The sequence below is a fragment of the Arachis stenosperma genome, chromosome 6, assembly GCF_014773155.1.
Source record: "Arachis stenosperma cultivar V10309 chromosome 6, arast.V10309.gnm1.PFL2, whole genome shotgun sequence".
Classification (NCBI taxonomy): Eukaryota; Viridiplantae; Streptophyta; class Magnoliopsida; order Fabales; family Fabaceae; genus Arachis; species Arachis stenosperma.
In genome coordinates, this window is record NC_080382.1 from 112,234,921 (window position 1) to 112,307,009 (window position 72,089).

Here is a 72,089-nt window from a genome sequence, read left to right on the forward strand (position 1 = left end):
GTAGAAGGCTGCGGAGGAAGAACCATAGAAATCGGGACAGCCTTGACAGCACCATCATCTCGGCTTGAAACCTCCACACCCGATCCATCCCCAGCCAAAGGTGAAGTCGGGTCCGCAACCGGAACCTTGAGGTCGGACACCGGAACCTTGGGATCGGACACCGGCACCTCATCCTCATTAGGAGCAGGAACAATCTTTCCCTCCACAACAACGTTATCCGTACTAAATAAGCTCAGATCCAGGTCAGGAGCAAGAACCCGGACCTGAGCCTTCAAATTCTCGAACATAGCATCCATACCCTTAGCCACATGGCCTTCCAGCTCGTAAAAATCATCCTGAGCAGATTGCAACTTCTCCCTTGTCTCCACAAGCTCGGCATATATCCGAGTATAATTCTCTGTCGCCGCCTTCGCCATCTCCTCGGACGCTTTCGCTGCCGCCACAGCCGCGGTAGCCTTAGCTTTCTCCTTCTCCAAAGAGGCCTCCAGCTCCGTAATCCTAGCAGCCTTCAGCTCACTAATCTTCTCGAACTCGGACTGAGCCTTCTCAAGTCGGGAGCTGGTCGCACCAATGGGGGATTTCTTGAACTCCCGGGCAATAGCAGCATGAAGACTGGCCATCCGAACACAACTCCGCGCCATATACTGAAAATGATGCTCCATAGACACATCATCAGTAGAGATAAAAGTCTGAGGGAGAATATGCTGTTCAATCCAACCAAGAGCATCGAAATCCTTATCGTTAAAACCCGCAAGCTCTTGAGAGGTCTTCTGCTTCTTGGGAGGAGGACCCGAGAACAGGGGAGGAGAAGAGGTAGCAGGCCCGGAGGTCGGAGGGTCTTGATTTATAGCTCGGATCTGGGGAGTCAGAATAGTCTTCGACCGAGTCTGAACACCCACGGTAGTCTTCTGCGGAGAAGATCGAGCAGAAGCCTCAGCCTCGATATTTCGAGCAGCCACAGACTTCTTCGTCCGACGAAGGAACTTCATGGAATCCGCCTGAGAAGACATCTCTGCAGAAATATAAAGAAAAGGATTACCACAACAGAAATTCAACCAAAAACAAACAAAACAACAATATTGAAAAAATAGAATCTCGGAGAGGTCGGGAAACTACCTAACTCGGAATGGAGAAGGCTTGGATCCCCCAACATTTTCTTCGTATCCAAGTGAGGTGCCCGACCCCATAAACTGCTCACCACACCCACAAAATCCTGCTCAACCTCATCTAGACTCTCAAAAGTATACTTAGCAGACACTACATTCTCCTGCCAACAAAGAGGAAAAGAAGGCTCCCCACTCTCATCCAGAAAGAAAGGTCGGACGTCTCCAGTAGCCCGGACCTTGAAATAAAAGTTCTTGAAATCATGAAAGGACTCATCATAAAGGGTACAAAACTTCCTTCCCTGGTTAGCTCTAAAAGAGACCCAAGACACCTTTCCTCCACCCGACCCCGGCTTCGTCAACACAAACAAATAGGAAAAAAGAGAAATAGAGGGAGCGACGCCCAAAAACTGACACAAAAGTTGAAACAGCTTTAAAAACGCCCAAGAATTTGGATGGAGCTGCGTAGGGGCAAGGTTACATGACCACAACACCTCGGACTCCAGGTCGGTAAAAGGAAGTCGGACACTCAGCTTAGAGAAAAAACAATCATAAGCATAAAAAAAGAGCTTCTCGGAACTATCTAAAGGCGGGAAGCACACTCTCTCCTCGGATTCCGGGGCTACTAGTTCATAATCCCTCTCAGACTCTCTATTCTCACATATGCTACAGTGCCTACGGAACCTAGCCAAATATTCAGAATCTACCACAGAAGGGACTTTTAGGGGAAGGGGGTCTACCCAACCAAGACCACTTGGAATCTTGGTCGACATCGCTTGAAGAACCTTTCGAGACATGAAACTCTTACCTACAAAGAAGAAGTACAACAGCAAGCAAAAATCACATAAAGCAGACAGCGAAAACCCGTTCAGCCAAGCAAGAAACAAAAACCCAACAAAAGAAAATTCGGTAACCCGGAACAAAGTACAACAAAAAGAGCCCCCCCCATATACAAGCAAAGCAATGGCGGCGCCTCTTTTTGGGGCAACCCAGGCATAAAGAAAGAAGAAACAGACAAAGAGCCACACAAAAGAACAGAAAAGCATATGAGACGAGAACAAACCTGGAAGAAAGAAAGAAGTCGACGAGCTCCGAAGCAAGGAGAACGAAACGGCGGCACAGAGGAAACCCCGGAAAGACGCACGGAAAGATTCGGGGAAGAAGAACAAAGAGAAAGAAGAAGCGGTGCTCGAAAAAGAGATGGCGAAAACTTAGAAAAACAGGAAGGAACAGAATAAACGAAGAAAAAGGAAGGGAGCAAATAAATAATGCCTTCACAGAGCCCGAACGGAAATCGAGGAGAAACGGTAAAATGCAATAAATACAGGAACGGCCATTTTTTGAAATTTGAAAAACAACTATGCCCGAGCTCGACCTCCCAAAAAGGACGAACTCGGGCAGGGGCACTGTTCATACCCTGACCGAGCTCCTCCAACTCGGCAAAATCCACGAAAGGTCCGACCTCGTCCCAAGGCCCACGCCTGAGGTCGGACCTCGGACAAATAAAGCTAAGAAGGCCCATCAAAAGGAACGATGCCCAAAACCTAAAGGCCGAAAAGGCCTAGGAAAGGCGGATCCGCAAAGATAGGGATAAAACTCCCGAAAGATAAGATAAGATAAGAATATCTTATCCAGGGAAGATCACGGCCAAAACTACTATAAATACACTGGAGCACCCAGGTATGAGATACATTCCACATTCTACACATATCTGCTTGGACCCATGCTAACTTAAGCATCGGAGTGTCATTGCAGGTACAACCACCAACCGCCAACACATCAGGCTCGGGTCCCTGACCCCCACCTCGGGCATCTCCAGACGACCGAGCTACACGTTTCAGGTAACCCCCGGAACAGGAGTATTCTGGGCATTCAACGCCCCCTATGGAGCAGCCAAGGCCATCTTTTCGATCCCTATCTGGAGTTCAATGCCCAGCACTGGCATTGAATGCCCAGGCACGGGCAAGAGGCATTCAAGTTTTAAAGCCTTCTCAGCCAGTGGGTCCCACACACACCCCACCCACTTCAAATTCAAACCTTTCCCTCCCATATAGTCGAACCCCACCCTATCCAAACCCTATAAATACCCCCACTTCCATCCCTTCAAACACACACCAACCCAACACGCTCTCTCTCTCACACCTAACACTTTACATACTTCTCTTCTTCCATATTTTCCCCCACTTGGCCGAAGCCTTCTTCTCTTTCTCCTTGTCTTTTCTTCTTCCTTCTACTATTTTCCTTTTCTTTTGACATTATTTGCTCGAGGATGAGCAAAGTTCTTCAGTTTGGTGTTGGAAAGCTCCACTTTTTGCTTTCCAATCTTTCTCCATGGCACCAAAAGTTAGCGAATCTTCAATAAAAAGAAAGGGAAAAGCCCCCGCTTCCTCTTCCGAATCTTGGGAAGCAGGGTGATTCCTCACTAAAGCTCATCAAGACCACTTCTATGATGTGGTGAGATACAAAAGGGTGATTGGTACACAAAATCGTGATACACAACTCCGTGCAGCTGACCAGCAAGTACACTGGGTCGTCCAAGTAATACCTTACATGAGTAAGGGTCGATCCAACGGAGATTGCGGGCTTGAAACAAGCTATGATTATCTTGTAACTCTTAGTCAGGAGATTAATGATAAAGATGATTTTTGTTTATGAAGAATGAATTACATGAAATAAAAAGTACTTGGGATTCAGTAATGAGGAACAGGTTGAGGTTTTGGAGATGCTCTGTCTTCTGAATCTCTACTTTCCTTCTGTTGTCTTCTTCACGCATGCAAGGTTCCTTCCATGGCAAGCTGTATGTTGGTGGATCACCGTTGTCAATGGCTACCATCCATCCTCTACGATTTCCCGCATGGCTAATCATCCATTGATCCTTTTGTACACTATCACTGCGCCCAATATTTGTGAGTTTGAAGCTCGTCACAGTCATCTTTTCCCAGATCCTACTCGGAATACCACATACAAGGTTTAGACTTTTCGGATCTCAAGAGTGCTGCCAATTGATTCTAGCTTATACCACGAAGACTCTGGTTTCATGGAATTGAATACTCTGTTGTCAGGAGAGGGAATCAAACTCGTGAACCAAGAACCCAAGAGATATACATTCAATCTAAGATAGAATGGAAGTGGTTGTCAGGCACGCGTTCATAAGTTGAGAATGATGATGAGTGTCACGGATCATCACATTCATCATGTTGAAGTGCGAATGAATATCTTAGAATAGAAACAAGCGTGATTGAATAGAAAACAGAAATAATTGCATTAATCCATCGAGACACAGCAGAGCTCCTCATCCCCAACCATGGGGTTTAGAGACTCATGCCGTAGAAGATACAGAGTCAGATGCAAAATGTCATGAGGTACACAATAAATCTCTAAAAGTAGTTTTTATACTAAACTAATAACCTAGGTTTACAGAAAATGAGTAAACTAAGATAGATAGTGCAGAAATCCACTTTTGGGGCCCACTTGGTGTGTGTTTGGGCTGAGCATTGAAGCTTTCACGTGCATAGGCTATTTCTAGCATTTAACTCCAGCTTTTGTGCCAGTTTGGGCATTTAACTCTAACTTTTATGTCAGTTCTGGCGTTTAACGCCAGAATATGGTAGAAAGTTGGCGTTAAACACCAGTTTGCGTGATCTCAACTCGGGAAAAATATGGACTATTATATATTGCTGGAAAGCCCAAGATGTCTACTTTCCAACGCAATTGAGAGCGCGCCAATTGGGCTTTTGTAGCTCCAGAAAATCTATTTCGAGTACAGGGAGGTCAGAATCCAACAGCATCTGCAGTCCTTTTTCAGCCTCTGAATCAGATTTTGCTTAGGTCCCTCAATTTCAGCCAGAAAATATATAAAATCACAGCAAAACATACAAACTCATAGTAAAGTCCAGAAATGTATTTTTTGCATAAAAACTAATAAAAATATACTAAAAAGTAACTAAAACAAACTAAAAACTACATAAAAATACCACTAAAAAGCGTATAAAATATCCGCTCATCACAACACCAAACTTAAACTGTTGCTTATCCCCAAGCAACTAGATAAATAAAATAGGATAAAAAGAGGATCAAGTTGCAATAGAATCCTAGTGTTTTAAGTGAAGCTCAAATTCTAATCAGATGAGCAGGGCTATTAGCTTTTTGCTTCTGAACAGTTTTGGCATCTCACTTTATCCTTTGAAGTTCAGAATGATTGGCATCTCTAGGAATTTAGAATTAAGATAGTGTTATTAATTCTCCTAGTTCATTATGTTGATTCTTGAACACAACTATTTTATGAGTCTTGGCTGTGACCCTAAGCACCTTGTTTTCCAGTAATACTACAGGAGACATAAATGCCACAGACACATAACTGGATGAACCTTTCAGATTGTGACTCAGCTTTGCTAGAGTCCCCAGTTAGAGGTGTTCAGAGTTCTTAGGCTCACTCTTTTCCTTTGGATCACAACTTTAACCACTCAGTCTCAAGTGTTTCACTTGGACCTTCATGACACAAGCACATGGTTAGGGACAGCTTGTTTTAGATGCTCAGGCCCATATTCTATTCTTTTGGGTCCTCCTATCTATTAATGCTCAAAGCCTTGGATCCTTTTTATCCTTACCTTTTGGTTTAAAGGGCTATTGGCTTTTTCTTTTTCTTTTATTTTTTTCTTTTTCACCATATTTTTTCACAAGCTTTGTTCTTCACTGCTTTTTCTTGCTTTAAGAATCAATTTCATGATTTTTCAGATTATCAATAACATTTCTCTTTTTTTTCATCATTCTTTCAAGAGCTAATAATTTTAATATTCATAAACTTCACTATAAAAAATATGTACTGTTCAAGCATTCATTCAGAAAACAAAGAGTATTGCCACCACAATTAAATAATTTTGAATTCTTCTCTTAAAAACTCAAAATAATTGCATCTTTACTCAAGGAATCTACTATTTTATTCATGTTTAATGACGATGAGAAAAATAAATTATAGCTTGCTTGGAGAAAAAATAATAAAATTAAAAATAAGGATCCTAATTACTACTATTCATGTAACTCTTAAGATAGGTTTCTAATGATAAAAGTTATCACAGAGTTAAGATTAGAACTCAACAACCTTTATTTTGGGGGATGGATGCTCCTTCAATCTGTGTGGTTTCTGGTCCCCCAAGGGAGAACCTCTGGCGCTTCAGCTCCTGTAGCTCACGCCCTTGCTTTTCTTGCTCCTTAAGCAGTTTGCAAAGCATGCTATTTTTATTTTGCTGTTCTTCCTTAAGTTGATCCATAGCTTCTTGCAGCTTGGTGACAGATGCTTCTAGGCGGGTCCAGTAGTCAATCTGAGGGATTTCTGGGAGGAACTCCTGCGCCCTCCTTTTTATGGAGTTATCTTGCATTTGTTGTCCTTCCATTGACTTTTTGGTGATTGGGTGCTCGACTGAGATATACTCATCCACTCCCATCTTTACCCTAGCATCTTTACATAGCAGAGAGATTAAGCTTCGGTAAGCCAATTTGGCGTCAGTGGAGTTCTTGTTTGTAATTGTGTAAAGCTCACAAGAAATCAGATGATGAATCCCCGCTTCATTTCCCAGTATAATGCAATGGATCATCACTTCTCTTTTGACAGTGACTTCAGAGCGGTTGCTGGTGGGCAGTATAGAACGCCCAATGAAGTCCAGCCAGCCCCTAGCGACTGGTTTGAGATCTCCTCTCTTGAGTTGATTTGGAACACCCTTTGTGTTGGTTATCCACTTGGTTCCAAGGAGGCATATGTCCTTTAGAACTTGGTCCAAGCGCTTATCTAATCTCACCATTCTCCTATTAAAGGATTCTGGATCATCTTGTAGTTGAGGCAGCTTGAAGACCTCTCTTATTTTGTCCTGGTGGAGGTAAATAATCTTCCCTCTGACCATAGTTTGAAAGGTATAGAAGGCGGTTCCAGTCATTCTCTGCTTATCTGTTTGCCATAGATTTGAGTAGAATTCCTAAACCATGTTTCTATCAACTTTTGTCTCAGGATTAGCTAGAATTTCCCAGCCCCTGTTTTGAATCTGCTCTTGGATCTCCGAATATTTGTCTTCTTTCAGATCGAATTTAACTTCCGGGATCACTGACCTTAGACCCATTATTTTGTGGTTTTGGAGTGATCTCTTGATTCCAAAGTGGTTTTGGAGTGTTCTCTTTCTTGCCTCTTGAAGTGGTTTGTTTTCCCTTAGGAGTCATGATCTTAGTGAATCTTAGCTCAGTTATCACGAAAAACAAACTAAACTTAGAGGTTTGCTTGTCCTCAAGCAAAAGAAAGGAAAGGAGAGGAATAGAAGGATAGTCAAATTCAAGTTGTGGAGGAGAGGGGGAGGCCGAATGTGAATTTAAAAGAGAGGGGGTGGGTTTGAAAATTTTGAAAAAGATATGATAGAAGATATGATTTATAAAAGATAAATATGATATGAAAAAGATGCAATTTTAAAATTGAAAAGATATGAGAGAGATTTGAAAAAGATAAATCTGAATTTGAAAAGATAGTATGATGAGTTGAAAAAGATTTGAAAAGAAATTAAAAAGATAGATGAGTTTTGAAAAAGATTTGAAAAGAAGTTGAAGAAGATTTGAGAAAGATTTTTAGGATTAAAATTTTATTTTTAAATTTATTTTTTTTGAAATTGAAATTGAAAGATGATAATTTGTAACATGTTTATGCAAGAAATTTTGGATGGAAACATGAAAATTTGAAAAAAATTTGAGTTGGAAACAAAACTTCCTCCCCTCCACATTCCTGGCGTTAAACGCCCAGAATGGCATCTATTATGGCGTTTAACGCCCATTTGCTGCTTCTTTTGGGCGTTTAACGCCCAGCCAGGTACCTTGGCTGGCGTTAAACGCCAGAAAACCTTTATCTCTAAACGCCCAGGATGCTGCAATTCTGGCGTTAAACACCCAGAATGGTGCCCATTCTGGCGTTTAATGCCTAAATTACCCCTTACTGGTGTTTTTGTGCCAGTGAGCTCCTTTTCTCTGCTTTATGCTTTGAGTCCTTCTGTAACTCTATGAACTCCTGCAATTGATGCTTAACCTTGAAGATAATTTATGTCAAACTCCTATAATTATTATTTAAATAACAAATAAACTTTGCTAATGGCTGGGTTGCCTCCCAGCAAGCGCTTCTTTATTGTCTTTAGCTGGACCTTATTGAGCTTTAATCTAGTCTCAGCTTTGAGTATTCTTGCTCAACATTACCTTCAAGATAATGCTTGACTCTCTATCCATTAACAATGAACCTCTTATTAGAATCAATATCTTGAAGCTCTACATAGCCATATGGTGACACACTTGTAATCACATATGGTCCCTTCTACCGGGATTTCAGTTTCCCGGGGAACAATCTGAGCCTAGAGTTGAACAGCAGAAGCTTCTGTCCTGGCTCAAGGACTCTGGATGACAGTTTATTGTCATGCCACCTTTTTGCTTTCTCCTTGTAAATTTTTGCATTTTCAAAAGCATTGAGTCTGAATTCCTCTAGCTCATTCAACTGGAGCAATCTTTTCTCTCCAGCTAACTTGGCATCAAGATTTAAAAATCTGGTTGCCCAGTAGGCCTTGTGTTCTAGTTCTAATGGCAAATGGCACGCTTTCCCATACACAAGTTGGTATAGAGAGGTCCCTATGGGAGTCTTAAATGCTGTTCTGTATGCCCACAGAGCATCATCCAGACTTCTTGCCCAATCCTTTCTGCAGTTACTCACAGTCTATTCCAGGATTCTTTTAAGTTCTCTATTTGAGATTTCAGCCTGCCCATTTGTCTGGGGATGATACGGAGTCGCCACTTTGTGGTTAATTCTATATCGGACCAGAGCAGAGTCAAGCTATTTATTATAGAAATGAGTGCCCCCTCACTAATCAGTATCCTAGGGACACCGAACCTGCTGAAGATATGCTTCTGGAGGAACTTCATCACTGTCTTAGTATCATTGGTGGGTGTTGCAATTGCCTCCATCCACTTAGATACATAATCTACTGCCACCAAGATATAAGTGTTTGAGTATGATGGTGGGAAAGGCCCCATGAATTCAATACCCCATACATCAAACAACTCAATCTCTAAGATCCCTTGTTGAGGCATGGCATAACCGTGAGGCAGATTGCCAGCTCTTTGGCAACTATCACAGTTACATACAAACTCTCGGGAGTCTCTATAAATGGTAGGCCAGTAGAAGCCACATTGGAGGACTCTTGTGGACATTCGCTCACTTCCAAAATGGCCTCCATATTGTGATCCATGGCAATGCCATAAGATCTTCTGTGCCTCTTTCTTGGGCACACATCTACGGATTATTCCATCTTCACATCTCTTAAAGAGATATGGTTCATCCCATAAGTAGTACTTCGCATCAGAAATCAATTTCTTTGTTTGCTGCCTGCTGTACTCTTTGGGTATGAATCTGACAACTTTATAGTTTATAATGTCTGTAAACCATGGTGCTTCCTGAATGGCAAATAGTTGCTCATTCAGAAAGGTTTCAGAGATCTCATTAGAGGGGGAGGACGCCCATTCTACTGGTTCTATCCGGGACAGATGATCAGCCACTTGGTTCTCTATCCTTTTTCTGTCTCTTATTTCTATATCAAACTCTTACAGAAGCAACACCCATTTTATGAGCCTGGGTTTTGAATCATGCTTAGTGAATAGATATTTAAGAGCAGCATGGTCACTGTACACAATCACTTTTGATCCTACTAAGTATGATCTAAACTTGTCATTGGCAAAAACTACTGCAAGTAGCTCTTTTTCTGTGGTTGTATAATTTTTCTGTGCATCATTTAGAACACGGCTGGCATAGTAAATGACGTGCAGAAGCTTGTTATGCATCTGTCCTAGTACTGCACCAATAGCATGGTATCTGGCATCACACATTAATTCGAATGGCAATGTCCAGTCTGGTACAGATATGATAGGTGCTGTGACCAACTTAGCCTTCATAGTCTCAAAGGGCTACAAACACTCGGTGTTAAAAGACGAATGGTGTATCAGCAGCCAACAGATTACTTAGAGGTTTTGCGATTTTTGAAAAATCCTTTATAAACCTCCTGTAGAATCCTGCATGTCCCAGAAAGCTTCTGATTGCCTTAACATTGGTGGGTGGTGGTAATTTTTTAATTACCTCTACCTTAGCTTGATCCACCTCTATTCCCTTGTTCGAAATTTTATGCCCAAGGACAATTCCTTTAGTCACCATAAAGTGATATTTTTCCCAGTTTAAAACCAGGTTAGTCTCTTGGCATCTTTTCAGAACAAGTGCTAGGTGATCAAGACAAGAGCTGAATGAGTCTCCAAATACTGAGAAGTCATCTATGAAAACTTCCAGAAATTTTTCTACCATATCAGAGAAGATAGAGAGCATGCATCTCTGAAAAGTTGCAGGTGCATTACACAGACCAAATGGCATCTTTCTGTAGGGCTAATACTCCAGATGGACATGTGAATGCTGTTTTCTCTTGATCCTGAGGATCTACTGCAATTTGGTTATAGCCTGAATAGCCATCCAAAAAACAGTAATAGTCATGACCTGCTAGTCTCTCTAGCATCTGGTTTATGAATGGTAAAGAAAAATGATCCTTCCTGGTGGCTGTATTGAGCCTTCTGTAGTCAATACACATATGCCATCCTATAACTGTTCTTGTAGGAACTAGTTCATTCTTTTCATTATGAACCACTATCATGCCTCCTTTTTTGGGGACCACGTGGACAGGGCTCACCCAGGGGCTATCAGAAATAGGATAAATAATCCCAGCCTCTAGTAACTTAGTGACCTCTTTCTGCACCACCTCCTTTATGGCTGGATTTAGCCGCCTCTGTGGTTGAACCACTGGCTTAGCATCATCCTCCAATAGAATTTTGTGCATGCATCTTGTTGGGCTAATGCCCTTAAGATCACTTATGGACCACCCAAGAGCTGTCTTGTGTGTCCTTAGCACTTGAATTAGTGCTTTCTCTTCCTGTTGCTCTAAAACATAGCTTATGATCACGGGAAAAGTGTCATCTTCTCCCAGAAATACATATTTTAGGGATGGTGGTAGTGGTTTGAGCTCGGGTTTAGGAGGCTTATCCTCTTCCTGAGGAGTTTTTAGAGGTTCTTCTGTTCTCTCTGGTTCCTCCAGATCAGGCAGAACATCTTTAAGAATGTCCTCTAGCTCTGATTCAAGACTCTCAGTTATATTGACCTCTTCCACCAAGGAGTCAATAATATCAGTGCTCAGGCAGTCTTTTGGTGTGTCTGGATGCTGCATTACTTTGACAGCATTCAACTTGAACTCGTCCTCATTGACTCTCATGGTTATCTCCCCTTTTTGGATGTCAATGACGGTTCGTCCAGTTGCTAGGAAAGGTCTTCCTAGAATGAGAGTTGCACTCTTATGCTCCTCCATTTCCAACACTACAAAGTTAGTAGGAAAGGCAAATGGCCCAACCTTGACGATCATGTCGTTAATTATGCCTGATGGGATCTTAATGGAGCCATCAGCAAGTTGGAGGCATATCCGGGTTGGTTTAACTTCATCAATCAAACCAAGCTTTCTGATAGTAGATGCAGGTATTAGGTTGATACTTGCCCCAAGATCACATAGAGCTGTTTTGGTACAAGCACCCTCTAATGTGCATGGTATCATAAAGCTTTCGGGATCTCTAAGCTTCTCTAGTAAGCTTTTCAGAATAACTGCACTGCATTCTTCAGTGAGAAAAACTTTTTCAGTTTTTCTCCAATCCTTCTTATGACTTAAGATCTCTTTCATGAACTTAGCATAAGAGGGTATTTGCTCAAGTGCCTCTACAAACGGAATCTTTATTTCAAGAGTCCTGAGATAGCCTGCAAAGAGGGCAAATTGTTTATCCTGTTTTGCTTGGTGGAGTTTCTGAGGATAAGGCATATTGGCTTTGTATTCTTCAACCTTAGTTGCTGCAGGTTTATTTCCTACAGAGGTGGTTGGAGAAGCCTTCTTAGAGGGGTTACTATCAGCATTTGCAGGTGTTTGATCCCTCACTGGCGTTTGAACGCCAGGCTTGGGGGCTGGATGGGCGTTTAACGCCAGATTCCCTCCCCTTTCTGGCATTTGAACGCTAGAATTGGTCTCTCAATGGGCGTTTAACGCCAACTTTTCACCCTTTTCTGGCGTTTGAACGCCAGAACTGGGCATCCACTGGGCGTTTAACGCTAGTTTTCACCATTTTCTGGCGTTTGAACGCCGTAATCATTCCTCTCTGGGCTCATACTGTCTTCAGAGGGATTTTGGATAGTAGTTTGCTCATCCTCTGTCAGTTGTTCTTTTCTTGGCTTTCTGCTGCTTTGAGTTGAGGTATTTATCATTTTTCCACTTCTTAACTGAACTACTTGGCACTCTTCTGTTATCTGTTTTGATAACTGCTGTTTTGTCTGATTCAATTGTGATTCCATATCCTTATTAGCATTTTTGGTTTCTTGTAGCATCTCTTTAAATTCTGCTAACTGTCTTGTTCCTGAGGACTAAAGTCAGTTGATACTGCCTTAGCTTCTTCTTTTATGGAGGATTCACTATTTAAGTACAGATGCTGATTTCTAGCAACCGTATCTATGAGCTCTTGAGCCTCTTCAATCGTCTTTCTCATGTGTATAGATTCACCAACTGAGTGGTCTAGAGATATCTGAGCTTTTTCTGTAAGCCCGTAGTAGAAGATGTCTAACTGCACCCACTCTGAAAATATTTCAGAGGGGGCATTTCCTTAGCATCTCTCTGCCTCTCCCAGGCTTCATAAAGAGATTCATTATCTCCTTGTTTGAAGCCTTAGATGTCCAGCCTTAGCTGTGTCATCCTTTTAGGAGGAAAATATTGATTCAGGAATATTTCTGACAGCTGTTTCCATGTTCTTATGCTTGCTGTGGGTTGGTTATTTAACCACCTCTTAGCTTGATCTTTCACAGCAAATGGAAATAGTAATAGTCTGTAGACATCCTGATCTACTTTCTTATCACGTACTGTGTCATCAATTTGTAAGAATTGTGCTAGAAACTCAGTAGGTTCTTCCTGTGGAAGATCGAAATACTGACAATTTTACTGCACCATGATAATGAGCTGAGGGTTTAGCTCAAAACCGCTGGCTCTTATGGGGGGTATACAGATACTACTCCCATATGCAGCAGTAGTGGGGTTAGCATATGACCCCGGAGTCCTTATGGACTGTTCATTTCCACTTAAGTCCATGATGGGGAAAGGGAGATGATGTGAATTACAAATAGAATATATTTTTTTGTTTTTATTTTATTTAATTAATGATAAACCGAATTAAAAAGAAAATAAGATAAAATAAAATAAAATAATTGGAAAATAGAATATAGATTTCAAAAATTAAAAGAAAAGGAAAATAAATAAATAAATAAATAATTTGAATACTGAAATGACTAATTAATTAAAAAGATTGGAAAAAGTTTGGATATGATTTTCGAAAAAAATGGAGAGAGAGAGAGAAAGTGGTTAGGAATTTTTGAAAAGATATGTCTTAAAATTAAAGATACTTGTAAGAAAACAAACAAAAGAAAAGATTTGGAAAAGATATGATTGTAAAATTTGAGATTAGAAAAGATAAGATAAGATTTTGAAAAAGATATGATTTTTTTTTTAAAAAGATTTGAATTTTGAAATTTAAAACTAAGATAAGATATGATAAAAAATTTTAAAATAAAAATCTGAATTTTTAAAGTTAAATTTCGAAAATCAATTAAAATAAAGAGCAAATATATTTTTGAATTTAATGAGGAAAGAGAAAAACAATCAAATGACACCAAACTTAGAATTTTTAGATCAAAACAAAGAAAACAGACAAGAAAACTTTGAATGTCAAGATGAACACTAAGAATACTTTGAAGATCAAGATGAACACGAAGAACAAATTTTTGAAAATTTTTAAGGAATTTAAAAAGACAAAGGACACCAAACTTAAAATTTTTTTATACTTTGGACACTAATAATTCGAAAATGCACAAGAAAAACCAGGAAAAACACAAAACAAGAAAAACTAAAGATCAAACAAGGAAAATAAACAAGAACAAATTGAAGATCAAGAAAGAACTAAGAACATGTAATTTGAAAAATTGAAAGAAAAATAAAAGCATGCAATTGACACCAAACTTAAAACATGAAACTAAACTCAAACAGATGACTAAATTATGAGGTTACTGGTTTTAAAATTTTTTGAAAAGATCTAGAAAAAGAAAACAAGAATTTTAAAAATTTAACAAGAACAATAATAAAAGACTCAAATAAAAATAAAAAATTAATAGAGAAAAATAAGAATTTTTTGAATTTTTTTTGAAAAGAAAATAAAAGACTCAAATTTAGTTACTCTAAACCAAAAAGGTAAATTCTTCCTAATTTAAGCAACAAGATGAACCGTCAGTTGTCCAAACTCGAACAATTTCCAGCAACAGCGCCAAAAACTTGGTACACGAAATTGTGATACACAACTCCGTGCAGCTGACCAGCAAGTGCACTGGATCGTCCAAGTAATACCTTACGTGAGTAAGGGTCGATCCCACGGAGATTGCCGACTTGAAGCAAGCTATGGTTATCTTGTAACTCTTAGTCAGGAGATTAATGATAAAGATGATTTTTGTTTATGAAGAATGAATAACATGAAATAAAAAGTACTTGTGATTCAGTAATGAGGAACAGGTTGAGGTTTTGGAGATGCTCTGTCTTCTGAATCTCTACTTTCCTTCTGTTGTCTTCTTCATGCACGCAAGGTTCCTTCCATGGCAAGCTGTATGTTGGTGGATCACCGTTGTCAATGGCTACCATCCATCCTCTCAGTGAAAATGGTCCTCTACGGTTTTTCGCATGGCTAATCATCTGTCGATTCTCACTCATGCCAGAAGAGGATCCATTGATCCTTTTGCACATTGTCACTATGCCCAACATTTGTGAGTTTGAAGCTCGTCATAGTCACCCCTTCCCAGATCCTACTCGAAATACCACAGACAAGATTTAGACTTTCCAGATCTCAAGAGTGCTGCCAATTGATTCTAGCTTATACCACGAAGACTCTGGTTTCACGGAATTAAATACTTTGTTGTCAGGAGAGGGAATCAAACTCGTGAACCAGGAACACAAGAGATATACATTCAATCTAAGATAGAACGGAAGTGGTTGTTAGGCACGCGTTCATAAGTTGAGAATGGTGATGAGTGTCATGGATCATCACATTCATCATGTTGAAGTGCGAATGAATATCTTAGAATAGAAACAAGCGTGATTGAATAGAAAACAGAAATAATTGCATTAATCCATCGAGACACAGCAGAGCTCCTCACCCCCAACCATGGGGTTTAGAGACTCATGCCATAGAAGATACAGAGTCAGATGTAAAATGTCATGAGGTACACAATAAATCTCTAAAAGTAGTTTTTATACTAAACTAATAACCTAGGTTTACAGAAAATGAGTAAACTAAGATAGATAGTGCAGAAATCCACTTCCGGGGTCCACTTGGTGTGTGTTTGGGCTGAACATTGAAGCTCTCACGTGCATAGGCTATTCATGGTGTTTAACTCCAGCTTTTGTGTCAGTTTGGGCGTTTAACTCTAACTTTTATGCCAGTTCTGGCGTTTAACGCCAGAATAGGGTAGAAAGTTGGCGTTAAACGCCAGTTTGCGTGATCTCAACTCGGGCAAAGTATGGACTATTATATATTGCTGGAAAGCCCAAGATGTCTACTTTCTAAGGCAATTAAGAGCGCGCCAATTGGGCATCTGTAGCTCCAGAAAATACATTTCGAGTGCAGGGAGGTCAGAATCCAACAGCATCTGCAGTCCTTTTTTAGCCTTTGAATCAGATTTTTGCTTAGGTCCCTAAATTTCAGCCAGAAAATACCTGAAATCACAGAAAAATACACAAACTCATAGTAAAGTCCAGAAATGTATTTTTTGCATAAAAACTAATAAAAATATACTAAAAAGGAACTAAAACAAACTAAAAACTACATGAAAATACCACCAAAAAGCGTATAAAATATCCGCTTATTAGTGATCCCCGAGGTCCCTTTTAGAGAAATTCTTGCCAATCCTATTTCTGGAGTTGGAACATTGATGGTGCAAGAATTTTATGCCAATGCTTGGGTCACCAAAAAGCATGACACTAGTGTGAACCCAAAACCTAAAAACTGGCGCACCATGGTGAGAGAGCAACTCTTGGATTTTAGCTCGGAAGGTGCGAGATTGCCGCTACAATTGCTTCAGATGCTAGGTGATCCATACTCTTACACTAGAAGGGTTAACTCTGACCAAAGGCTAGATCAAGTGCTTGCGGATATATGTGTGGATGCGGATATATGTGTGGAAGCAGCCCAGTGGAGGAGGGACGCACACGGTAAACCCTACCAACTAGGTTGGCTTGACCTCAAGCCCATGTCTAGAGGATGGTTGGAGCTTATCCAATACTCCATAATCCCCACAAGTAACCAATCTGAGGTTACCATTGACCGAGCAATAATGATTCATTGCATTATGCATGGGAATAAGGTGGAGGTGCATGAGGTGATACCTCAAGAATTATACAAGGTGGCTGACAAGCCTTCTACCCAAGCGAGGCTAGCGTTCCCTCACCTCATATATCGCCTATAAAATTCAGCTGGAATTCGAATAGCAGGAGACACCCTCATTGAGGAAGACAAGTCCATCACAAAAAGAAGGATGGATCATGTTAGAGAGCCCAAGCACTCACCACAGCAAGAGCCTCTTCAACCACCTCCACCAGAGATCCCAGAGATGCCTCAAGAGATGTATTTTTCTCCCCGGGACTGTTAAAACCACCTGAGTACATCAATAGGGGAGCTGACTTCATCCGTGGACCAGCTGAGGATGGAGCACAAGGAGCACGCCACTATCCTCCATGAGATGAGAGAAGATCAGAGAAGATTGATGGAGGAATAGTTAAGACAGGGGCGAGACATAGAGGAGCTCAAACGCTCCATTGGATTCTCCAGACAGAGCAGCAGTCACTGTTACTGAGGTGGTTGAGTTCCATTATTCCCTTTTACTTATGTTCATTTCGTTTTCCCTTGTACCTTATTTTACTCTTTATTTTTTCTATTCTAATGCATGATCACAAGTAGAATTTTGTTCTTTTCTAGTTTTATTTACTTGTCTTTTTTTTTGTTCTGGTTATAAGATATCCTATGTATCCCTCACCATTCTTAAAAGAAAAATTTATTTGAAAAAGAAATAGTGAGATACATAAGTTTCGAGTATATCATGAGCTACTTCAATTAATTAGAAGTGGTGACCTTGCATTTACTCTCTGAATGTATGAATTAACTATGTATAATTGATATTGAAGTTAAGCATGTTGACTCTTAAAAGAACAGTAAATTTAGAGAAGTATAATTGGATCTCTAAAAAATAAAAAAATTTTATTCTTGAAGCAAAAGAAAGAGCAAAAAGAAAAAAATAAAAAGAAAAAGAAAAATAAGAAAAAGAAAAAATCAAAAGAAAAAGGTCCAAGGCTTTGAGTATCAATGGTTAGGAGGGTCAAATTGGCCTAAAAAGTTCAAATGAGCTGCTATCCCTATCTAAATGCTTCTAGTGTGAAGGTGTCAAGTAAAAGGCTTGAGACTGAGCAGTTAAAGTCGTGATCCAAAGCAAAAGAGTATGCTTAAGAACTCTAAGCACCATTGTCTAGGAATTTAAGCAAAGCTAAATTCGAATCCTAAGGGTTCCCCCAGTTAAGTGCTTGTGGCGTTTATGTATTCGGTGGTAATACATGAAAACAAAACGCTTAGAGTCATGGCTAGACTAAAAAAGGTGAAAAGCACAAAAAGAAAAAGATGTGTTCAAGAATCAAGAAAAAGCTAAAAGAAGAGAATCAATAATATCATTTGAATTCTAGTTCCAAGGGATGCCAATATTTCTGAGCTTCAAAGGAAAGTGAGATGCCAAAACTGTTCTGAAGTAAAGAGCTAATAGTCCCATTCAATATTTGGAACTAAGCTTCATTGACAACTCTGAGACCCATTGTATTTCTCTCTTCCATTTGTCCTATCTTGTTTTTGGTTGCTTGAGGACAAACAATAGTTTAAGTTTGGTGTTGTGATGATGGATATTTTATACCATTTTTAGTACAATTTTCTTAATATTTTTGAGCATATCTTATCAAGTTTTAGTATGTTTTAGTGTAAAATTCACCTTTTGGATGCTACTTTGAGTTTTTGTGTTTTTCTTATGATTTTAGGTGATTTTTGGGTAAAACTGGCCAGTTTTGGAAAAGTCTGATTTAGAGGCAAAGAAAGAATAGCAGATACTATCAAATCCTGACCTTCGTGCATTCCAACAAGAATATCTTGAGCTACAGAAATCCAATTGACGCGCTCTCAATGGCGTTGGAAAGCTAACTTCCAAGGATTTCTAGCAATATATAATGGTTTATACTTTTCAATATATAATGCCCAACTTATCCCCTTTCTAGCATTCAACGCCCAAGACGGACCAAGGCCAGCGTTGAACACCCAAAACTAGCGTTCAACGCCATGAAGGGAGCACAAAACAGTATGGACACTTCCTAGTGGGCATTCAACACCCACTCACCCAAGTTGAATGCCAAGCTCATCCCAAACAGTCACCAAGTGGGCCCAGAAGTGGATTTTTGCACCTTTTAGCTTAGTTTATCCCATATTTGTCATTTTCAATCATTAGACTAGTATATATAGGAGAAGATCTCTCATGTTTAAGGAACATCTTCTGAATCTTCGAACCTATAATACATTTTTCTGTAAATTATGAGCAATTAATCCTCCTAGGTTAAGAATAAGAGCTCTGCTCATCCCTATGGATTAATATTATTGCTTTTCTACTTTAATATATGTTTGATTGCATTCTATTATGTACTGTCATTCTTCATCTTTAAGAATTTGGGTTAAAACGAGAGTATGACCCCTTATTCTACACAAGCTCTTGCGAAACCTTAGCCGGATAGTATTGACCTACATCTTGAGAATACATAACAGATTCCAACAAGTTATCTGGGATAATTGGGATAAGTGACATAAAATCTCGTTAGTCATGGATAATTGAGGTCTCTGTGGCGTTAAGACTAGAATAATGAGCATCATTCCCCAATCCAGAAGATCTGACCTTGTCTTTGACGTTTTGAGTAGGATTATCAAAGATTAAATTGCGTGAACTTCACCCTCCTTCAGATTGAATGACCATTAGCACCGGCATTTGATGTTGATCAAAGGAGATTAATGACCACTATCCTTGACTTTAGTCACTTATAGCATTGCCATTGAATGAATCACTCAGTAAGAAGTATTAATCCGGAAGGGTAGGCATCTCCGAGGCCTTAACTGATTCTCCACTATAGTTTCTACACTAATTCATTACTTTTATCTTTACTATTTTATTTTATGCATTTACAACAACAACCATCTTTTCTATTCGCTTGACTAAATCCAGCAAGATAACTGATGACCGGAATTCACTACCCACATATAATGAATCCGTTCTTTGGCAAGCGCACCAAATTATCGTCAAGTAATAACCCACTAGGAGTGGGACTATATCCACAGAGATTGATTGATTGACCAGTGTTAGCTAATGAGTTAATTAGTTAAGCTAATCAAATAGAGAGTATTGAGTGCTGTAAATTAAAGTGCAGAATTATAAAGAGCATGAAAGTAAAGGAAAGCAATAAAGTGCAGGAATGTAAATGGAAAGAATGTAAAGAACAGAAACATAAATGGCTGAATTGTAAATGGGAATGGGGAATTTGTAGAATGTAAAAGAAAGCTATAAAGAATGTGGGAGATAAGAATAAGGGGAATTCAATGGGATTAGGAGATGTTGATCTCTTTTGATTAAATTCAGTTCATCTCATCTTCAATCATGCAACTCATTGATCTTTTGGCAATCAAGATTGATTGAGTCCCAATTCCTTGGTAACTCAATCTCTCAAATCTTGATAATCAACCAATTTCTTGGTCTAATTGTTCATAAAGAGAGATATGCTTGGTCCCTGATTATACCACACATCATCATAGATCCAAATAATGGGTGGATTATATGTCACAATATCCAATCCCAAAACCCAGATTCTACTCAAGTATGAGAAGAGATTTCAAGCATGGTTTCATGATTCCTTTTCCAAGGTTCCCATGAAACCCATTTTGCATTTAACATCTTTCCCAAGATGATTGAACACTAGCATGAAGAACGAAATTCCTTCTAGCAAATCAAAGAGAAGATGAAGAGAAAAAGAAATTCACTATCATTAATCCATCAAGTATAACAGAGCTCCCTCTCTGGAGAGGGTGTTTAGCTACTCATATATTAGAGAAAAGTACAAGAGATGGAAGAGATGAGTGTGAAGTAAAACTAAAACTAACTTGGCAATGCCAACCAACCCCCTTTTCAGTACTTCCAGGGGCTATTTATACTACTCCTATCACTAGAATTAAGAAAATATAAAAGAGAAAAGAAAATTATAGCTGTAGAGAGAGAGAGAGAGGAAAACTCATAAAACGTGATCCTTGGCTTGGCGTGCCACGCCCAGCCCCTTCAAGTGGCACGCTCCATGTTAACATCCCTGGCGTGCCATGCCTTCGAGCCCAAGTTGCACGCCCAGGGTCTTCTAAAAGCTTGGCTAGCCTGGTGTGGCACGCCTTCGAGTCCAAGTGGCATGCCCAGGGCTTTTTAAAACCTTCTACTTGCCTTTGTTAGCCTGGCGTGCCATGCCTTCGAACCCAAGTGGCACGTCTAGGCTTTTCTTCTTACTCTTCTTCTCTGGAAAAATGAACTGTCGTGGCATGCCTAGGAGCTGGCATGCCACGCCCATTATGTGCTCCATTTCCCTCCTCTGGAAAACATTATTGGCGTGCCACGCCCAGCAGGTGGCATGCCACGCCCACAATAAGCCTTCTTAATGTCTCTGGAAATCATAACTGGCGTGCCACGCCCATGCATTGTTCCTTGTTCCAGTAGATGGCGTGCCACGCCCAGCATTCAAGTGGCACGCCCAGGTGAATAGTGAGAGTTGGCGTGCCATGCCTTCGACCTCAAGTGGCACGCCCAGTGTTGGTGGTCATCCTTCTTCAGCATTGGCGTGCCATGCCTGGGTCCCAAGTGGCACGCCCCAGTGTTGATTTCAAGCTGGCGTGCCATGCCTTCGACACCAAATGGCACGCCTAAGTGTTTGGATCTTCAACCTTCTCTCTGGAAACTTGAACTGGCGTGCCTCGCCTTGATGTTCAAATGTCACACCCATATTAAGGTGACTCCTTCAAGCTTGGTGTGCCACACCTGAGTCTTCAAGTGGCACACCCAAGTGATGGCTAGAGCTGGCATGCCACGCCTTCGATATCGAGCGGCACGCCCAATGTGTCTCCTCTTCTAGATGAATGAGCTGGCGTGCCACGCCCACAAGCTCAAGTGGCACGCCCATGGTGTGTGATGGATTTATCATGCCACACCCAGGTTGGCATGCCACGCCCCTTTTGTGGCCTTCAACATTGCTCTCTGGAAAATGATACTGGCGTGCCACGCCTGGACTCTGGCGGTCCACGCCTGGACTCTAGCGTGCCACGCCCTTGTTAAAACCCAAACATTCTTCTCTGGAAATCATTACTGGCGTGCCACGCCTTGGTGCTGGCGTGCCACGCCCACACAATTTCATGGCGTTTGTTCTAAGAGGCACGCCCAGCTTCACACGCCCAGCTTTATTTGTTGTTTCCTTTCTTTTTTGTTGCTCTTTTCACCTGAAATTCAACACAAACCTATTTCAAAGTAATGTACCATAATATTTATCATTTAATTCATGAAATTGCATTGATTCAATGAATTTGTGTTCTTTTTATGGTCCTTTTAGATAGGAAAAAGGGGTAGATGATGCAAGTCATCACAACACCAAACTTAAGCTTTGCTTGTCCCAAGCAAATCAATGGGAGTTGTTCTTAAATGGATTGAGACTTGACCTTAGAGAGATGCATTCATCACCAAAGGTAGAGCTAAGTGTTAACTCATGCATGAATCTTATTGATTTAGTGTCATAATGAACTCCTAGACTCTTGAGAATTCTTCCAAGTAATTGCTTTAGGAGCCCCTTTCTGTTGATTGTAACCTTGAAGTAGCAAGAGTTGCTTCTTTTTCTTTGATTGTTCTTTTCCTTTTTACTTCTATTTTTCAATTGACCACGACTCTAAGTGTTTTGTCTCAAGACGACCCTTTAGATTAGGCTTTCAATTAGCACTCCCAAACCAGTTGGCTTTAGGGTACTAGGTGTTAAAACACCCCTAAGAATATACTTCCCCAGGTCTCTCTTCTTGACACACTTTCACCACAAGCATCTACTAGGATCTTTGGCTCTTTAGAGCTATTTGTTTCTTCCTTTTTCTTCCTAGTAGTTGATGCTCAGAGTCTTGCGTCTTTTTCTTACTACTTCTTGGTTCTATAGATATTCAGGGACATCTTTAGCCTCTACTTATCATACCTTCTAAGTCTAGTTACTTATCATGACTTATTTTCTTTCAATTTAATTCAAGGTCCTACACTTAGTTTCTTTATCTCTTGGTTTTGAATAATCTCACTTGGTCTTAGTCTCTTTACTCTTGTTTTTGTAATAACTCACCATAGACTCTCATGGAAACAAACTGCTTTTATTAATGCTAGTGAGACTTGAACAACATTTTCTTTCTTCAAATTAAAGCACATGCAGAGAGGACTCATAAAAGACTTCAAAATATAAACAAATTAAACACAAACTATCCTAACATTTCAACTATTATCAAACAGAAATTCAAAATTTTAAATTGTCAACCATGGGACTCATCAACCTTGATCTTCTTGGAACAGCTTTAGTTCATTGGCCTTTATCCCTTGTCTTTCTTCTTGGAGGGGGAGTCATCACCATTTTTCTTTGAGGATCCTTCTTGTGCCTTGGTGTCATTAGGCTTCCAAAATCCTAGCCTCCTCACGTAGGTCCTCTCGTCTTCTTTGTGCTTGGCCAATATCTTTTCTTGCCTAGCACTTAACTCCTTAATTCCTTGCATGAAAGTGGAGTATCCTGGGTTCAAGGCGGCCACAACATTGCACAAATGGTTCATTTTTGCTTGGGTATTGATGTAATACTGCCTCCTTAAAGTAGTTCTAGCATCATAAAGATGCCTAAACTCAATAAGGTTCTTCTGCTGCCATTTTTCTTGCTCCATGATTTTGTTAAGGCTGCCTTGTATTTCCTCCCAGTTGAATTGGCCTTGTTGCTCCTTCATGTACTCCATGCTTCCCTGGAGTTGTTGCATGCTCTCATGCACTTGGTCCCATTGTTGTTGTTGTTCCTTGAGTTGGTTGACATCTTCTCTCAAGTGGTGTATGTCTCCTTTCATTTGGTGGATATCTCCTTGCATTTGTTCCCAGTTAAATCCTTCAGGAAATGGTGCATATGGTGGTGATGGAAGTGTTAGGTAGTGTGGTTGGTCTTCAGCTTCTTCTTAGTGTGGTGGACCTTGTGGTTCATGAGCATGAGCTCTGTGCTCCCTTGCCCTCTGAAGTGGGTTGACAGCCACCATTTTGGCCATCTTCTTGGCAATTATGGGCTTGTCTTGATCCACCAGGACTTCATCAATGATCTTTTCCACCCTTGCCTCATCACAAAGCCTTTGAATGATGCAGGGGAATGCCAACCTTGTGCTATCCTTGGTGCTTTTCAGCACCCTATTGATGTTGTTGACAATCATTTTCCAACATTAACATTTTCTCCCTTCATTATGCTGTATATGAGTATAGCCCTTTCCAAAGTCACCTCTGAAGTGTTGAATGTGGGGTTGAGAGACCTTCTTACAAAATCTAGCTAACCTCTAACTTGGGGGCTTAAATCCCTTCTCCTCAGTTGGTTGGGTCTACCATCTTTGTCATTAATCCACTGCACATTCAACACACATATTTTATTGAGGATCTCATTAAATCCTGGGTCTTGTTGCTTCACCCTTTCCTTATAGCTCCGGGTGGAGTTTGGTTGCTTCACCATTAGCATCCTATCTATGTTGGAAGGGCTATAGTCAATAGCTTTCCCCTTCACGTAACTAAGATAGCCATAAGGTTGCCCAGGTTGTGGCACTGCGTTTGTATAAAACTCTCTGACCAAGCTCTCCACCACCTTCCTTGGTGGATTGCACAAGAGTGTCCATCCTCTATTATTGATCTCTCTATTGATCTCTGGATGCTCATTCCTTCCAAGTTGGAAGCTCACCTCTGGAATGATTTTCCTCTCACTCACCCAACCATAAAATTGGTTTTAGTTAAATGATAAGAGGAACTTATATTCATTGAAGCTTGAGGATCTGGAAGTTGGTTCCTTGGTCTTTCTCTTCTTTGATGAGGAAGCCCTTGGTGGTTCCATAGGAGTGAGAGAAAGGGTTTGAAAGGTTGAAGAATAGTTGAAGAAAGGCTGAAGAAGGAGAGCAAAGCAAAGGATTTGCTCCACACACCAAACTTAGGACTTGATTGTCCCTAATCAAGTAAAAGAAAAAATAGTAAAGAGAAGGAAAAGAAAGGGGGGAGTGCAAGTCTCTTCGGTTGTGAAGTGGGGTTTAAAATGTGGGGAAAGGTGGAAAGTTTAGTGGCTTTTATAGGGGTGAGAAAGATATTCTAAAAGGTGGGAAGGTGGGAAGTAAAAGCAATTCAATGTTTTTCCACTTGGGAAGTGGCGCCTAGCGTGGGAAGTGGCGCCAATCCTTATCCCTTTTGGGCTTCCTCAGATGTTGAGTTCCAAAGTGTAAGTACACTTTAAACTTCTGTCTCAGTGAACCATCAATCATGTGGGCCCCTTCCTCTCCTGAAAATACAAAACTGAAAACCCATTAGAAAGAAATTGCTTCATATTCTCTTCAATTAAGATGTAATTAAAAGTGCACTTGATGAGTGTCCCTTGAGACCCCAAACTTAATTCCTTTGCATATAACAAATTGGTTTCATCATTGGACTTTTAATGTATTCATGAGGGGTGGGATAAATTTAGTCCTTTCATATTCCTCATCCTCTAACCTCTTATGCACCTACCAATTTATTAAATGCTTCAACCTCAAACCATCTTGGGCTTGCTGTGTGAGTTTGTTATGGTGGTGGCCGCACCAAACTTAATTTTTGGGCTTACTTTTCAAAGTTAATTCAACAAATAAGTTGTAAGCCTAAATTAAGTAGGTTAATGGCCACACCAAACTTAGTTGTTTAGCTAGTTCCTCAGCCCATTCAATCACCCTCAATAAGTGTATCATGCAACCTCGCATTCCCAGTAAACAAGAGAAAACAAACCAAAGAACTATCAACTAATGGACTAAAACTTAAACTACATAATTTAACAATTATAAACTACTTCTAGAAAGCAGGAAATCAAAAGGATATGAGTGTTGGGGTGCCTCCCAACCAGCGCTTTTTTAACGTCATTAGCTTGACGTTCCTTCCTCCTTAGTTAAGGTTATAGCTCACTCTTTGCTCATCCAAAGAGTCCCTTAGGTAGTGCTTAAGCCTGTGGCCATTGACAGTGAAAGTCCTCTGTGTCTTGTCCTCCATAAGCTCTACATGACCATTGGGGGACACCTTGAGGATTGTGAAAGGTCTAGACCATCTTGACTTTAGCTTTCCTGGGAAGAACTTGAGCCCTGAGTTGTATGGTAGCACTTTTTGACCTTCTACAAACTCTTCTCTTGCTAGCTTTTGATCATGCCATTTCTTTGTATTTTCCTCGTAAATCTTAGCATTCTCATAAGCTTGATTTCTAAATTCTTCCAGCTCATTGAGTTGTAGTAGCCTTCTTTTCCCAGTAGCTTGAATATCAAAGTTCAACATCTTTAAAGCCCAAAATGCTCTATGTTCAAGCTCTACTGGTAGGTGACAAGCCTTCCCAAACACCAATTGGTATGGAGACATACCAATGGGTATTTTGAAGGCTGTCCTATAAGCCCATAGTGCATCATCCAGCCTTTTGGGCCATTCCTTTCTTGAGTTACCAACAGTCCTTTCAAGGATTTTTTTGAGTTCTCTATTTGAAATTTCAGCTTGCCCGTTGGTCTGTGGATGGTATGGGGTTGCTACTTTGTGCTTGACTCCACACTTTAGTAGGAGTGCCTCAAATTGCTTATTGCAGAAATGTGTCCCTCCATCACTAATAAGGGCTCTAGGAACTCCAAATCGGTTGAAAATATTTTTTTCTCAAGAAGCTTATAACAACCTTGTTGTCATTTGTTGATGTGGCTATGGCTTCTACCCACTTTGACACATAATCTACAGCCACCAATATATAGTTGTTTGAGTAGGAGGATGGGAATGGTCCCATAAAATCAATCCCCTATACATCAAATAACTCCAACTCCATGATGAACCTTTGTGGCATCTCATTTTTCTAGGGTAAATTGTCAGCCCTTTGGCATTCATTGCATCTTGACACCAATTCCTTTGCATCTTTGAATGATGTTGGCCAAAAGAACCCACATTGCAGCACCTTAGCTGCAGTTCTTTCTCCACTAAAATGGACTCCATATGTCAATCCATGGAACTGCCACAGCACTTCCTACCCTTCCTCATGTCAAATACACCTTCTCAAGATTCCATCAGCACCCTTTTTAAATAAGTAGGGCTCATCCCAAACGTAGTGTTTAACATCATTGATTAGCTTCCTCCTCATGTACTTGTTGATGTTGGTGGGCAGCTCCCCAATAGCCTTGAAGTTGGCTATATCAGCAAACCAAAGGCTTTCTAGAATTATCATCAACTGTTCATCAGGGAAACTTTTGTTCACTTCAAGTTGTTGTGCTTCATCCTCTTCATGTGGAATTCTTGATAGGTGGTCAGCCACCTTGTTCTCTGCTTCACTTCTATCTTTAATATCTATGTTGAACTCTTGGAGTAGCAAGACCCACCTTATCAACATAGGCTTAGATTCTTGCTTGGTCAGTAAATACTTGAGGGCTGCATGATCAGTGAAAACAGTAAATTTAGAGCCAATAAGATATGATTTAAACTTGTCAAAAGCAAAAACTTGTCAAAAGCAAAAGCTATGGCTAGGAGTTCCTTCTCCGTGGTGGTCCAGTTCCTTTGATTCTCATTAAGAACATTACTAGCATAGTAAATAACATGTACTAGCTTATCTTTCCTTTGTCCTAGAACAGCACCAACAGCAAAGTCAGATGCATCACACATCAATTCAAAGGGTAAGTCCAAGCTAGGTGGTGCTATAATAGGTGCAGAGAAAAGTCTATTTTTAAGCTCATCAAAGGCTAAGATACACTCTCTATAAAAAACAAAAGGTGTATTAGAGACAAGTAGGTTGTTGAGAGGTTTAGCAATCTTTGAAAAATCCTTAATAAACCTCCTATAGAACCCAGCATGCCCTAAGAAGCTTCTAATTGCCTTGACATTACAAGGTGGAGGTACTTCTTAATTATTTCCACCTATGCCTTGTCCACCTCTATGCCTTTCTTGGAGATTTTGTGACCAAGAACCACCCCTTCTATGACCATAAAATGACACTTTTCCCAATTTAAAACTAAGTTGGTTTCTTGGCACCTCTTTAGCACCAGAGCAAGGTGATGTAGGCATTTAGAATATGAATCACCAAACACAGAGACGTCATCCATAAACACATCTATGAACCTCTCAATCATGTCTGAAAATATGGAGAGCATGCACCTTATGAATGTTGCAGGTGCATTGCACAATCCAAAGGGCATTCTTCTATAAGCGAAGACACCATAAGGATAAGTAAAGGAAGTCTTCTCTTGGTCTTTGGGGTCTACTACAATCTGATTGTAGCCAGAGTATCCGTCCAAGAAGCAGTAATACTCATGTCCTGCAAGTCTTTCTAGCATTTGGTCCATGAAAGGTAGGGAAAAATGACCCTTCCTGGTGGCCTCATTGAGCTTCCTATAATCAATGCACCTGCGCCAGCCAATCACTGTCCTTGTTGGTATCAATTTATTCCTCTCATTTAGCAAAACAGTGATCCCTCCCTTCTTAGGAACTACTTGCACTGGGCTCAACCAAGGCTGTCAGAGATTGGGTAGATTACCCCTGCTTACCATAACTTCAACACTTCTTTTTGGACTACTTTATTTATTGTTGGGTTTAGCCTTCTCTGTTGCTGTCTTGAGGGCTTTGCACCTTCCTCAAGTAGGATTTTGTGCATGCATATTGAAGGACTGATTCCTTTTAGATCTGCAAGTGTCCACCCTATAGCATCCTTGTGTTGCTTCAGTGCTTGGATTAGCTCCTCTTGTTGTTCCTCATTCAAGCTTGAGTTGATGATTACTTGGTATGTGTTGTTGTCACCCAAGTAAGCATATTTCAAGCTTGAAGGCAGAGTTTTCAGCTCCAACTTTGGTGCCTCCACTTCCATTTTACTTGTCTTGTCCATCATGATTGAGTCTTCCATAGTCTATAGTGGTAGCTCACCACATGAGGCTTGTTGATCTTGCTCTTTGATTTCTTCACATTGTTCTTCCTCTAGGACTCCTTGAACTAGATTTTCAATTGTGTCCACCATCATGCATTCACCAATGGATTCCTTAGGGTAGTTCATTGCCTTGAAGACATTGAATACCATCTTCTCTTCATGTAATCTTAAGACTAGCTCCCCTTTTTGAACATCAATTATGGCTCCAGCAGTAGCTAGAAATGGCCCTCCTAGGATGATTGAGGTGTTAGCTTCTTCCTCCATATCAAGCACAACAAAATCAGCTACGAAGATAAACTCTCCCACTTTTACCAACAAATCCTCCACCACACCATGGGGAAATTTGAAGGTCCTATCTGCTAGTTGAAGGGCTATTCTTGTAGGTTTTGCTTCTTCTATCCTCATTCTTTTCACCATGGCCAATGACATGAGGTTGATACTGGCTCTTAGATCACACAATGCCTTCTCAATGCTTATATCTCCAATGATACAGGGGATTTGGAAGTTCCCAGGATCTTTCAATTTCTGGGGGAGCTTCTTTTGTATTATGGTACTACACTCCTTAATGAGCACTACAGTCTCTTTTTCTCCCTAATTCCTCTTCCTTGTCATGAGCTCCTTAAAGAACTTGGCATAGAGTGGCATTTGCTCTAATACTTCAGCAAAGGGGATGTTGATTTGAAGCTTCTTGAAGATCTTCAAAAACCTAGAGAACTAGCTATTCTTTCCATTTTTTTCCAGCCTTTGTGTATATGGTGCCTTTGGCACATAAGGCTTTAAAACTTACTTTGATGGGGTTGGTACAGGAGTCTCTTCTTCCTCCTTGATTTCAGATTCAGTTACAACTTCCTTTTCTTGTTTGTCTTGACTTGGGGCTGCTCCTTCCACAACCTTCCCGCTTCTTAGTGTGATGGCTTTGCACTCCCCTCTTGGGTTGACCATGGTGTCGCTGGGGAAAGTGTGTGTGGGCATTGGCAGCTGTTTAGACAAGGTCCCTAGTTGTGCTTCCAATTTTGAAATGGCTGCCCCTTGGTTCCTTATGTTGGACCTGACCTTCTCTTGAAGTACATCTATTTTCTTGTCAGCTTCCACTTTTCTATCTGCAACAATGGTAATGGTCCCATTTAGTTATGCTATGGCAGCTTCCAATCTTTCAAAGTTGTTGTTGATGTCACAAGGTTGCATGGTTGTTGTTGATGCATCTTGGGGTAGCTTGTATGGTTGTTGGTTAGAATGGTAGGATGCAATTTGTAAGTTGTGATGGGGTCTATTGTTGCTTGGTTAATGATTAGAATTATGGTTGTTGTGTTGGTTAGACTGGTATGGTTTGTGGTCTTGATTATGGTTTTGCTGGTTTTTCCACCCAAAGTTTGGGTAGTTCCTCCAACCTGGATTGTATGTCTTGGCATTAAGGTCATATGGTGGTCTAGAGGAATTGTTCACATAGTTGGCTTGTTCCCATTCCTCTTCAACTTTTGGGTATTCTTCCTCTTGTGGGGATGCTTGAGCTTGGACAGCTGAGACTTGATTCTTCTCTATTTGCTTGGTTAGAGCTGCCAGCTGAGCTGTGATCATTTTGTTTTGAGCTAATAGAGCATCCATGGAATTGAGCTCCATCACTCCCTTCTTTTGGGTCCTTTCAGAGGCATAAAAATACTCGTTGCTGGCAACAGTTTCTATTATATCTATGGCCTCTTCGGTTGTCTTCATCTTGTTGAGTGAGCCACCTGAGGTGTGGTCTAGAGCCTTCTTAGGGTCATATGACAGCACCTCATAGAAGATGTGCAATTGCACCTACTCATTAAACATGTCTGGAGGGCATTTTCTTGTCAAATTTTTATATCTCTCCCAAGCTTCATAGAGAGTCTCCCCATCTTGTTGTCTAAAAGTCTGGACCTCAGCTCTCAGTCTATTGATTCTCTGTGGATGGTAGAACCTTGCTAGAAACTTGTTAACAACATCTTCCCAGGTGGTGAGGCTTTCTTTAAAAAATGATTCCAGCCACTTTGATGCCTTGTCCCTAAGAGAGCAGGGAAACAAGAGCAATTTGTAAGTGTCCAGATGAACACCATTAAATTTCACCGTGTCATAAATCCTCAGGAATGTAGTTAGATGTTGATTAGGGTCCTCCTGTGCACTTTCTCCAAAGGGACAATTATTCTCAACGAGAGTTATGAGTTGTGGCTTGAGCTCAAAATTGTTGGTGTGTATGTTGGGCCTTAGGATGCTACTCCCACAATTCCCAGGATTGGGGTTTATGTAGGAGCCTAGCACCCTCCTCTTTTGGGAAGCATGGTTGCCAACAGCTTCTTCATGGTGGTTGTGTGCTTCTCCTTCCATGATTTGCGTCGAATTTTCCTCTTCTTCACCAACCGCTATTTTACCTCTTGCTATTGCTTCTCTTCTTAGCCTAAAAAATGTTCTCTCTGGTTCAAAATTATAGGAGATGTCAGCTCCTCTTCTCCCTGTCATACACAAAACAAAATCACAAAATAAAAATATTGTCACCCTTAGGAAGAAGGGTGGGTAAGTCAAACTAATTGGTGCAAAATAACAAACAGCTAGTGTGCTTTGTCAATGTGAGTATGTAGGCAATGAAAATAGGGAATTCTAAAAGAAATTTAAAAAGAATAAAATGAAATTAAAAGAAAAAAAATGCTTAATCTAACTGCTCATCCACTTAATCAAGGTCAATTCTAATCAATCCTAGGCAACGGCGCCATAAAACTTGATGACCGGAATTCACTCCCCATATAAAATGAATTTGTTCTTTGGCAGGCACCCCAAATATCGTCAAGTAATAACCCACTAGGAGTGGAATCATATCCACAGAGATTGATTGATTGAGCAGTGTTAGCTAATGAGTTAATTAGTTAAGCTAATCAAGTAGAGAGTATTGAGTGCTGTAAATTAAATTGCAGAATTATAAAGAGTATGAAAGTAAAGGAAAGTAATAAAGTACAGGAATGTAAATGGCAGAAATGTAAAGAATAGAAACATAAATGGCTGAATTGTAAAAGGGAATGGGGAATTAGCAGAATATAAATGAAAGCTATAAAGAATGTGGGAGATAAGAATAAGGGGAATTCATTGGGATTAGGAGATGTTGATCTCTTTGGATTAAATTCAGTTCATCTCATCTTCAATCATGCAACTCATTGACCTCTTGGCAATCATGATTGATTGAGTCCCAATCCCTTGGTAACTCAATCTCTCAAATCTTGATAATCAGCCAATTCCTTGGTCTAATTGCTCATGAAGAGATATATGCTTAGTCCTTGATTATACCACATGATGACAGGTCATCATATACCTATTTTTCAAGCTAATTTCACTTGTTTTATTAGTCTTTATGCACTTTCTTGCATCCTAAGTAAGTGATTTGGAGTGAAAATGCATAACTTCTTTAAATCAAACAACCACCATGAAATTAATGTTAACTCATGAGGTTTAAGCTGAATTTAATTGATTTTTAATTGATTTATAAGCCTTGTGAATTTAGTGATACTTTGAGTGGTTGTTTTGGTTTATTGTAGGTGAAGAAAGAAAGAAAAAAGGGAAGCGTGGATTAAGAAAGCGTAGCCCAAGAGAGGAAAAGTGTGGCGCATGGAAGGGAGGAAGCAAGCATTGCCCTCCACAAGGGCACACTGCCCTCTAGGAGGGCAACATGAGCAAGCAAGCCTTGAGAGGCAATACTGCCCTGCCCACGACAAGGGCAGAGCACAAATTGATGCCATGAATCAAGAGGAGCTAAAACACTGCCCTGCCCTCCTCAAGGGCAATATCGGGCTCAACAAAGGAAGAAATCCAAAGAAAAAGCTCACCATTGCTTGCCACAAGGATCGAACACGGCACCATGAGGAAGCAAGGAACTAAGCCTTACTTTGGTGCGAAGAAAATTAAGGAAAAGAGGTAGCGTGCGTGTCGCCCGAGTTTCAAACACGGGGCTTCAATTTCGAAACATTGCCCTGCCCTCCGCGAGGGCAGGGCAACATCTTGTAGTGCACGGCCAGCGCACCATTCTGGCGCACCAAGGGAAGTCTCGGCAGCACCAACAGCACGCACGGGCATCATTCTGGCGCACCAAAAATTTCTGCCCTGCCCTCCAGAAGGGCAGGGCAGCATCCTGCAGCACCATCACGCATGCACCAACGCACCAAGGGACGCACGCACCATTTTCTGCCCTGCCCTCCACAATGGCAGGGCAGCCTCCTGGAAGCAACTTTTCTTGGGCTGAAATTGGATTAAAAATCCAATAAAATTCATTTCTTCACCAAATCAAAAGCCCATCCAAATTCCAAAATCCAAGAATAGAAAGTGTATAAATAGGAGTTAGTTTAATGTAATTAGAACTTTTTACTTTACTTTTGAATTTGGAACTTTCTTTTGAGCTTTGAATCTTCACTTTTATTTTGGGAATTCTTGAATTTTCTCTTGGAGACTTCACTAAGATTCCTGAGAATTGGGGAGGAGAATTGATCTCTCTTCTTCCTTGTTCTTGCTTGAGCATTTCTACTTTTCTTATTTGAGTCTTGGGTGTTAAGAATTGAGAAAATTCTGTCTCAATCTCCACTCAAGATCTCTTTAATTTCTTTTCTGCATAATTGAGTTCAAACACATTTCCTTTACTGCTTCTTCTTTAATTCCTTGTTAATTGTTTTGAGAATTTGGATCTGGGAAGGCAATTGAGATCTAGGCTTTGCTACCTAGTCTCTGGAGTCCTGAGATCACATTTTCCTTTTGGTTCTTCTGCGAACCCCTGCTGCAATCCCTTCCATTCTCTGTTTGAATTTTAAGTATTTCTAATTCATCTTCTGCTTTATTACTTGCTGCACTTTAATTTCCATTGCTTAAATTCTGAAATCCCAATCCTCAAATCCCTTTTCATTATTGCAATTTATATTTCTTGCTCTTTAATTTACTGCAATTTACATTTCTTGCACTTTAAGTTTCAGTCATTTAATTTCTTGTTCTTTAAGATTCAGCACCTTTACTTCTAAGTCTCTTTGATTTCTGTAATTCATCCCTCTCCCTTTATATTTCCTGTTGTTTACTTACTGTTGGATACAAAATTACTCAACCAATACTTGATTCGCTTGACTAAATCAACCACTAAACTAAAATTGCTCAATCCTTCAATCCCTGTGGGATCGACCTCACTCATGTGAGTTATTATTACTTGATGCGACCCGGTACACTTGCCGGTGAGTTTTGTGTCGGATTGTTTTCCGCACATCAAGTTTTTGGCGCCGTTGCCGGGGATTGAAATAGATTGACAATGATTGAGTGAAGTGGAGGTCTAGATCAAGCACTTTTTCTTTATTTTTAACTAACACACTAACTGTTTGAATTTTTGCTCAAACTAACTAAAAATTCATTCTAGCAATAGATTGAAGTTTCATTGGTTTTCTGGGTCTGTGTGTTTCTTATTGTGTGTTTGTATGTCAGGTACAGGAAGAGCCTCCCCTATTCTCTCTGAAATTGACCAAAGAACTCTTCGAAGAATAAGAAGAGCTGAAAGAGGGAAGAACGTCATTGGAGAAGAAGAATCTGAGGAGGAATTCCAAGAAATGGAAGAAGATCCATCAAATCCCAATCAACCAGAAGGAGGAGCCAACAATAACCCACAACAAAGAAGAGTACTGGCTTCCTACACATTTGCAAATGCTAGACACTGTGGGAGTAGCATTCTTACCCCCAATGTCAATGCAAACAACTTTGAACTAAAGCCACAGCTCATCACACTGGTCCAAAACAACTGTTCTTTTGGAGGAGGGCCATTGGAGGATCCGAATCAACATTTATTTACCTTCTTGAGAATTTGTGACACTGTCAAAACCAATGGTGTACCTCCTGATAGTTACAAGTTGCTGCTCTTCCCATTCTCTCTCAGGGACAAAGCTACTCAATGGCTAGAAACATTTCCAAAGGAAAGCATCAACACTTGGGATGATTTGGTGAGCAAGTTCCTTGCTAAATTTTATCCCCTCAAAGGATCATAAGATTGAAGACTGAGGTGCAGACATTCACTCAAATGGAGGCTGAGAATTTATATGAAGCATGGGAAAGATATAAGGCACTGCTGAGGAAATATCCACCAGAAATGTTTACTGAGTGGGATAAGTTGCAAAACTTCTATGAAGGACTTACTCTGAAAGCTCAAGAAGCACTTGATCATTCAGCTGGAGGCTCATTACAACTCATGAAAACTACAGAGGAAGCTCAAAACCTCATTGATATGGTGGCCAACAACCAATATTTCTTTGCTCATCAAAGACAATGCCAACCATCACAAAGAAGAGGAGTAATGGAGTTGGAAGGAGTGGATTCAATTCTAGCTCAGAACAAGATGATGCAGCAACAGATTCAACAACAGTTTGAGCAAATGGCCAAAAGAATTGATGGCCTGCAAGTAGCATCAGTGAGTGCCACAAGCCAACCATCAACCACATAGGTGCAAAGTGAAGAAACTCAAGAGGAGCAACAGCAAGAGCAAGTCCAATACATGCACAACCGAAATACTGGAATAAATGAAGTCTATGGTGATACTTACAATCCATCTTGGAAGAACCATCCCAACCTCAGATGGGGAGACAACTACAATCAAACTCAGCAACCTTGGCAAATAAACTCAAATAAAAACAATTGGAAAAGCACAAACCACAACCCCCAGCCAAACACTAACCAAAATACATACAGAAAACCACAAAATAATTACCTCAACTCCAACCATCACCTACCCAATAACCACCCAACTAACCAAAGCACTTACCATCATCCAACAACACCCCAAAACCAACCCATCTCACAAGAATCTCAGAGGATTACTAATCTAGAGCTGCTCATGGAGAAAATGATGAAGAACCAAGAATTGACAACAAAGAACCAAGAAGCTTCCATGAAGAACTTAGAGAGGCAAATTGGACAACTCTCCAAACAGATTTCTATTGAAAAACCATCAAGCTCACTACCAAGTGACACCATTCCTAACCCAAAGGAAGAATACAAAGTCGTGCAATTAAGGAGTGGAAAGATGTTAGTGGATGGTAACCAAGGAGCAACCAAGAAACTTATGGAGAATGACAAAGAGTCAACAGAGAAAGATGAAGCTAACAACAAGGACATAACAAGCAAGAATGTTCCAGAAAAACTCACAGAGGAAAATAACCAACCACAGAATCTAAAGAAAGAAAAGCAGATCATGGAAGAACCGAATCCAAGACAACATCAAGTGGAGAAGAGCTCAACACCACCACTACCGTATCCCCAAAAATTCCACAAAGAGACAAAGGATCAGCATTTCCACAAATTTCTTGAGACTTTCAAGAAGCTGGAAATCAACATACCTTTGGCTGAGGCATTGGAGCAAATGCCTTTATATGCCAAATTCTTAAAGGAGCTCATCAATAAGAAAAGAGACTAGAACGAGAAGAAGACTGTAATGCTTAGTGAAGAATGCAGTGCACTAATCAAAAAGGGGTTGCCTCCCAAGCTTGAAGATCCTGGAGGTTTCTTCTTACCCTGCACTATTGGAAGCCTATTCATCAACAAGGGGATGTGTGACTTAGGAGCAATTATAAATCTAATCCCATCTTCTTTAGTGAAAAAGCTTGGCATAGAAGAGGTGAAACCAATACAGATGTCCTTGGAATTGGTGGACCAATCAGTAGTATATCCTAAAGGGTTGATTGAGAACCTTTTAGTTAAGGTTGACAAGTTCATCTATCCGGCAGATTTTGTGATCCTAGATTCAGTAGAGAATGAGAATGACTCTATAATACTCGGTCACCATTTTTGGCCACCGCTAGAGCCATTGTAGACATAGAGCAGGGAGAGCTAACCCTCAGGATGCATGAAGAAAGCATCACCTTAAAAGTGTTTCCAGAATCACAAAGTAAGAAAGAAACAAGCAAGACAAGTGACTATTTTCCAGGGCAAACAATCAACAAAACAATAGAACAGAAAAGTGAGCAGGTACAAAGAGGGGAAGGAATTCAAAAAGAGGCCGAGATGATAAACAAAAAGAGAGAAATCACAACTCGAGTCACTGTCAAAGGAGATAGATCAACAAGGAAGAAAAAGAAGACAAACAAGAAGAAGGCTTACAAAGGGTGGAAGAACAAAAAGATTCCAACTGAAGGATTTTCCAAAGGTGACAAAGTACAATTAGTATATCAACAGCTGGGAACAGAAGATCATTACACTGTCAACCAAGTACTCTCTCTTGAGCACATTGAAATAGAGCATCAAGGCACCCAGAGAAAGCTTACAGTGAGAGGGGACAAGTTGAGACATCACCAGCATCAACCACCTTAAAGGGAGTTCAATGTCAAGCTAGTGACAATAAAAGAGTGCTTCATGGGAGGCAACCCATGATTTAAGATTCCTGTCCTTTTCTTTATTCAATAAGTTATGATTACTTGAGCATGATTTTGAACGTTCATATAAATGCATACATTGTTTTGAAGCACATGTCAGACTTCTAAGTTTGGTGTGCCTTTAGGCACACCCAAGTGTATTTTTCAAAAAAAAAAAGGGTTATTCTTAGAACATATGCATAATCCTGTTGATGAAGCATATGACCAAACATTAAGTTTGGTGTCCGCATGTGTAACAATGATCAAAAGATCATTTCCTATACATGGAATCAAAATCATACAGAGAGGGATCATGCATCATTATTTTATGTATATATATCAATTGTGAAGAATTTACTTCATTGCTAAGCCATCTCCTCAGTAAGAGATAAGTTTGGTGTTCACCAACTTTTAGCAATTGTAATTAAGGGACACAATTGATTATTTATGAAAAAAGAAACAAAACATCTCTCTTCTTTATTTCAATTCACTTACCAACGTATACATCCATATCCTAAGGCCAGCTGTTTTGGTTTATTCAGGAGAAAGAGATTGAGACAAAAACAAGGAGGGGTCACGGCTAGGACAAGCTGAGTGAGGAGTGGTCACATGTGCCTAGAAAAGCGTGCTCCTTGGGAAGCAGAATTTGCATGCATGCATCATCGAACACCTAAATGCATGCAACCAATGAGAAGAGAATCATCGTCAAAGCCTCAACAATGCATGCAGACCGTTCATTCCATGAACCGTTTGGATGGACAACTCAATCTCAACCCTTCATGAGCACCAACGAAATCCTTCCTCATTCATTGTGGTTTTGTTAAAAAGCTTGAAGAATTTGCCTATAAATAGCCGTAGTGCTAAATGGTTTACACACTCATTCAAGCTACCTTCACATGTAAGCCATAATTCCCTCTACTCCCAAAATTAAACTCAACAATTCCCTTATCTCACACAACAGAACCGAGAATCATCCCAAACACAACACATCCTTCTTCTATTCTCACTTCTCCCTTTTTCTCACCTCAAATCCAATGGCCTCCTCAAGTTCAAAAAGAAGGCCGGGAAAAGAACCTATGGTAGCCGAGCCTCCATTATATGATACAAAGAAATTTAGATCCCAATTCCATGAAGGAAGATATCATAGGTTCATGAAGACAAAGAATGTCATCTATGAGAAGGGCCTTGAGTTGAGGGACGGGGAATACCCCATCATGAGGCAAATCACTAAAGAAAGAAGGTGGGAACTTTTATGTGCTCCTCTTGTTGACATCAGTGCAGTCATGATCAGGGAGTTCTATGCTAATGCTGTAAAAGAAAACAAAGATAGTGCCCCTTATACAAGTTATGTCAGAGGAGTTGAAGTGAATTTCAGTCCAGCAGCCATCACTAGGGTCCTAAAGTTGAGAACCATAACTTATGCAGAGCCCAGTTATGAGACCAGATTGCAAATGGAAAATAATCCTGATGAGATCTTGCAAGGGTTATGTATGGAAGACACAGACTGGGAAAGAGATTCAAAAGGTATCCCAAGCCACTTGAAGAGAATAAACCTCACTCCTGTGGCCAAGGGATGGTATGAAATAGTAAGAAGATCCATCCTTCCTACTGGAAATGCTTCTTGGGTCACAATCAAACGAGCACTCTTGACATACTGCATCTTACATGGAGGTGAAGTCAACCTCGCACAACTCATAGCCGACAGTATTCAAGAGATGGCTAACAGCACAAGTAAATCAAGTGGTCTTGGACATCCAAGTACCATCCTCAGGCTATGCGACAAAGCTGGAGTGATCTTTGAAGATGAGGACACGGAAAAAGTGAAAAAGGGGAAATGGATCACCAAGAAGAGTATGGAAGGAATGAATGAAGAGGATGATCCAGAGGGGGTGGTAGCTCCCAGACAAAGGAGATCACAAAGAGAGGAAGGACGAAATCAAGCTCATGATGCCATAGACATGAGCCAGCTACAAAGAGTAATTGAAGAGCTATCTCAGCAACTTATGCAAGCTCAACAAGAGCAAAACCAGGGGCGCCAAGAGCAATATCTAGAGCCCTATTCAGAGTTTAGGGAGCAATATTTAAAAGATAAAGAGGAACGAGAAGCTTGGCAGCGTCAAATGGAGGAGAAGCAAGAGAGATGGCAACAGCAAATGATGACTCAGCAGCAAGAATTTCAAGCACAGATTCTTGAAGGGCAAAAAGAGCAATACAAAGAATTCAAAGAATCATATGATAAGCTGTACTTTAGTCAAGCTAAAGCAGGGGAATATAGTCACAACCTGTATCAATGGAAGAATATTCATCGCACCATGGGAGAAGTTAGATTTGCGCAAAGAATGGAGAGTGATGAAAACATGCAAGCAAGGTTGGAGTACCTAACCCATAATTTGCCAACACTCAATCCACAGATCAAGCCATTTGAGCAATGCCCTAAATTTGGAGCCAAGCAACAAGCAAGGTCTCATCACTATACGGAGGTAACCTTTAAGAGATTGGAAGAAGTTGGACTCTCAGGACTCTTAGATTCTGTTTGGGATAGAAGATGTCCTGGTGAAGAGATCCGAGACTATTCCAAGCTAGGGAAGAGAAAGAAGAAAAAGGGAGAGTCAAGCAGCAGCCACGACCATTAGAAGGTGGCAAAGTTCTTTCATACCCCTTCTTTCACTCTTCTAATAAGGAGAAGCATGTCTGAAATATGATATGCCTCCACTGTTTATTTCCTTTTATTTCATTTTCTTGTACTTTTCCTGGTTCAATAAGTAGCTAGAGAAATGATTTGCATAATGCTTGTCATTCATAACCTAGCTGAATTTTTGCTTTGTTTCCCATATGCTTGAATAAAAGAGAATTGTTTGAATTGAAAAGTAAATATCCAATGTTGCATAAGTAGAATGGAAGTTAATGGTGGTATATATGTTTGATTAAATGCATAACTCATGAAATAATTGCTGCATAATATCATTTTCATTAAAGTGTGAGCTAGCTTGCTGTTATGAAGGTTCCTATCAATGAAGAAAAAGCCCTTGAGAACAAAAATAAAATAGAAAGAAAAGGAAGAAGAAAAAGCCAATGTGGCAAGAAAAACAAAGAATAAAGGCTGGACACCAATAGCTTGGACCCTAGGACACATGCCCGTGGTGTTCTTGTACTAGGATATGCTTGGATAAGTAAATTCTAAGGGGTATTTTAAAACCCGGTCACTTAGATCAACTGATTTGGGATGGCCAATTGAAAGTCCACAATAAAGAGCAACCTAGATACAGAACATTTAGTTATCCAAAGAGATGCTGGGCATCAATGATCCTAAGAAGAAGTAGTGAGCCATGTGTCTGTGGTGGAAGATGTTGAGTGAAAAATAAAGCCAAAGGCTACTACTACAACATTAGGCACCAAGCCTTCAAGAATAATAAGCTTGATAAGCAACTTGAGAAAAGAAAAGTTAGCAAGGGAGCAAAGAAAGAATAAACCTTATAACAGCAAGTTTAGCAAGCCTTTGAGGAAGAATGTATATTATGTAACAGCAACAATAATTGAGTTATCATTATCTGCATAAAAACCCCATGAATCAAATTCTGCTATATGCCTAATAAGGATATGTTTTCTTTTCTTATTCATTTCACTTTCTCTTAGTTTTGATGCTTGCTTGGGGACAAGCAAGATTTAAGTTTGGTGTTGTGATGACAGGTCATCATATACCCATTTTTCAAGCTAATTTCACTTGTTTTATTAGTCTTTATGCACTTTCTTGCATCCTAAGTAAGTGATTTAGAGTGAAAATGCATAACTTCTTTAAATCAAACAACCACCATGAAATTAATGTTAACTCATGAGGTTTAAGCTGAATTTAATTGATTTTTAATTGATTTATAAGCCTTGTGAATTTAGTGATACTTTGAGTGGTTATTTTGGTTTATTGTAGGTGAAGAAAGAAAGAAAAAAGGGAAGCGTGGCTTAAGAAAGCGTAGCCCAAGAGAGGAAAAGTGTGGCGCATGGAAGGGAGGAAGCAAGCATTGCCCTCCACAAGGGCACACTGCCCTCTAGGAGGGCAACATGAGCAAGCAAGCCTTGAGAGGCAACACTGCCCTGCCCACGACAAGGGCAGAGCACAAATTGATGCCATGAATCAAGAGGAGCTAAAACACTGCCCTGCCCTCCTCAAGGGCAATATCGGGCTCAACAAAGGAAGAAATCCAAAGAAAAAGCTCACCATTGCTTGCCACAAGGATCGAACACGGCACCATGAGGAAGCAAGGAACTAAGCCTTACTTTGGTGCTAAGAAAATCAAGGAAAAGAGGTAGCGTGCGTGTCGCCCAAGTTTCGAACACGGGGCTTCAATTTCGAAACATTGCCCTGCCCTCCGCGAGGGCAGGGCAGCATCTTGTGGTGCACGGCCAGCGCACCATTCTGGCGCACCAAGGGAAGTCTCGGCAGCACCAACAGCACGCACGGGCATCATTCTGGCGCACCAAAAATTTCTGCCCTGCCCTTCTCGAGGGCAGGGCAGCATCTTGTGGTGCACGGCCAGCGCACCATTCTGGCGCACCAAGGGAAGTCTCGGCAGCACCAACAGCACGCACGGGCATCATTCTGGCGCACCAAAAATTTCTGCCCTGCCCTCCAGAAGGGCAGGGCAGCATCCTGCAGCACCATCACGCACGCACCAACGCACCAAGGGACGCACGCACTATTTTCTGCCCTGCCCTCCACAATGGCAGGGCAGCCTCCTGGAAGCAACTTTTCTTGGGCTGAAATTGGATTAAAAATCCAATAAAATTCATTTCTTCACCAAATCAAAAGCCCATCCAAATTCCAAAATCCAAGAATAGAAAGTGTATAAATAGGAGTTAGTTTAATGTAATTAGAACTTTTTACTTTACTTTTGAATTTGGAACTTTCTTTTGAGCTTTGAATCTTCACTTTTATTTTGGGAATTCTTGAATTTTCTCTTGGAGACTTCACTAAGATTCCTGAGAATTGGGGAGGAGAATTGATCTCTATTCTTCCTTGTTCTTGCTTGAGCATTTCTACTTTTCTTATTTGAGTCTTGGGTGTTAAGAATTGAGGAAATTCTGTCTCAATCTCCACTCAAGATCTCTTTAATTTCTTTTCTGCATAATTGAGTTCAAACACATTTCCTTTACTGCTTCTTCTTTAATTCCTTGTTAATTTCTTTGAGAATTTGGATCTGGGAAGGCAATTGAGATCTAGGCTTTGCTACCTAGTCTCTGGAGTCCTGAGATCACATTTTCCTTTTGGTTCTTCTGTGAACCCCTGCTGCAATCCCTTCCATTCTCTGTTTGAATTTTAAGCATTTCTAATTCATCTTCTGCTTTATTACTTGCTGCACTTTAATTTCCATTGCTTAAATTCTGAAATCCCAATCCTCAAATCCCTTTTCATTATTGCAATTTATATTTCTTGCTCTTTAATTTACTGTAATTTATATTTCTTGCACTTTAAGTTTCAGTCATTTAATTTCTTGTTCTTTAATATTCAGCACATTTACTTCTAAGTCTCTTTGATTTCTGTAATTCATCCCTCTCCCTTTATATTTCCTGTTGTTTACTTACTGTTGGATACAAAATCACTCAACCAATACTTGATTCGCTTGACTAAATCAACCACTAAACTAAAATTGCTCAATCCTTAAATCCCTGTGGGATCGACCTCACTCATGTGAGTTATTATTACTTGATGCGACCCGGTACACTTGCCGGTGAGTTTTGTGTCGGATCGTTATTCGCACATCAAGTTTTTGGCGCCATTGCCGGGGATTGAAATAGATTGACAATGATTGAGTGAAGTGGAGGTCTAGATCAAGCACTTTTTCTTTATTTTTAACTAACACACTAACTGTTTGAATTTTTGCTCCAACTAACTAAAAATTCATTCTAGCAATAGATTGAAGTTTCATTGGTTTTCTAGGTCTGTGTGTTTCTTATTGTGTGTTTGTATGTCAAGTACAGGAAGAGCCTCCCCTATTCTCTCTGAAATTGACCAAAGAACTCTTCGAAGAATAAGAAGAGCTGAAAGAGGGAAGAACGTCATTGGAGAAGAAGAATATGAGGAGGAATTCCAAGAAATGGAAGGAGATCCATCAAATCCCAATCAACCAGAAGGAGGAGCCAACAATAACCCACAACAAAGAAGAGTACTGGCTTCCTACACATTTGCAAATGCTAGACACTGTGGGAGTAGCATTCTTACCCCCAATGTCAATGCAAACAACTTTGAACTAAAGCCACAGCTCATCACACTGGTCCAAAACAACTGTTCTTTTGGAGGAGGGCCATTGGAGGATCCGAATCAACATTTATCTACCTTCTTGAGAATTTGTGACACTGTCAAAACCAATGGTGTACCTCCTAATAGTTACAAGTTGCTGCTCTTCCCATTCTCTCTCAAGGACAAAGCTACTCAATGGCTAGAAACATTTCCAAAGGAAAGCATCAACACTTGGGATGATTTGGTGAGTAAGTTCCTTGCTAAATTTTATCCCCTCAAAGGATCATAAGATTGAAGACTGAGGTGCAGACATTCACTCAAATGGAGGCTGAGAATTTATATGAAGCATGGGAAAGATATAAGGCACTGCTGAGGAAATGTCCACCAGAAATGTTTACTGAGTGGGATAAGTTGCAAAACTTCTATGAAGGACTTACTCTGAAAGCTCAAGAAGCACTTGATCATTCAGCTGGAGGCTCATTACAACTCATGAAAACTACAGAGGAAGCTCAAAACCTCATTGATATGGTGGCCAACAACCAATATTTCTTTGCTCATCAAAGACAACGCCAACCATCACAAAGAAGAGGAGTAATGGAGTTGGAAGGAGTGGATTCAATTCTAGCTCAGAACAAGATGATGCAGCAACAGATTCAACAACAGTTTGAGCAAATGGCCAAAAGAATTGATGGCCTGCAAGTAGCATCAGTGAGTGCCACAAGCCAACCATCAACCACATGGGTGCAAAGTGAAGAAACTCAAGAGGAGCAACAGCAAGAGCAAGTCCAATACATGCACAACCAAAATCCTGGAATAAATGAAGTCTATGGTGATACTTACAATCCATCTTGGAAGAACCATCCCAACCTCAGATGGGGAGACAACCACAATCAAACTCAGCAACCATGGCAAAGAAACTCAAATCAAAACAATTGGAAAAGCACAAACCACAACCCCCAGCCAAACACTAACCAAAATACATACAGAAAACCACAAAATAATTACCCCAACTCCAACCATCACCTACCCAATAACCACCCAACTAACCAAAGCACTTACCATCATCCAACAACACCCCAAAACCAACCCATCTCACAAGAATCTCAGAGGATCACTAATCTAGAGCTGCTCATGGAGAAAATGATGAAGAACCAAGAATTGACAACAAAGAACCAAGAAGCTTCCATGAAGAACTTAGAGAGGCAAATTGGACAACTCTCCAAACAGATTTCTATTGAAAAACCATCAAGCTCACTACCAAGTGACACCATTCCTAACCCAAAGGAAGAATGCAAAGTCGTGCAATTAAGGAGTGGAAAGATGTTAGTGGATGGTAACCAAGGAGCAACCAAGAAACTTATGGAGAATGACAAAGAGTCAACAGAGAAAGATGAAGCTAACAACAAGGACATAACAAGCAAGAATGTTCCAGAAAAACTCACAGAGGAAAATAACCAACCACAGAATCTAAAGAAAGAAAAGCAGATCATGGAAGAACCGAATCCAAGACAACATCAAGTGGAGAAGAGCTCAACACCACCACTACCGTATCCCCAAAGATTCCACAAAGAGACAAAGGATCAGCATTTCCACAAATTTCTTGAGACTTTCAAGAAGCTGGAAATCAACATACCTTTGGCTGAGGCATTGGAGCAAATGCCTTTATATGCCAAATTCTTAAAGGAGCTCATCAATAAGAAAAGAGACTGGAACGAGAAGAAGACTGTAATGCTTAGTGAAGAATGCAGTGCACTAATCAAAAAGGGGCTGCCTCCCAAGCTTGAAGATCCTGGAGGTTTCTTCTTACCCTGCACTATTGGAAGCCTATTCATCAACAAGGGGATGTGTGACTTAGGAGCAAGTATAAATCTAATCCCATCTTCTTTAGTGAAAAAGCTTGGCATAGAAGAGGTGAAACCAATACAGATGTCCTTGGAATTGGTGGACCAATCAGTAGTATATCCTAAAGGGTTGATTGAGAACCTTTTAGTTAAGGTTGACAAGTTCATCTATCCGGCAGATTTTGTGATCCTAGATTCAGTAGAGAATGAGAATGACTCTATAATACTCGGTCGACCATTTTTGGCCACCGCTAGAGCCATTGTAGACATAGAGCAAGGAGAGCTAAGCCTCAGGATGCATGAAGAAAGCATCACCTTAAAAGTGTTTCCAGAATCACAAAGTAAGAAAGAAACAAGCAAGACAAGTGACTATCTTCCAGGGTAAACAATCAACAAAACAATAGAACAGAAAAGTGAGCAGGTACAAAGAGGGGAAGGAATTCAAAAAGAGGCCGGGATGATAAACAAAAAGAGAGAAATCACAACTCGAGTCACTGTCAAAGGAGATAGATCAACAAGGAAGAAAAAGAAGACAAACAATAAGAAGGCTTACAAAGGGTGGAAGAACAAAAAGATTCCAACTGAAGGATTTTCCAAAGGTGACAAAGTATAATTAGTATATCAACAGCTGGGAACAGAAGATCATTACACTGTCAACCAAGTACTCTCTCTTGAGCACATTGAAATAGAGCATCAAGGCACCCAGAGAAAGCTTACAGTGAGAGGGGACAAGTTGAGACATCACCAGCATCAACCACCTTAAAGGGAGTTCAATGTCAAGCTAGTGACAATAAAAGAGCGCTTCATGGGAGGCAACCCATGATTTAATATTCCTGTCCTTTTCTTTATTCAATAAGTTATGATTACCTGAGCAAGATTTTGAACGTTCATATAAATGCATACATTGTTTTGAAGCACATGTCAGACTTCTAAGTTTGGTGTGCCTTTAGGCACACCCAAGTGTATTTTTCAAAAAAAAGGGGGTTATTCTTAGAACATATGCATAATCCTGTTGATGAAGCATATGACCAAACATTAAGTTTGGTGTCTGCATGTGTAACAATGATCAAAAGATCATTTCCTATACATGGAATCAAAATCATACAAAGAGGGATCATGCATCATTATTGTATGTATATATATAAATTGTGAAGAATTTACTTCATTGCTAAGCCATCTCCTCAGTAAGAGATAAGTTTGGTGTTCACCAACTTTTAGCAATTGTAATTAAGGGACACAATTGATCATTTATGAAAAAAGAAACAAAAACATCTCTCTTCTTTATTTCAATTCACTTACCAACGTATACATCCATATCCTAAGGCCAGCAGTTTTGGTTTATTCAGGAGAAAGAGATTGAGACAAAAACAAGGAGGGGCCACGGCTAGGACAAGCTGAGTGAGGAGTGGTCACATGTGCCTAGAAGAGCGTGCTCCTTGGGAAGAAGAATTTGCATGCATGCATCATCGAACACCTAAATGCATGCAACCAATGAGAAGAGAATCCTCGTCAAAGCCTCAACAATGCATGCAGACCGTTCATTACATGAACCGTTTGGATGGACAACTCAATCTCAACCCTTCATGAGCACCAACGAACTCCTTCCTCATTCATTGTGGTTTTGTTAAAAAGCTTGAAGAATTTGCCTATAAATAGCCGTAGTGCTAAATGGTTTACACACTCATTCAAGCTACCTTCACATGTAAGCCATAATTCCCTCTACTCCCAAAATTAAACTCAATAATTCCCTTATCTCACACAACAGAACCGAGAATCATCCCAAACACAACACATCCTTCTTCTATTCTCACTTCTCCCTTCTTCTCACCTCAAATCCAATGGCCTCCTCAAGTTCAAAAAGAAGGCCGGGAAAAGAACCTATGGTAGCCGAGCCTCCATCATATGATGCAAAGAAATTTAGATCCCAATTCCATGAAGGGAGATATCATAGGTTCATGAAGACAAAGAATGTCATCTATGAGAAGGGCCTTGAGTTGAGGGACGGGGAATACCCCATCATGAGGCAAATCACTAAAGAAAGAAGGTGGGAACTTTTATGTGCTCCTCTTGTTGACATCAGTGCAGTCATGATCAGGGAGTTCTATGCTAATGCTGTAAAAGAAAACAAAGATAGTGCCCCTTATACAAGTTATGTCAGAGGAGTTGAAGTGAATTTCAGCCCAGCAGCCATCACTAGGGCCCTAAAGTTGAGAACCATAACTTATGCAGAGCCCAATTATGAGACCAGATTGCAAATGGAAAATAATCCTGATGAGATCTTGCAAGGGTTATGTATGGAAGACACAGACTGGGAAAGAGATTCAAAAGGTATCCCAAGCCACTTGAAGAGAATAAACCTCACTCCTGTGGCCAAGGGATGGTATGAAATAGTAAGAAGATCCATCCTTCCTACTGGAAATGCTTCTTGGGTCACAATCAAACGAGCACTCTTGACATACTGCATCTTACATGGAGGTGAAGTCAACCTCGCACAACTCATAGCCGACAGTATTCAAGAGATGGCTAACAGCACAAGTAAATCAAGTGGTCTTGGACATCCAAGTACCATCCTCAGGCTATGCGACAAAGCTGGAGTGATCTTTGAAGATGAGGACACGGAAAAAGTGAAAAAGGGGAAATGGATCACCAAGAAGAGTATGGAAGGAATGAATGAAGAGGATGATCCAGAGGGGGTGGTAGCTCCCAGACAAAGGAGATCACAAAGAGAGGAAGGACGAAATCAAGCTCATGATGCCATAGACATGAGCCAGCTACAAAGAGTAATTGAAGAGCTATCTCAGCAACTTATGCAAGCTCAACAAGAGCAAAACCAGGGGCGCCAAGAGCAATATCTAGAGCCCTATTCAGAGTTTAGGGAGCAATATTTAAAAGATAAAGAGGAACGAGAAGCTTGGCAGCGTCAAATGGAGGAGAAGCAAGAGAGATGGCAACAGCAAATGATGACTCAGCAGCAAGAATTTCAAGCACAGATTCTTGAAGGGCAAAAAGAGCAATACAAAGAATTCAAAGAATCATATGATAAGCTGTACTTTAGTCAAGCTAAAGCAGGGGAATATAGTCACAACCTGTATCAATGGAAGAATATTCATCGCACCATGGGAGAAGTTAGATTTGCGCAAAGAATGGAGAGTGATGAAAACATGCAAGCAAGGTTGGAGTACCTAACCCATAATTTGCCAACACTCAATCCACAGATCAAGCCATTTGAGCAATGCCCTAAATTTGGAGCCAAGCAACAAGCAAGGTCTCATCACTATACGGAGGTAACCTTTAAGAGATTGGAAGAAGTTGGACTCTCAGGACTCTTAGATTCTGTTTGGGATAGAAGATGTCCTGGTGAAGAGATCCGAGACTATTCCAAGCTAGGGAAGAGAAAGAAGAAAAAGGGAGAGTCAAGCAGTAGCCACGACCATTAGAAGGTGGCAAAGTTCTTTCATACCCCTTCTTTCACTCTTCTAATAAGGAGAAGCATGTCTGAAATATGATATGCCTCCACTGTTTATTTCCTTTTATTTCATTTTCTTGTACTTTTCCTGGTTCAATAAGTAGCTAGAGAAATGATTTGCATAATGCTTGTCATTCATAACCTAGCTGAATTCTTGCTTTGTTTCCCATATGCTTGAATAAAAGAGAATTGTTTGAATTGAAAAGTAAATATCCAATGTTGCATAAGTATAATGGAAGTTAATGGTGGTATATATGTTTGATTAAATGCATAACTCATGAAATAATTGCTGCATAATATCATTTTCATTAAAGTGTGAGCTAGCTTGCTGTTATGAAGGTTCCTATCAATGAAGAAAAAGCCCTTGAGAACAAAAATAAAATAGAAAGAAAAGGAAGAAGAAAAAGCCAATGTGGCAAGAAAAACAATGAATAAAGGCTGGACACCAATAGCTTGGACCCTAGGACACATGCCTGTGGTGTTCTTGTACTAGGATATGCTTGGATAAGTAAATTCTAAGGGGTATTTTAAAACCCGGTCACTTAGATCAACTGATTTGGGATGGCCAATTAAAAGTCCACAATAAAGAGCAACCTAGATACAGAACATTTAGTTATCCAAAGAGATGCTGGGCATCAATGATCCTAAGAAGAAGTAGTGAGCCATGTGTCTGTGGTGGAAGATGTTGAGTGAAAAATAAAGCCAAAGGCTACTACTACAACATTAGACACCAAGCCTTCAAGAATAATAAGCTTGATAAGCAACTTGAGAAAAGAAAAGTTAGCAAGGGAGCAAAGAAAGAATAAACCTTATAACAGCAAGTTTAGCAAGCCTTTGAGGAAGAATGTATATTATGTAACAGCAACAATAATTGAGTTATCATTATCTGCATAAAAACCCCATGAATCAAATTCTGCTATATGCCTAATAAGGATATGTTTTCTTTTCTTATTCATTTCACTTTCTCTTAGTTTTGATGCTTGCTTGGGGACAAGCAAGATTTAAGTTTGGTGTTGTGATGACAGGTCATCATATACCCATTTTTCAAGCTAATTTCACTTGTTTTATTAGTCTTTATGCACTTTCTTGCATCCTAAGTAAGTGATTTGGAGTGAAAATGCATAACTTCTTTAAATCAAACAACCACCATGAAATTAATGTTAACTCATGAGGTTTAAGCTGAATTTAATTGATTTTTAATTGATTTATAAGCCTTGTGAATTTACTGATACTTTGAGTGGTTGTTTTGGTTTATTGTAGGTGAAGAAAGAAAGAAAAAAGGGAAGCGTGGCTTAAGAAAGAGTAGCCCAAGAGAGGAAAAGTGTGGCGCATAGAAGGGAGGAAGCAAGCATTGCCTTCCACAAGGGCACACTGCCCTCTAGGAGGGCAACATGAGCAAGCAAGCCTTGAGAGGCAACACTGCCCTGCCCACGACAAAGGGCAGAGCACAAATTGATGCCATGAATCAAGAGGAGCTAAAACACTGCCCTGCCCTCCTCAAGGGCAATATCGGGCTTAACAAAGGAAGAAATCCAAAGAAAAAGCTCACCATTGCTTGCCACAAGGATCGAACACGGCACCATGAGGAAGCAAGGAACTAAGCCTTACTTTGGTGCGAAGAAAATCAAGGAAAAGAGGTAGCGTGCGTGTCGCCCGAGTTTCGAACACGGGGCTTCAATTTGGAAACATTGCCCTGCCCTCCGCGAGGGCAGGGCAGCATCTTGTGGTGCACGGCCAGCGCACCATTCTGGCGCACCAAGGGAAGTCTCGGCAGCACCAGCAGCACGCACGGGCATCATTCTGGCGCACCAAAAATTTCTGCCCTGCCCTCCACAAGGGCAGGGCAGCATCCTGCAGCACCATCACGCACGCACCAACGCACCAAGGGACGCACGCACCATTTTCTGCCCTGCCCTCCACAATGGCAGGGCAGCCTCCTGGAAGCAACTTTTCTTGGGCTGAAATTGGATTAAAAATCCAATAAAATTCATTTCTTCACCAAATCAAAAGCCCATCCAAATTCCAAAATCCAAGAATAGAAAGTGTATAAATAGGAGTTAGTTTAATGTAATTAGAACTTTTCACTTTACTTTTGAATTTGGAACTTTCTTTTGAGCTTTGAATCTTCACTTTTATTTTGAGAATTCTTGAATTTTCTCTTGGAGACTTCACTGAGATTCCTGAGAATTGGGGAGGAGAATTGATCTCTCTTCTTCCTTGTTCTTGCTTGAGCATTTCTACTTTTCTTATTTGAGTCTTGGGTGTTAAGAATTGAGGAAATTTTGTCTCAATCTCCACTCAAGATCTCTTTAATTTTTTTTCTGCATAATTGAGTTCAAACACATTTCCTTTACTGCTTCTTCTTTAATTCCTTGTTAATTGCTTTGAGAATTTGGATCTGGGAAAGCAATTGAGATCTAGGCTTTGCTACCTAGTCTCTGGAATCCTGAGATCACATTTTCCTTTTGGTTCTTTTGTGAACCCCTGCTGCAATCCCTTCCATTCTCTGTTTGAATTTTAAGTATTTCTAATTCATCTTCTGCTTTATTACTTGCTGCACTTTAATTTCCATTGCTTAAATTCTGAAATCCCAATCCTCAAATCCCTTTTCATTATTGCAATTTATATTTCTTGCTCTTTAATTTACTGTAATTTACATTTCTTGCACTTTAAGTTTCAGTCATTTAATTTCTTGTTCTTTAAGATTCAGCACCTTTACTTCTAAGTCTCTTTGATTTCTGTAATTCATCCCTCTCCCTTTATATTTCCTGTTGTTTACTTACTGTTGGATACAAAATCACTCAACCAATACTTGATTCGCTTGACTAAATCAACCACTAAACTAAAATTGCTCAATCCTTCAATCCCTGTGGGATCGACCTCACTCATGTGAGTTATTATTACTTGATGCGACCCGGTACACTTGCCGGTGAGTTTTGTGTCGGATCGTTTTCCGCACATCACCACACATCATAATAGATCTAAATAATGGATGGATTATATGTCACCATATCGAATCCCAAAACCCAGATTCTAATCAAGTGTGAGAAGGGATTTCAAGCATGGTTTCAGGATTCCTTTTCCAAGGTTCCCATGAAACCCATTTTGCATTCAACCTCTTTTCCAAGATGATTGAACACTAGCATGAAGAACGAAATTCCTTCTAGAAAATCAAAGAGAAGATGAAGAGAAGAAGAAATTTACTATCATTAATCCATCAAGTACAACAGAGCTCCCTCTCCCAATGAGAGGGAGTTTAGCTACTCATAGCATAGAGAAAAGTACAAGAGATGGAAGAGATGAGTGTGAAGTAAAACTAAAACTAACTTGGCAATTCCAACCAACCCCCTTTTCAGTACTTCCAGGGGGTATTTATACTACTCCTATCACTAAAATTAAGAAAATATAAAAGAGAAAAGAAAATTATAGCTGTAGAGAGAGAGGAAAACTCATAAAACGTGATCCTTGGCTTGGCGTGTCAGTGGTGCTTGGGAGGCGTGCCACGCCTAGCCATTCATTTTGGCTTGGCGCGCCATGCCCAGCCCCTTCAAGTGGAACGCTCTATGTTAACATCCCTGGCGTGCCACGCCTTCGAGCCCAAGTGGCACACCCAGGGTCTTCTTAAAGCTTGGCTAGCCTGGTGTGCCACGCCTTCGAGCCTAAGTGGCATGCCTAGGTCTTTTTAAAACTTTCGTCTAGCCTTGGTTAGCTTGGCATTCCACGCCCATTGTGTGCTCTATTTCCCTCCTATGGAAAATATTACTGGTGTGCCACGCCCAGCAGGTGGCATGCCACGCCCACAATAAGCCTTCTCAATGTCTTTGAAAATCATAACTGGCATTCCACACCTTAGAGCTGGCGTGCCACGCCCATGCATTGTTCCTTGTTCCAGTAGATGGCGTGCCACGCCCAGCATTCAAGTGACATGCCCAGGTGAGTAGTGAGAGTTGGCGTGCCACGCCTTCGACCTCAAGTGGCATGCCCAGTGTTGGTGGTCATTCTTCTTCAACATTGGTGTGCCACGCCTGGGTCCCAAGTGGCATGCCCCATTGTTGATTTCAAGCTGGCGTGCCACACCTTTGACACCAAGTGGCATGCCCAAGTGTTTGGATCTTCAACCTCCTCTCTGGAAACTTGAACTGGCATGCCACGCCTTGATGTTCAAGTGGCACGCCCATATTAAGGTGACTCCTTCAAGCTTGGCATGCCACGCCTGGGTCTTCAAGTGACATGCCCAAGTGATGGCTAGAGCTGGCGAGCCACGTCTTCGATATCGAGTGGCACGTCCAGTGTGTGTCCACTTTTGGATGAATGAGCTGGCATGCCACGCCCAAAAGTTCAAGTGGCACGCCCATGGTGTGTGATGGATTTGGCGTGCCACGCCCAGGTTGGTGTGCCACGCCCCTTTTGTGGCCTTCAACATTGCTCTCTGGAAAATGATACTGGCGTGCCATGCCCTTGTTAAAACCCAAACATTCTTCTTTGGAAATCATTACTGGCATGCCACGCCTTGGTGCTGGCGTGCCACGCCCACATAATTTCATGGCGTTTGTTCTAAGTGGCTTGCCCAGCTTCACACGCCCAGCTTTATTTGTTGTTTTCTTCCCTTTTTGTTGCTCTTTTCACCTGAAATTTAACACAAACCTATTTCAAAGCAATATACCATAATATTTATCAATTGATTCATAAAATTGCATTGATTTAATGAATTTGTGTTCTTTTTATGGTTCTTTTAGATAGGAAAAGGGGTAGATGATGCAAGTCATCAATAACCATTGCTTTTTCAATCCAACAATCCTCATGGGATCGACCTTCACTCACCTGAGGTATTACTTGGACGACCTAGTGCACTTGCCGGTTCAATTGTTCGAGTTCTAATTTTGCACACCAATAGCAAATTTTGAAAATCAAGAAAATTAGAAAGAAAAAGTCAAATAAAGATTTTAAAATTCAAATTTGAAAGAAAGACTACAGAAATACCAAACTTGAAAATTAAAACAAGATAAAGCAAACAATTAATTAAAAAGATTTGAAAATAAAGATAGAAGATTTGGTTTTTAAACTATTTTTCAAAAATTAAAAAGAAAAAGGTCAAGTAAAGATTTTGAATTCTAAAATAAAAGAAAGAAAAACTAAAGCAACTCGAAACTTTAAAATTTGAATTTAAAATATAGGTAAGATAAGATAAGATAACAAAATTTGAAATTTAAAGAAAAGATAAATATTAAAGATCAAGAAAGATAAACAAGATATGATTAAAGAAAATTAAATTAAACAAAAAGATCAACAATAGAACACCAAACTTAAAATTTAGAATCAAGATAAGATAAAAGATTAAGAAATTTTCGAAAATTCAAAGGAAAGGTGATGAGCGGATAATTTATACGCTTTTAGGCATTGTTTTTAGTATGTTTTTAGTATATTTTAGTTAGTTTTTATTATATTTTCATTAGTTTTTAGTTAAAATTTACTTTTCTGGGCTTTACTATGAGTTTGTGTGTTTTTCTGTGATTTCAGGTATTTTCTGGCTGAAATTGAGGGACCTGAGCAAAAATCTGATTTAGAGGCTGAAAAGGACTGCAGATGCTGTTGGATTCTGACCTCCCTGCACTCGAAGTGGATTTTCTGGAGCTACAGAAGCCCAATTAGCGCGATCTTAATTTCGTTGGAAAGTAGACATCCTGGGCTTTCCAGCAATATATAATAGTCTATACTTTGCCTGAGATTTTATGGCCCAAACCGGCGTTGCAAATCAGCTTCAGAAATCCCGGCGTTAAACGCCGGAACTGGCATAAAAATTGGAGTTAAACGCCCAAACTGGCATAAAAGCTGGCGTTTAACTCTAGAAAAAGTCTCTACACATGAAAGCTTCAATGCTCAGCCCAAGCACACGCCAAGTGGACCCCGGAAGTGGATTTTTACGTCATTTACTCATTTCTGTATACCCTAGGTTACTAGTTCACTATTAATAGGACCTTTTGATATTGTATCTCTACCTCATGACACTTTACACGTTTCACATTGTACCTTCTACAGCATGAGTCTCTAAACCCCATGGTTGGGGGTGAGGAGCTCTGCTGTGTCTTGATGGATTAATGCAATTACTACTGTTTTTCATTCAATCATGATTGCTTCTATTCTAAGATATCACTTGTTCCTAAACTTGATGAATGTGATGATCCGTGACACTCATCATCATTCTCACCTATGAACGTGTGCCTGACAACCACCTCCGTTCTACCTTAGATTGAGTAGATATCTCTTGGATTCCTTAATCAGAATCTTCGTGGTATAAGCTAGAATTGATGGCGGCATTCAAGAGAATCCGGAAGGTCTAAACCTTGTCTGTGGTATTCTGAGTAGGATTCAAGGATTGAATGACTGTGACGAGCTTCAAACTCCTGAAGGCTGGGCGTTAGTGACAGACGCAAAAGAATCACTGGATTCTATTTCGACCTGATTGAGAACCGACAGATGATTAGCAGTACTGTGACAGGGCGCGTTGAACATTTTCACTGAGAGGATGGGAGGTAGCCATTGACAACGGTGAAACCCTACATACAGCTTGCCATGGAAGGAGCCTTGCGTGCTTGAAAAAGAAAACAGTAGGAAAGGAGAGATTCAAAAGATAGAGCATCTCCAAAACCTCAGCCTGTTCTCCATTACTGCAAAACAAGTATTTATTTCATGTTCTTTTACTTTTCACAATTAAACCTGAGAATTATTGATATCCTGACTAAGAGTTACAAGATAACCATAGCTTGCTTCAAGCCGACAATCTCCGTGGGATCGACCCTTACTCACGTAAGGTATTACTTGGACGACCCAGTGCACTTGCTGGTTAGTTGTGCGGAATTGCAAAAGTCTGATTGCAATTTCGTGCACCAAGTTTTTGGCGCCGTTGCCGGGGATTGTTCGAGTTTGGACAACTGACAGTTTATCTTGTTGCTTAGATTAGGACTGTTTTATTTTTGTTGGTTTAGAGTCTTTTATTTGAGTTTAGTTTCATATCTTAAGTTTGGTATCAATTGCATGCTTTTGTTTTCTTTTATTTTTCGAAATTGCATGTCCTTAGTCCTTTCTTGATCCCTAAAAATTCTAAGTTTGGTGTCTTCTTGGTGTTTTCATTTATGTTTTCAAAAATTTGTGTCTGATTTTCTAAAAATTTTAAGTTTGGTGTCATTTTGTTGTTTTCTCTTTCCTCATTTCAAAAATTAAATCTTTTTCAAAATAATTTTCAATCATATCTTTTCAATTGCTAATTCCAAAATCTTTTTTAATTAACTAATTGACTTAGTTTTCAATTTGTTTTGATCTTTTTTTTTTTAGTTTTCGAAATTTTATTTTATTTTATTTTAAATTTTTCGGTCACCTTTAAAAAAAATATTACTTTACTTGTGAATCCATATCATATTCCCTTTCTCCATCATGGACCTAAGTGGAATTGAGCAGTCCAGAAGGACTCTGGGGTCATATGCTAACCCCATTACAGCTGCATATGGGAGTAGCATCTGTATACCTCCCATTAAAGCAAGCAGCTTTGAGCTAAATCCTCAACTCATTATCATGGTGCAGCAAAATTGCCAGTATTCCGGTTTTCCACAAGAAGAACCTACTGCGTTTCTGGCACAATTCTTACAAATTGCTGACACAGTACGTGATAAAGAGGTAGATCAGGATGTCTACAGATTATTACTGTTTCCATTTGCTGTAAAAGATCAAGCTAAGAGGTGGTTGAATAACCAACCCACAGCAAGCATAAAAACATGGAGACAGTTATCAGACAAATTCCTGAATCAATTTTACCCTCCAAAAAGGATGACACAGCTAAGGCTGGACATCCAAGGCTTTAAACAAGAGGATAATGAATCCCTTTATAATGCTTGGGAGAGGTATAGAGGTATGCTATGAAAATGCCCCTCTGAAATGTTTTCAGAGTGGGTACAGTTAGACATCTTCTACTATGGGCTTACAGAAAAAGTTCAGATGTCTCTAGACCACTCAGCTGGTGGATCTATACATATGAGGAAGACGATTGAAGAGGCTCAAGAGCTTATAGATACTGTTGCTAGAAATCAACATTTGTACTCTAGCAATGAGTCCTCTACAAAAGAAGAAGTTATGGCAGTAGCCACTGATCCTAATCCTCAAGAACAGATGGTTGAGCTTAATCAGCAATTACACCTGATGACAAAACAGTTAGCAGAATTTAAAGAGATGCTCCAAGAAACTAAAATTGCTAACAAGAACATAGAGTCACAGTTGAATTAGGCAAAACAGCAGTTATTTAAACAGATAACAGAAGAATGCCAAGCAGTTCAACTGAGGAGTGGGAAGATGATGAGCGGATAATTTATACGCTTTTTGGCATTATTTTTAGTATATTTTTAGTATGTTTTAGTTAGTTTTTAATATATTTTTATTAGTTTTTAGTTAAAATTCACTTTTCTGGACTTTACTATGAGTTTGTGTGTTTTTCTGTGATTTCAGATATTTTCTGGCTGAAATTGAAGGACCTGAGCAAAAATCTGATTCAGAGACTGAAAAGGACTGCAGATGCTGTTGGATTCTGACCTCCCTGCACTCGAAGTGGATTTTCTGGAGCTACAGAAGTCCAATTAGCGCGCTCTTAACGGCGTTGGAGAGTAGACATCCTGGGCTTTCCAGCAATGTATAATAGTTCATACTTTGCCTGAGATTTGATGGCCCAAACTGGCGTTCCAAATCAGCTCAAAACTGCCCGGCGTTAAACGCTGGAACTGGCACAAGAATGGGAGTTAAACGCCCAAACTGACACAAAAGCTGGCGTTTAACTCCAAGAGAAGTCTCTACACGAAAATGCTTCAATGCTCAGCCCAAGCACACACCAAGTGGGCCCGGAAGTGGATTTTTATGTCATTTACTCATTTCTGTAAACCCTAGGCTACTAGTTCTCTACAAATAGAACCTTTTGCTATTGTATTTTCATCTTTGGATCATTATATATCTTTTGATCACTTTAGATCTCTAGATCATCTTTGGACGTCTAGTTCTTAGATCATTGCGAGGCTGGCCATTCGGCCATGCCTAGACCTTGTTCTTATGTATTTTCAACGGTGGAGTTTCTACACACCATAGATTAAGGTGTGGAGCTCTGCTGTACCTCAAGTATTAATGCAATTACTATTGTTCTTCTATTCAATTCAGTTTATTCTTGTTCCAAGATATTCATTTGCACCCAAGAACATGATGAATGTGATGATTATGTGACGCTCATCATCATTCTCACTTATGAACGTGTGCCTGACAACCACCTCCGTTCTACAAGCAAACAAGGCTTGAATGTTTATCTCTTGGATTTCTTAATCAGAATCTTCGTGGTATAAGCTAGAATTGATGGCGGCAATCAAGAGAATCCGGAAGGTCTAAACCTTGTTTGTGGTATTCTGAGTAGGATTCAATGATTGAATGACTGTGACGAGCTTCAAACTCCTGAAGGCTGGGCGTTAGTGACAGACGCAAAAGAATCAATAGATTCTATTCCAACCTGATTGAGAACCGACAGATGATTAGCCGTGCCGTGACAAGGTGCGTTGAATATTTTCACTGAGAGGACGGGACTGTAGCCACTGACAACGATGATGCCCAACATACAGCTTGCCATGGAAAGGAGTAAGAAGGATTGGATGAAGACAGTAGGAAAGCAGAGAGACGGAAGGGACAAAGCATCTCAATACGCTTATCTGAAATTCTCACCAATGAATTTCATAAGTATCCCTATCTTTATCTTATGCTTTATTCATATATCATCTATAACCAATTGAATCTGCCTGACTGAGATTTACAAGGTGACCATAGCTTGCTTCTTACCAACAATCTCCGTGGGATCGACCCTTACTCGCGTAAGGTTTATTACTTGGACGACCCAGTGCACTTGCTGGTTAGTTGTGCGAAGTTGTGAAATTATGTTTAGACCATGGTATTGCGCACCAAGTTTTTGGAGCCATTACTAGGGACTGTTTGAGTTGTGAAAAGAATGAATCACAATTTCGTGCACCAAGTTTTTGGCGCCGTTGCCAGGGATTGTTGAGTTTGGACAACTGACGGTTCATCTTGTTGCTTAGATTAGGTATTTTTCAGAGTTCTTAAGAATGAATTCTAGTGTTTCAAGGTGATATTCTTATCATCACCAAAGCTGATTGATTCTCATCAATTTAGCTCTTGAATGCAATGTCCTGCTGAAGCTTGGCTAGCCATGTCTAATTCCTTTAGACTAAAGCTTTAGACTAACATTGCATGATTCCTGGAATTCTCATTAAGAATTTTGATATCTTCATTTTCTTTTTCACTTAATTTTGGAAAAATCCAAAAAAAAATTACAAAATCATAAAAACAAAAAATATTGTATGTTTCTTGTTGAGTCTAGAGTCTCATGTTAAGTTTGGTGTCAATTGCATATTTCTGTTCTTTTTGCATTCATTCATGTGTCTTAAGTGATCTTCAAGATGTTCTTGCTGATTTCATTGCTCTGATCTTTAAATTCTCTTGACTTGAGTGTTTTGTTGTTTTTCATATGCATTCTCATTTTGTTAGTGTCAATGGTATGCAAACTGCTAAGTTTGGTGTCTTGCATGCATTGTTATTTGATTTCAGTTGCATTTTGATTATTAAAAATCCAAAAAAATTTTTAATTTGTGTCTTTTCAAGTCAATAATACAGAGAATTGAAGATTCAGAACATACATCAGAGGAATTACACAGAAAAAGCTGGGCGTTCAAAACGCCCAGTGAGGAAGGAAAACTGGCGTTTAAACGCCAGCCAGGGTGCCTGGCTGGGCGTTTAACGTCCAAAAGGGTAGTGTTTTGGGCGTTAAACGCCAGAATGGATACCATTCTGGGCGTTTAACGCCAGGATGGCACAAGAGGGAAGATCTTGTTTTTAACTCAAAAATTTTTTCAGGTTTTCAAAATTTTTTTTTTAAAAATCAAATCTTTTCAAATCATATCTTTTCAATCAAATCTTTTTCAAAATCAATTTCTTTTCATTTTCAAAGATACTTGCTAACAATTAATGATTTGATTCAACATTTCAAGTATGTTGCCTTTTCTGTTGAGAAAGGTTTAATGTTTGAATCATATCTTTCCTTGTTAGCCAAGTCATTAATTTTTAAAATTAAATCTTTTTAAATTGTTTTTCAAATCATATCTTCTCAATCACATCTTTTTAAAACCATAACTTTTCAATCATATCTTTTTAATCACATCTTTTTCAAAATATTTTTCAATCATATCTTTTTTATTTCTAATTTCAAAATCTTTTTCAAAAATCACTTGATTTCTTTTCCACTCTTAGTTTTTGAAAATCAATTAGAGTTTTTCAAAATATTTTTAAAATCTTTTTAAAAATTTCTTCCCCTCTTCTCACATCTTTTTATTTATGGACTAACACTCCTCCTTAATGCACAATTCGAACTCCATCTTTCTTGATAAGTTCGAATTTTCTACCTCTTCCTTCTATTTTTATTTTCCTCTGACACCTCAAGGAATCTTTATACTGTGACATAGAGGATTCCATATTTTCTTGTTCTCTTCTCTTTCATATGAGCAGGAGTAAAGACAAAAGCATTCTTGTTGAGGCTGATCCTGAACCTGAAAGGACCTTGAAGCGAAACCTAAGAGAAGCTAAGGCACAACTCTCTGAAGAGGGCCTAACAGAAATCTTCAAACAAGAAGAAGACATGGTAGCCGAAAACAACAACAATGCAAACAATGCAAGGAAGGTGCTAGGTGACTTTACTGCACCTACTCCCAACTTCTATGGGAGAAGCATCTCTATCCCTGCCATTGGAGCAAACAACTTTGAGCTTAAGCCTCAATTCGTTTCTCTAATGCAACAGAATTGCAAGTTTCATGGACTTTCATTGGAAGATCCTCATCAGTTTTTAGCTGAGTTCTTGCAAATCTGTGACACTGTCAAGACTAATGGGGTTGACCCTGAGGTCTACAGACTTATGTTATTCCCTTTTGCTGTAAGAGACAGAGCTAGGATATGGTTGGATTCACAACCTAAAGAAAGCCTGAACTCTTGGGAAAAGCTAGTCAATGCCTTCTTGGCAAAGTTCTTTCCACCTCAAAAATTGAGTAAGCTCAGAGTGGAAGTCCAAACCTTCAGATAGAAGGAAGGAGAATCCCTCTATGAAGCTTGGGAAAGATACAAACAATTGATCAGAAAGTGTCCCTCTGACATGCTTTCTGAATAGAGCATCATAGGTATTTTCTATGATGGTCTGTCTAAACTGTCCAAGATATCATTGGATAGCTCTGCTGGAGGATCTCTTCATCTGAAGAAGACGCCTACAGAAGCTCAAGAGCTCATTGAAATGGTTGCAAATAACCAATTCATGTACACTTCTGAAAGGAATCATGTGAACAATGGGACAAATCAAAAGAAAGGAGTTCTTGAGATTGATAATCTGAATGCCATATTGGCTCAGAACAAAATATTGACTCAGCAAGTCAATATGATTTCTCAATGTCTGTTTGGAATGCAAGCTACACCAGGCAGTACTAAGGACGCTTCATCTGAAGAAGAAGCTTATGATCCTGAGAACCCTTCAATGGAAGAGGTGAATTACATGGGAGAACCCTATGGAAACACCTATAATTCTTCATGGAGAAATCATCCAAATCTCTCATGGAAGGATCAACAGAGACCTCAACAAGGTTTCAACAATAATAATGGTGGAAGAAACAGGTTTAGCAATGGCAAGCCTTTTCCATCATCTTCTCAGCAACAGACAGAGAATTCTAAGCAGAGCCACTCTGACTTAGCAACCATGGTCTCTGATCTAATCAAAACCACTCAAAGTTTCATGACTGAAACAAGGTCCTCCATTAGAAACTTGGAGGCACAAGTGGGACAGTTGAGCAAGAAAATTACTGAACTCCCTCCTAGTACTCTTCCAAACAATACAGAAGAGAATCCAAAAGGAGACTGCAAGGCCATTAACATGATCCATATGGCCGAACTAGGAGAGGTAGAAGAGGCAGTGAACGCCACTAAGGAAAACCTCAATGGACGTCCACTGGCCTCCAATGAGTTCCCTAATGAGGAACCATGGGAATCTGAGGCTCACACTGAGACCATAGAGATTCCATTGGATTTACTTCTGCCATTCATGAGCTCTGATGAGTATTCTTCCTCTGAAGAGGATGAATATGTCACTGAAGAGCAAGTTGCTAAATACCTTGGAGCAATCATGAAGCTAAATGACAAGTTATTTGGTAATGAGACTTGGGAGAAAGAACCCCCTTTGCTCACCAAAGAACTGGATGACTTGTATAGGCAGAAATTACCTCAAAAGAGACAAGATCCTGGGAAGTTTTCAATACCTTGTACCATAGGCACCATGACCTTTAAGAAGGCTCTGTGTGACCTAGGGTCAAGCATAAACCTCATGCCTCTCTCTGTAGCTAGGGATCTTTGAGGTACAAGCTGTAAGAATCTCACTAGAGATGGCAGACAATTCAAGAAAACAAGCTTATGGACTTGTAGAGGATGTTCTAGTAAAGATTGAAGACCATTACATCTCTGCTGATTTCATAGTCCTAGAGACTGGGAAGTGCATGGATGAATCCATCATCCTTGGCAGACCCTTCCTAGCCACAACAAAGGCTGTGATTGATGTGGACAGAGGAGAATTGATCATTCAAGTGAATGAAGAATCCTTAGTGTTTAAGGCTCAAGGATATCCCTCTGTCACCATGGAGAGGAAGCATGAAGAGCTTCTCTCAAAACAGAGTCAAACAGAGCCCCCACAGTCAAACTCTAAGTTTGGTGTTGGGAGGCCACAACCAAATTCTAAGTTTGGTGTTGAACCCCCACATTCAAACTCTAAGTTTGGTGTTAGGAGGGTCCAACATTGCTCTGAGTATCTGTGAGGCTCCATGAGAGCCCACTGTCAAGCTACTGACATTAAAGAAGCGCTTGTTGGGAGGCAACCCAATGTTACATTTATATAGTTTTCCTTTGTTATTTTATGTTTTCTGTAGGTTGATGATCATGGGAAGTCACAAAATCAATTGAAAAAGCAAAAACAGAATGAAAAACAGAAAGAAAAACAGCACACCTTGGAGGAAGACCTTGCTGGCGTTTAAACGCTAGTAAGGGCAGCAAATGGGCGTTTAACGCCCAGTCTGGCACCATTCTGGGCGTTTAACGCCAGAAAGGGGCACCAGACTAGCGTCAAACGCCAGGAAAGGGCAAGAAGTTGGCATTAAACGCCAGAAATGGGCACTAGCCCGGCGTTTAACGCCAGAATTGGCACAGAAAGCATTTTTGCTCGCCACTTGGTGCAGGGATGACTTTCCTTGACACCTCAGGATCTGTGGACCCCACAGGATCCCCACCTACCCCACCACTCTCTCTCTTCTTCACCCATTCACCAATCACCTCAATACCTCTTCCCCAAAAACCCTTCACCTATCAAATCCCATCTTTCTCTTCACCACTCACATTCATCCTTCATAAAACCTCACCTACCTCACCATTCAAATTCAAACCACTTTCCCTCCCAAACCCACCCTCCCATAACCGAACCCTACCCCTCTCTCCACCCCTATATAAACCCATCTTCACTCCTTCATTTTCACACAACCTAAACACTACTTCTTCCCCTTTGGCCGAACCACAAAGCCATCTCCATCTCCTCTATTTCTTCTTCTTCTACTCTCTTCTTTCTTCTTTTGCTCGAGGACGAGCAAACCTTTTAAGTTTGGTGTGGTAAAAGCATTGCTTTTTGTTTTTCTATAACCATTTATGGCATCCAAGGCCGGAGAAACCTCTAGAAAGAGGAAAGGGAAGGCAAAAGTTTCCACCTCCGAGTCATGGGAGATGGAGAGATTCATCTCAAGGGTGCATCAAGACCACTTCTATGAAGTTGTGGCCTTGAAGAAGGTGATCCCCGAGGTCCCTTTCAAACTCAAAAAGAGTGAATATCCGGAGATCCAACATGAGATTCGAAGAAGAGGTTGGGAAGTTCTTACAACCCCATTCAACAAGTCAGAATCTTAATGGTTCAAGAGTTCTATGCCAATGCATGGATCACCAAGAGCCATGATCAAAGTGTGAACCCGAACCCAAAGAATTGGCTTACAAAGGTTCGGGGGAAATGCTTAGATTTTAGTCCGGAAAATGTAAGGTTGGCATTCAACTTTCCCATGATGTAAGGAGATGAACACCCATACACTAGAAGGGTCAACTTTGATCAAAGGTTGGACCAAGTCCTCATAGACATCTGTGAAGAGGGCGCCCAATGGAAGAGAGATTCAAGAGGGAAGCCGGTTCAATTGAGAAGGCATGACCTCAAGCCCGTGGCTAGGGGATGGTTGGAGTTTATCAAACGCTAAATCATTCCCACTAGCAACCGATCTGAAGTTACTATAGACCGAGCTATCATGATTCATAGCATCATGATTGGAGAGGAAGTAGAAGTTCATGAGGTTATAGCCCAAGAATTTTATAAGGTGGCGGAGAAGTCCTCTACCTTGGCAAGGAAGAGACATTGAGGAGCTCAAGCACTCCATAAGATCTTCAAGAGGAAGAACAAGCCGCCATCACTAAGGTGGACCTGTTCTTTAATTTCTTTGTTCTTTATTTTCTTGTTTTTCGAATTTTCATGCTTATGTTTATCTATGTTTGTGTCTTATGATCATTAGTGTCTTAGTGTCTATGCCTTAAAGTTATTTATGTCCTATGAATCCATCACCTTTCTTAAATGAAAAATGTTCTTAATTGAAAAAGAGAAGAATTGCATGAAATTTGAATTTTATAACAGATTAATTATTTTGATGTGGTGGCAATACTTTTGTTTTCTGAATGTATGCTTAAACAGTGCATATGTCTTTTGAATTTGTTGTTCATGAATGTTGGCTCTTGAAAGAATGATGAAAAAGGAGACATGTTACTGAGGATCTGAAAAATCATAAAAATGATTCTTGAAGCAAGAAAAAGCAGTGAATACAAAAAAAGGGGAGAAAAACGAAAAAAAAAAAGAAAAAAAGGGAGAAAAAACGAAAAAAAAAAGAAAAAAATAATGAAGTTGTGATCCAAGGCAAAAAGAGTGTGCTTAAGAACCCTAGACACCTCTAATTGGGGACTCTAGCAAAGCTGAGTCACAATCTAAAAAGGTTCACCCAATTATGTGTCTGTGTCATGTATGTATCCGGTGGTAATACTGGAAGACAGAGTGCTTTGGGCCACGGCCAAGACTCATAAAGTACCTGTGTTAAAGAATCATCATACTTAACTAGGAGAATCAATAACACTATCTGGATTTTGAGTTCCTATAGAAGCCAATCATTCTGAATTTCAAAAGATAAAGTGAGATGCCAAAACTGTTCAGAGGCAAAAAGCTAAAAGCCCCGCTCATCTAATTAATACTGATCTTCATAGATGTTTTTGGAATTCATTGCACATTCTCTTCTCTTTATCTTATTTGATTTTCAGTTGCTTGGGGACAAGCAACAATTTAAGTTTGGTGTTGTGATGAGCGGATAATTTATACACTTTTTGGCATTATTTTTAGTATGTTTTAGTTAGTTTTTAATATATTTTTATTAGTTTTTAGTTAAAATTCACTTTTCTGGACTTTACTATGAGTTTATGTGTTTTTCTGTGATTTCAGGTATTTTCTGACTGAAATTGAGGGACCTGAGCAAAAATCTGATTCAGAGACTGAAAAGGACTGCAGATGCTGTTGGATTCTGACCTCCCTGCACTCAAAGTGGATTTTCTGGAGCTACAAAAACCCAATTGGCGCGCTCTCAATGGCGTTGGAAAGTAGACATCCTGGGCTTTCCAGTAATGTATAATAGTCCATATTTTGCCCGAGATTTGATGGCCCAAACTGGCGTTCCAAATCAGCTCAAAACTGCCCGGCGTTAAACGCCGGAACTGGCACAAGAATGGGAGTTAAACGCCCAAACTGGCACAAAAGCTGGCGTTTAACTCCAAGAGAAGTCTCTACACGAAAATGCTTCAATGCTCAGCCCAAGCACACACCAAGTGGGCCCGGAAGTGGATTTTTATGTCATTTACTCATTTCTGTAAACCCTAGGCTACTAGTTCTCTACAAATAGAACCTTTTGCTATTGTATTTTCATCTTTGGATCATTATATATCTTTTGATCACTTTAGATCTCTAGATCATCTTTGGACGTCTAGTTCTTAGATCATTGGGAGGCTGGCCATTCGGCCATGCCTAGACCTTGTTCTTATGTATTTTCAACGGTGGAGTTTCTACACACCATAGATTAAGGTGTGGAGCTCTGCTGTACCTCGAGTATTAATGCAATTACTATTGTTCTTCTATTCAATTCAGCTTATTCTTGTTCCAAGATATTCATTTGCACCCAAGAACATGATGAATGTGATGATTATGTGACGCTCATCATCATTCTCACTTATGAATGTGTGCCTGACAACTACCTCCGTTCTACAAGCAAACAAGGCTTGAATGTTTATCTCTTGGATTTCTCAATCGGAATCTTCGTGGTATAAGCTAGAATTGATGGCGGCATTCAAGAGAATCCGGAAGGTCTAAACCTTGTCTGTGGTATTCTGAGTAGGATTCAATGATTGAATGACTGTGACGAGCTTCAAACTCCTGAAGGCTGGGCGTTAGTGACAGACGCAAAAGAATCAATGGATTCTATTCCAACCTGATTGAGAACCGACAGATGATTAGCCGTGCTGTGACAGGGTGCGTTGAACATTTTCACTGAGAGGACGGGACTGTAGCCACTGACAACAGTGATGCCCAACATACAGCTTGCCATGGAAATGAGTAAGAAGGATTGGATGAAGACAGTAGAAAAGCAGAGAGACGGAAGGGACAAAGCATCTACATACGCTTATCTGAAATTCTCACCAATGAATTACATAAGTATCCCTATCTTTATCTTATGCTTTATTCATATATCATCTATAACCAATTGAATCTGCCTGACTGAGATTTACAAGGTGACCATAGCTTGCTTCATACCAACAATCTCCGTGGGATCGACCCTTACTCGCGTAAGGTTTATTACTTGGACGACCCAGTGCACTTGCTGGTTAGTTGTGCGAAGTTGTGAAATTATGTTTAGACCATGGTATTGCGCACCAAGTTTTTGGAGCCATTTCCAGGGACTGTTTGAGTTGTGAAAAGAATGAATCACAATTTCGTGCACCAGAAGACATTGAATAACACTGCTTGATGTGTGGAAAACGATCCAACACAAAACTTACCGGCAAGTGTACCGGGTCGCATCAAGTAATAATAACTCACATGAGTGAGGTCGATCCCACAGGGATTGAAGGATTGAGCAATTTTAGTTTAGTGGTTGATTTAGTCAAGCGAATCAAGTTTTGATTGAGTGATTTGTGTTTAACAGGAAGTAAATGACAGTAAATGTAAAGGGGGAAGGGAAAAGTGCAGTAAATTGAAGATCAGAATTGTAAATTTGCAGAATCTTAAAGAGCAAGAAAGTAAATGACTGAAACTTAAAGTGCAAGAAACTTAAATTGCAGTAACTTAAATGACAAGAAAGATAAATGGCTTGAATATAAAAGGGGATTTGAGGATAGGGATTGCAGAATTTAAACAAAAGAAATTGAGTTGCAATAATCAATAGAACAGAAATTGCATTAGAAGCAATTGGAACTTAGACAGAAGAAAATTAAATGCAGCAAGATTCACAGAAGAACCAAAGTAAATTGTGATCTCAGGACTCAAGAGCTTAGGTAGCAGAGCCTAAAACCCAATTTCCTTCCCAGATCCGAATTATCAAAGCAATTGACAGAAAATTGAAGAAGAAGCAGTAGAAGAACAGAAATCAAATTCAATTGTGCATAAAAGGATTTAAAGAGATTTTAGATGGGAATTGAGACAGAATTTCCTCAATTTCACACACCCAAAACTCAGAAAAAAACAAGAGAGTAGAATTGCCCAAGGGAAATGAGGAAGGAGATCAGTCGATTCTCCCTTGATCCTCTTAGTTCTCGGACAAGTCTCTCAAGAAAGTATTCAAAAGCTCTCAAAATAAAAGTAAAAATTCAAAGCTCAAAGTAAAAGTCCTAATTACATCAAACTAACTCCTATTTATACACTTTCTATTCTTGGATAATGGGATTTGGATGGGCTTTTGAATTGGTGAAGAAATGAATTCAAATGAATTTTTAATTTGAATTTTGGCCCAAAAAGTCACTCCCAGGAGGCTGCCCTGCCCTTATGGAGGGCAGGGCAGAAAATTGATGCTTGGTGCTAGCAATTGGTGCGGCCATGGTGCGTGTTGGTGCGAGTCTAGCGCGAGTTTGGTGCGCCCTTGGTGCGCCAGAGGCTACCCTGCCCGCGCCAAGGGCAGAGCAGAAAAGTTGATGCGCCAGATTTGAGGAGTTGCGCGCGTTGGTGCTGCCAGAAAGAAAATTGGTGCGCCAGGATGCGCGTTGGTGCATGGGACGCTGCCCTGCCCGCGCCAAAGGCAGGGCAGGAAAGCTTTGGTGCGCCAGAAGAGGAGCGTTGCGCGCCAGATGCTGCCAGGACGAGAGTTTGGTGCGCCAGATTTCAAAGTTGGTGCGCCAAAATTTTGTGTGTGGTGCGCCAGTCCAGTTGCTGCCCTGCCCGCGCCAAGGGCAGGGCAAGGTCCTTTCCTTCATGGCCCGTGTTCGAAACTGGGAGGAGGCAAACACGCTACATTTCTTTCTTGGCTTCTTGGCACGGCAATCACCCTTAGTCCTTGGCTTCCTCATGGTTCCTTGTTCGAACCTTGTAGCATGCATGGGTGACCTTTTTTTCTTGTTTTCTTTCCTTGAAGTGCCCGATTCTGCCCTCCACAAGGGCAGGGCAGAGTTTGCTTTCTCTTGGTCCCAAGGCACCATTTTGTGCTCTGCCCTTGGAGTGGGCAGGGCAGAGTTGCCTATTCTTGTTTGGTTCTCTATGTTGCCCTCCTAGATGGCAGTCTGCTCTTGTGGAGGGCAATGTTGCTTCCCCCATTGCAATGCGGCACGCTTCTCTCTTCTTTGGCCACGCTTTCCTTTTCTTGTGTTACGCTTCTTAGGCCACGCTTTTCATTTTCTTTTCTTTTCTTCACCTACAATAAACCAAAACAACCACTCAAAGTATCACTAAATTCAAGAGGCTTATAAATCAATCAAAATGCAATTAAAATTAGCTTAAACCTCATGATTTAACATTAATTTCATAGTGGTTGCTTGATTTAGAGAAGTTATGCATTTTCACTCCAAATCACTTACTTATGATGCAAGAAAGTGCATAAATGCTAACAAAACAAGTGAAATTAGCTTGAAAAATGGGTATATGATGACTTGTCATCACAACACCAAACTTAAACCTTGCTTGTCCCCAAGCAAGCATCAAAACTAAGAGTAAATGAAATGAATAAGAAAAGAATGCATATCCTTATTATGCAGATAGCAGAACTTGATCTATGGGGCATTTATGCAGACAATGACAACTCATTTATTGTTGCTGCTGCATAATACACATTTTGCACTAAAGGTTTGCTAAACTTGCTGTTATAAGAATCACCTTTTGATTACTCCCTTGCTAACTCTTCTTGGCTTATAATGCTTTAACAAGCTTATTATTCTTTTAGAGGTTGGGTGTCAAATGCTGCAGCATAGCCTTTGGCTATATTTTCTTTTCTTTTGCTCAACATCTTTCCACCACAGACACTTGGCTCACTAATTCTTCCTAGGATCATTGATGCCCAGCATCTCTTTGGATCACTAAGTGCTTTGTATCTAAGTTGCTCTTTATTGTAGATTTTCAATTGGCCATCCCAAATCAGTTGATCTAAGTGACCGGGTTTCAAAATACCCCTTAGAATTTACTCATCCAAGCAGATCTCAGTACAAGAACACCACAGGCATTTGTCCTAAGGTCCAAGCCATTGGTGTCTAACCTTTATTCTTTGTTTTTCTTGCCATTTTGGCTTTTTCTTTCTTCCTTTTCTTTCTGTTTTTGTTACCAAGGTTGTTTCATTCTTGATAGGAGTCTTTGTAACAGCAAGCTAACTCACAATTGGATGAGAATGATATTATGCAACACTTATTTCATGAGTCATGCATTTAATCAAACACATATGCCACCATTAACTTCCATTCTTACTTATGCAACATTGGATATTTCTCTTTTCAATTCAAACCAAACTCTTTTATTTAAGCATATGGGAAACAAAACAATTTTCAAGCTAAGTGATGGATAACAAACATTATGCAGACTTAGCATTTTTAGCAAACAATTTCACTTGCAACTAGATAAACACTTTAGCAAGACATACAATGGTTTCCAGATTCAAAACATTTCACAGCAGCAAGGATTAAGTTTAGATAAAACCTTTGAAGTTGCAGCCCTTTGATTCTTCCTTCTGTTGTGTTCTCTTTGAGTTAAGATGCATAATGTCTTCAATTATTGACTCATGTCCTGCATAATCCTCAAAGTTGCTTGCTTCTCAAGCCCTTAATTATATGGTTAGTATGCATAAACTGAGTGTGGTTCCTGGATTTATTTTGGTGTGGGAACACCAAACTTAAGTGTTTGCCACTGCCTCTTATGCAACAATTTAACCATATGTGAAACCTTGTGTCCTTGCTAAAGGTTATGGAATTAAAGCTAAAAAAAAACAGTTAAATAGTTGAATAATTTGTCTGACTGCTTGGAGCTAGCATTGTGCAAGAAGTGAGAATGTTCTTTTAAATGAGATTTTGGTGGAACACCAAACTTAGAATCCTTCATTCTCCCTTAAATTGTTTTGGTGTGCAACACCAAACTTAGCTCTTTGCAATACAGACCAATTATTCAACCTTTTTATTGAAATAGCTATGAAAAGAAACTACATCAGGTTGGGTTGCCTCCCAACAAGCGCTCTTTTAATGTCACTAGCTTGACATTCCTTATTCTTGCTCAACCTCCAAAGTGTTTCAGGATCAAAAGGTGTGGATTCATTGCTCTTTCCTCCTGTCACAAAAGCAGAAACACAAACAGAGCCAGAAACTAAAATAGAGCACTTTGTAACCTGAGTGCAGTTAGAGTTAGTAGAGGCAAAATCTCGAACAGTTAGTGTGTTAGTTTAAAAATAAAGAAAAGTGCTTGATCTAGACCTCCACTTCACTTAATCATTGTCAATCTATTTCAATCCCCGGCAACGGCGCCAAAAACTTGATGTGTGGAAAACGATCCAACACAAAACTTACTGGCAAGTGTACCGGGTCGCATCAAGTAATAATAACTCACATGAGTGAGGTCGATCCCACAGGGATTGAAGGATTGAGCAATTTTAGTTTAGTGGTTGATTTAGTCAAGCGAATCAAGTTTTGATTGAGTGATTTGTGTTTAACAGGAAGTAAATGACAGTAAATGTAAAGGGGGAAGGGAAAAGTGCAGTAAATTGAAGAACAGAATTGTAAATTTGCAGAATCTTAAAGAGCAAGAAAGTAAATGACTGAAACTTAAAGTGCAAGAAACTTAAATTGCAGTAACTTAAATGACAAGAAAGATAAATGGCTTGGATATAAAAGGGGATTTGAGGATAGGGATTGCAGAATTTAAACAAAAGAAATTGAGTTGCAATAATCAATAGAACAGAAATTGCATTAGAAGCAATTGGAACTTAGACAGAAGAAAATTAAATGCAGCAAGGTTCACAGAAGAACCAAAGTAAATTGTGATCTCAGGACTCAAGAGCTTAGGTAGCAGAGCCTAAAACCCAATTTCCTTCCCAGATCCGAATTATCAAAGCAATTGACAGAAAATTGAAGAAGAAGCAGTAGAAGAACAGAAATCAAATTCAATTGTGCATAAAAGGATTTAAAGAGATTTTAGATGGGAATTGAGACAGAATTTCCTCAATTTCACACACCCAAAACTCAGAAAAAAACAAGAGAGTAGAATTGCCCAAGGGAAATGAGGAAGGAGATCAGTCGATTCTCCCTTGATCCTCTTAGTTCTCGGACAAGTCTCTCAAGAAAGTATTCAAAAGCTCTCAAAATAAAAGTAAAAATTCAAAGCTCAAAGTAAAAGTCCTAATTACATCAAACTAACTCCTATTTATACACTTTCTATTCTTGGATAATGGGATTTGGATGGGCTTTTGAATTGGTGAAGAAATGAATTCAAATGAATTTTTAATTTGAATTTTGGCCCAAAAAGTCACTCCCAGGAGGCTGCCCTGCCCTTATGGAGGGCAGGGCAGAAAATTGATGCTTGGTGCTAGCAATTGGTGCGGCCATGGTGCGTGTTGGTGCGAGTCTGGCGCGAGTTTGGTGCGCCCTTGGTGCGCCAGAGGCTACCCTGCCCGCGCCAAGGGCAGGGCAGAAAAGTTGATGCGCCAGATTTGAGGAGTTGCGCGCGTTGGTGCTGCCAGAAAGAAAATTGGTGCGCCAGGATGCGCGTTGGTGCGTGGGACGCTGCCCTGCCCGCGCCAAGGGCAGGGCAGGAAAGCTTTGGTGCGCCAGAAGAGGAACGTTGCGCGCCAGATGCTGCCAGGACGAGAGTTTGGTGCGCCAGATTTCAAAGTTGGTGCGCCAAAATTTTGTGTGTGGTGCGCCAGTCCAGTTGCTGCCCTGCCCGCGCCAAGGGCAGGGCAAGGTCCTTTCCTTCATGGCCCGTGTTCGAAACTGGGAGGAG

At 40.1% G+C, this 72,089-nt stretch overlaps 2 protein-coding genes and 1 non-coding gene across 3 annotated transcripts; 1 reads left to right on the top strand and 2 right to left on the bottom strand.

Annotated features, from left to right (window-relative positions):
* Nucleotides 1-25,548: 25,548 nt before the first annotated feature.
* On the bottom strand, nt 25,549-26,010 carry LOC130934413 (uncharacterized). Its single transcript, XM_057863993.1, has one exon. The coding sequence runs from the start codon at nt 26,008-26,010 to the stop codon at nt 25,549-25,551; it is 462 nt and encodes a 153-aa protein (XP_057719976.1).
* Nucleotides 26,011-28,513: 2,503 nt separating this feature from the next.
* LOC130934415 (uncharacterized) lies at nt 28,514-28,948 on the bottom strand. The gene has a single exon (XM_057863994.1). The coding sequence runs from the start codon at nt 28,946-28,948 to the stop codon at nt 28,514-28,516; it is 435 nt and encodes a 144-aa protein (XP_057719977.1).
* A 1,386-nt stretch (nt 28,949-30,334) lies between these two features.
* On the top strand, nt 30,335-30,442 carry LOC130937990 (small nucleolar RNA R71). The gene has a single exon (XR_009069176.1). It is a non-coding gene; the product is annotated as a small nucleolar RNA R71 (small nucleolar RNA).
* The last annotated feature ends 41,647 nt before the right edge of the window (nt 30,443-72,089 follow it).

What these genes read in the sequence shown, in the direction of transcription:
- LOC130934413 (XM_057863993.1), bottom strand. Translation starts at nt 26,010, where the DNA reads ATGTCTCCATACCAATTGGTGTTTGGGAAGGCTTGTCACCTACCAGTA.
- LOC130934415 (XM_057863994.1), bottom strand. Translation starts at nt 28,948, where the DNA reads ATGGTGAAAAGAATGAGGATAGAAGAAGCAAAACCTACAAGAATAGCC.